The sequence below is a fragment of the Lepeophtheirus salmonis genome, chromosome 6 (genome assembly GCF_016086655.4).
Source record: "Lepeophtheirus salmonis chromosome 6, UVic_Lsal_1.4, whole genome shotgun sequence".
NCBI lineage: Eukaryota > Metazoa > Arthropoda > Copepoda > Siphonostomatoida > Caligidae > Lepeophtheirus > Lepeophtheirus salmonis.
The window spans coordinates 6,333,614-6,405,702 of record NC_052136.2 but is presented as its reverse complement, the minus strand read 5'-3'; the positions used below and the strand labels follow the sequence as shown (position 1 = coordinate 6,405,702).

Here is a 72,089-nt window from a genome sequence, read left to right as displayed (position 1 = left end):
GTGCGAGGAGAAGAGAAGAAATACTTATGGCATCATTGATTAAATAATATACATCTTCTTCTATCAATCTAGAACGTTATAATTCCCGCCTTTATTACTCAATATTAATATAATATTAGATGGTGATAGTCGATAGAGAACTGAATAAAATGCCTAAAATAACGTCGCCTTCTGTCTGGATTTCTGAAAATGGAGGCCCAGGAATTTGGAAAATACTTACCGGATGAGAAACAGATGGTTTGTCGGATTTGTCGATATAAATGTGCCTTTAGTCCCCTGTCTAGAATTACACGCCACTCATTATCATCATCTCATATCAAGAGCATGGATATTCATCTAAAAAATCAAGTTAATGATGAATACATCAAGTTAAACTTTAACTCTGATCTCACAAAGATGCTTATTGCATGTAATATAACCTTATCCATTGCTAATCATCTGCGTTCAAAAAATTTATGGAGAAATACACGGTTAAACCTATCCCTTTCCGAGGAACCATCTTTAAATTAATGGAGGATGTTGGTACTGATGTCATTTATAGAAATACATATAAAAATGTTTTGAGTCATCCACACTAAATGACGATCAAGTTATCAGTAAAAAGTATAAAATATTTACTAATTTCGAAATGGAACTCTGAATTTTGTATTATCTAACAGTAAGTATTCAAATTTTTTTTAAATCTAACCATAAAATACGATTCTATTTTAGCTAAACATATCAAGAATTATGATACACAACTCATTAAATAGCAAAAACAACTGCTTAAATGGTCACAACAACGGGGGTATTAGCTTTGGATGGTTCGCAACTAGTTTGTCTGAGACTAGTTTCCTCACTTAAAGACTTGGGTATGATCATTAGGTTTTCCAATATTACATAACCTATAAATATTACTTTTTTTATCACTTAAGGCTTAGCTATGGTTGATAGACTCCAAGAAATGGTGTTCAGAAAACTCATAAAAGGCAAAACAACTGCTTAAATGGTCACAACAACGGGGGTAGTTACATTGGGTGTAGCGTTATAATTAGCAATTGTGTATATCCTTCATGATAATAGTATGTTGTTATCCAAGCATAAATAACGGGGGGAAAGTCTTTTTTTTTGCTCTTAATAAAGAGTAATATCGCCGGACATTACTACATAATTAGCTTTTGCTCTAAATCTTTAAGATGGATTTATTTGTAACATTTTTTTATTAGTATATTTATTGTCTAATTTTATGATTTTGACATTTACTTTATTATTAATAGTTAGTATGATTTCCTCGGTAGAGATATATCTATCATGTGCACAATTGTATATAGCAACTTCCACATGAAGAAGAGGGTTTTTTTGATAAAACTCCACGTCTCGCTTGTGTTTTGCAACTTAAAGTTATGACATATTTAACTGGATTCCGATGTCAGAACAAGAAAATATTATTTGGATCAATCTATTATTTCAATATTCTGTATTTATAATTTATTGCTATTATTAGTTATATGATTACAATTGTTTAATTTTGTATATTTAACATAAATGTATGATGGTTTATTTTTTATTATGTAGATTATATTTAATTAAAGCCTTCTTTTTTAAACTTTGAGCTTCAAATATATTTCAAATACTCTACTTTGTCGTTTCATTAGCTATTATTCTGAGAATAAGGGGCATAATTAATTACAATTTCATGGAGTGTGACGTTTTCAAATCTACTGTAACGGATAAAAAACGTCGAAGTCAATTATTCGTGGTATATCTTCATTAAACATTTTGCTAATAAATACTTTCGTTATACCCTCAAAAATAATAATAAAGCAGGCAGATGATAATCACATAAGTATTTTAAACAATGATACCACATGTATTTTTTCCCCTTTCTCCTTGCACGCGTTTTTCTCTACAATATTATCAACTTTAGTAATGATAGAGGGAATCTAATTAAAACAATCGTGCAATAAATATCGTTACGATCTTCTTCTTCTTTTCTTTTTTTTTTTTGGTTAGTTCATTTATTATCTGTCATCCGAATAATATAAAAAAATTATATTAATTCCTTAGCACGATTATTTAACTACGGTTCTTTCTTTTATTCCTCATGGCGTTACCTCCCTAACACCAAAATACCTTGTGTCTTTTGGTGTCTGCCCTTGTCTCTTATAAATATGTTATATATAGTAAATATTTTAGTTATTTCTAAGTTTGATGCATCACCTTAATATCTAAAACATTCAATAATTGGCAACGTGTCCTCCTCTATTTTTTGGAAAATCAAATTAAGGTCTCCCTAATTTAATTGTGTTCCGCATTAGAATGGATTTTGAGAATTGGCATATTAAAAAAGTCCTTAAGGAAGCTGGTAAAGATAACATGAATGGGGAGGGGGGCAGTTAGTCATTGTACTGATATTATACTTGTAGCGTTATGCTATTTTAGTTCCCAACAAGGGGGTGGGGATTGCAAATATTTTGATATTTCTTGAATATAAAAATATTTTAGCGTTTGTTTAAAAAAAACCAAACATTTCATGAACTGATAAAATATCAAAATACGGTTACGATAATTTAGTTGATTTTCAACTTTTTGTCCAACATCAACACTAAGGTCTGGTTACAACAACTCGGTTTAAATTAAAGACATCTGAAATCTATATAGTGACGTCATAAGTTTCTAGTTTAAAGTAAGTCGATTCAACCGACCCTATATTTAAAAAGAGGGCATTTCCAAGGTTAATGGAAATACGAGGTTATACCATAAAGCGTGTACGACTGATGTTTGACATCCACCACGCTTTTAATATTGACGTAATAGCAGATGAGTGGTTGTGTGTTTTGTCAAAATATGTTTTTCTCGCCACGCAGTCGGGTCGATATATTAAATTGAAAATTCTAGCAGTAGTGACGTCATAGACTATGAGTGGTTGCGTGTTTGGTCAAAGTCTACCTATTATGACCAGCAGTCGGTTCGATATTTCAAATTGAAAATTGTAGCAAGCCAGATTACATGATGGTCTAACCTTGTATTTATATTAACCATGGACATATCCAGAGAAAAGGCCTATGTAGAAAGTAAGTACGTAGTAGGGAGAAGGGCTCTGGAATTGCCAATACAAGTTATAATATGCGTATCTCAAGGGGTTAAATAAATGTGTACCAAATGCAAATATTCCAAAAACTCCTGTACATACTTTTTTCATGCCCCCCCAAACGGTTGGTCAATCTAATTACTTTATGTTATAGTATCCCCAAAAAATGAAACAATGGCCTATTTAATCATGACACAACATACTAAGTAGTATGTAATATATCACCTGACCTAGTAAAGAGAAGAAAAATGAGTAGTAATAACACGAATTCATCCATCTTTGTATGTATGTATGTATTTTTCTAAATATACCTACCCATCATGGCCATCACCCATCCATCTGTCGCATCTTCTCAAAACAACAACCTTATAGAAGCAGCACCAGATAGTAGATAGTTGGAGCAACAAGAGAAAAGGATAAGAAAAATAATAACAACGGCATTTTGACCTTCTCAGCTGTTCTCTATTTCTCCTCTCCCTCCCCCTAACGACTTTTAGTCCTGTCTAATTTTTTATTTTGATGTAAATCCTACTCATAATTACCACTAACTCCTACCACAATGTATTTATGTGTCTACATTAAAACCTCCTATCTCAGGTAAGGGACGCACTAGCTGCATATGTAAGGCACAAAACCACGGAGCACGTATTTATTAGTCTTGAGACTCGGTCCGAGTGTAGTTTTTTCCTCAGCTTGACGGCCACCGTGGATCGAAATTTAATTTAAATATTAGACCGAAATTTCCTTCGTAGCATGCACAAATGTACGCAATTCTCTATCCCCTCTCCACATTTGGTACTTTTTTATAACGGGTGTTGTTAATTTTAACACCCCCCCCCCCTCTCTTGCTAATATATTAAAAGCGTAGCTATATATTTGTATAAGATACCCCATATTTTTCATATAAATAATAAGATGGCCAATATATGATGAGAGATCAAAAAGAAATTGTATTTCTGTCTGAAAATTTTCCAACCTCAACGTAAAGTAAGTAGCACTCGCAAATAAAAGTTAGTCACATCTATTTAGCATCTGTTGATAGTTACTCTTCAATGTTTCAGCCATTTTGGAGGCACAGTTGCTATGTAATAGTCGTTTGAGTAGGTTGATGTGAGGGTTTTTGCAGCAAAAATTGACAAATGCGATTATCGAGTTGTTGGCGCAGTTTAGGCACAATAAAGTATAGTTTTTGCGCCGATTAATTACTGTAGATGAAACTTGGATACACCATTATACGCCCGAAACAAAAAAATAAATTACAATCAGTGGATTCGAAAGATTTTCGGCAAATGAAGAGGCAATCACCTTCGTGAACAATTATTTTCCTTAGAAAAACGTCGAGTACTATTTGGACGGGTTACAGTTATCCGTGCATCGCTGGAAGAAGTGTGATCGAGTGACATGTACACTATGTTGAAAAATTAAATAACAAAAATGGTTTTTTATTTTTGTTAGGTCGGAAAATTTTCAGACCACCCTTGTATAGTATAACGTATTAGTTCGATAAATTATAAAATTGCTATAATTTATCAGGTGAGACGAGGAAATGGACATTTAATAACCAAATACATATGGTAATTTAGTATTAGCGAGGTAACATCGCGAGCTGCAAGCGTACTTTGTACATAGGCCCAATTTCTATTAAAAAAGTGATTTTATATAACAACTTTTTTTCTACGAAAAGACCGAATTTTAATATGAGATAAGTGCCAATCCGAACTTTGTTTGATTTATTATTTCCAGACTTAAGCTCAACACTAATATTTTTGTTCTAAGTAGAATCTCTGGGAAAGGAGGAATCATCCTCCCCCTTATAGACTACTCTTTCTCAGAAGGTCAATTAAAGGTCAATTTCTTTTTCCCCTTCTATCTTTTAAAAGAAGAAGAAAAAAGAAAGAGAAACGTTGTATTTATGATAATAATTAGCCTCAAGATGAGACTCAGATAACGATCAGACAATTCCATCACTTCCAATCCACTGCGTCCTTAGTTTATTTTCCAGAAATAAAGACATCATTGATGACTATCAAATGAACGCAAAAATAACCACATTATGGTTTATGTATGGTTGTAGATATATCATTTATACGTATTATTATTGTAACAGGGGTTAATAACAAACAAGGGATAGAGAGAGGCCACACAGAGGGACCACTAAAGAAAATGGGATCATTATTCAAAAATATAATTTGTACAAAAATTAATTTCAAAACTCGTGAGAAATGATTGTTATTATTTATTTTCTTTTTCCTTCGCCAGAGTCATCTGACGTTCAAGTTCTGTTGTTCTTTTAAAGTAAATACATTTTTAGGAGGTCCTTAAAATATATATATATATAACTAAGTAAGTAAGCGTCAGATGGGGGACGTAGGAGCCCTAACGGATTAAGAGTCTTCTTATCTCTTCTATTTTTTAATACTCTTCATAAAATGTCATATGTGTATACTCAATAATATAATCCTTCAAATTGTGAGAAGTGAATGCTTAAATAATAATCATAAAAAAAAAAAGAATCTCTAATTTCAAAACTTTTTAAAAAGTTAAAAAAAAAAAAAATATGGGCAAAATCAACCAAAAGCCATATGATTTTCCCCTCTTCTTTTTTCATAGCTATATATATTTTTTCTTATCAATTCTTTTTTTTTTCTTTCAGAAAAAGAATCTATTTTTACATCCAGAGAGTAATGAAATTTAAGAAGACGAAAAACTCCTCTTCTGACTCGGAATACAACAAACAGATCTCTCATATTATTTAATGAGGATGAGATGTTGATAAAATATTAGTTTTCTTAATAATTTTAGTTAATCTATATGGGGATATGAACAAACTACGTCCAACGGGTCGCATATGACCTGTTAAATAATCTGTTTTTAAAGGACCGTTTAAAAACTTATATGTAGTGTTATAAATGCTGTAATACATTAAGATTTGAGCTGGATTCCATGCAAAAATATGCATGAATATACATTTTTTTTTCATTGATATACGAGCAAGTCGATAATGGGCTGCAGGATGTAGGAGTAGATGTAAGTGTGATTCTTCTAGTTATGGCATGAATAACCTTGGCTGACGAGTTTCTGACTAATGAATTTAACTTATTTTTTGAGTTCTTTTAATCATTAATGTAGCCACCCTGAGCAGCAATGATGTCTGCCAGTCCTCTGTCATGGCGTCCCAATGTTGGTTTAGAGTGGTTTTGAGGGCCTCGGTTGGGATGAAGGACACTGCAGGTATTGATGCCAATCTCCTCGACTAGACCTTGTGGGTGCAAGTCAAAGGACCTGACATCAGGGCTATAGGGGGCAAAAATTGTAAAAAAAAAAAAGTAGTTCAATAGAACTCTAAATACTAATTGAACCTTCATTCAAAAGAGTTTTGCAACGAAATAAATGGATTCCTTTATTGCTGGTGTCAAAAGGGGCATCACCGGGTATATATATAAAGCAAATTTCCTCAGCTCCTAATAACTCCAACCAATGTTCGATACTTCCAGTAGTATATTAATAAAATACACAGTATTCTATATTATATCACCCAACCTTTCTTTTTCCTAAAAGAAAAGAAGGGTAATTATAATATAGACCCTAAAATCAGTTGTTAGTTAGCCATTTGCATTTTTTACCAACTGTGGTATTAATTTACAGATAATAAAACGAAATTATCCACAGTTTAACAGAAAACAAATAATGAGGTAAAATAAGTGGAGAATAGATTGCTGACATAAAAAAAATAAACAATTTGGGATTTTCACTCTGCAAAATCTATATTTTTTTTTCTTATAAATCTAATTTATTAATGGTTTTTTACAATTCAAATTATTAGAATTTTGCTTATAAAGATACGTTTCTAAATGCGACCCTTTAAAAATTGCAAAAAAAAAAAAAAAAAACAAAACCTTCTCTATGCAAGGGCTTGCAATAAAATGTTTTCTATTTTTTTAACAACAGATCCCTATCTCAAAAAAAAAAAAAAAATTGATTCCAATTATCAAAAGTTGTGCCATAAAAAAAGTATGTTTTTCAAAAAAAAAAGTCATCAAAAAAAAAAAAAATCAATCTAAATAACATAAAATTAAGACTTTTTATCAATTTAAAAATGTTATTTCCATAAAATCAACTCATAGTTATGACCCTGGGTTCCCAATTATATTTTTCAATGTCATTAACATTTGGGAAACATTGAAATTACACCATCTCCTAAAAAAATAATCATTTATTACTTATTTCTTTCTTATCTGCCTTAATGCAGTGATAATCAAACTCTTTATCACTCCAAAACCTTTAATCGTAACTTTTTGTCTTAATTTTTGCAATGTACCTTATTTTGCCTGACTGATTTATTTTTTACAAATACATTTTTTGTGTTTTTTGATGTTTTTAACTGTTCTAAAAAGAAGTTTCGTGATTTGTTATCAAATTGACAAACTACAATTTATTTTTAAAACAACATCACTCGACTTATTAATAGGATAATCCTCTTTAACGAAATAATTTACTGATTATACATTTATGTACTATACAATATATATAAAAAACTGAGAGATCCGTATCTCTACATCCTTTCCGGCCAAGTTGATATTTTGATGTTTGTTGAGTTTAGGTTGGTTGAATAATGTTATATCTAATATATATATCCATATATGGAGTGACAAGCTAGGGGGGGGGGGGGGAGAAAGATTTAAAACACCAAAATAAATATGGAAGGAGTCTCCTCCTTCATAAACGTTAAAAACTTTTGATAAAAATCGGAAACGATTCACACAACGGAAGTTCCTTCTTTTTCTTCTATTTTTTGTTGTTGTCGCTGTTCTCTCCTGTTGCCCTGATCAAAAATAGGAACAGGTGGTCGGGGTCTTGTTATTGTTAATGTTGAGGGGTTAGTTATTATTATGGATGCGGTATTACCCTAGGGTTGAAAAGTAAGCAACAACGGCTAAAATAACTCAACCGTTTCAACAGGTAATGTAATCTCATTCCAGGTCTGCAAAAAAACTAAACAATAGTAATGTATATTTTGATCAAGTCCTAAAAAAAACACCTACGAAAGAATCATTAGAAGATTTATAATCATAATTATATATTTGTACAGTATATCCTCGGATTACAAGATATTTGAATTAAGAAGTGTCAATCAATAATATTTTAATTTTGAGTGCTTTCATATGACGTTTATTTTAGGGAGTGGTTTCCAAAGTGAGTGCCACATATTTGAAGGGTTGATCTCAAAAAAAAAGTCTGGGACATACTGATTTACGTGACTTTTAGTTGTAAAAATCAAATTTTTTACTAGAATAAGAACTTTATTTTCAGTTTTAGGGAAATTGTGAATTACTGAGACGTATTTGGATGTCGAAATGGAGCCATAAAATAATAGGAAGTAAATATTTTCCACATCGTTATAGATTCTTATTTAAATGGGCACTGTTAGGGGTCATCAGATTTATTTTCTTAAAAAGAGATCATTCGAGCAAATATTGGGCGGCATAGCATAAAATTTAACATTGTAATTTTTTGGAACAGATATGGATTTTTGAAGTTAAGAAAAAAAAAAAAAACTCTTCTGGACCCCCCTACAAATAGTTCCTCTATAACGCCACCTTCAAAAACTATGATGCAATGTATTGACATCAATAAAAAGGTTCTATGGCCTTGTGGCCTTAAGTAGTTCTGTTGCTAGCTTTGATCATTTGGGGGCCCCCCAAAAAATTATCAACACCGTAATATAAATAGGTTTATTATATATAAATATAGAATTAAAATGGGGAGAGGGGGCTCAAGTAACCCAAAAAGTGGCTAGCGACGCCACTGGTATTGAGTATAAGCCAAGTCCCATATAGCTCACATAGTTTTGGAATACAAGCACTTTAATCTCAGGGGTTTTGCTCGTAATCCAAGATATGACTGTTCATTTATGATCCTATCATAAAGGAGGGGTGAAACACAGGTAGATTGTCATTAATTATTAGCTGTCGTAATAGGGTATAATTAATGCACCTTTGACGACGAACTGTATTTTATAGTGAATCTATGTAAGTTACAAATGTACAGTTGTTGCGACTGCATTTCCGCTTAAAAAGAATCTTGATACTTGCAAAAGGATTCCCATGCATGTTAGGTACAATATAAGTACATGAGTTTACGTAGTTGAAAGCAGGGGACTAAATAAATGGACTGGAGCATGCATGATTTAGTTTGGTAAATGTTTTTTTTTTTTGAAGAGGGGGTGTCATAGGTACAAATCAAAATATAGTACATAAGCACTGTTATTTTTATACGTCTTTGTGTTCCATTCTCAGACATTTTCCCATCATTAGGAAAAGAAGGGAATTTTCTCAAAAGTGAGATGAGACTATATAGGTAGTAGGTATTACTAGTGTTGACTTTCAGTTTGGAAATCCATTAACGGTCTGAGAGTATTATCATTTCAAATAATGAATCCAACTTTGGTCTGGACTGGCCTTCTTGTTGTAAAATTAGGTCTACAAACAAATTGGTCTTGATTCGTTCCTCTAAATCTATTTTTTTTTTTTTTTGGTTTTGTTAAAAATGAATTTGAAGAGAAAAATGTTTTTTTAGTAAAGATAAAAAATAATTAATTTCGCTCAGGGTTTAAATTTAAGTATATTTTTTGAATTTAGATCCACGGTTTGAGATAGACCGAAATATACCTACATCAATATTGATGAAGAAATGATAACTTAATACCTAAGCCAAGAAAAAAAATTGGTCTCAGACCGAGTATCAATACTAGGACTATGTTCTAATCTTTTGCAAAAAGGTTTAAGACTGGGCGACACGTTCAAATTAGCTTTTATCAAATAGCAAAATTGAAGATCATTCTATTGGGGATAGTTAGCATTTTGTTAATAAAACAAAGGTTGTCTGTTTGTATGTACGTATACCGGATGTAGAAAAAGTAATGAGACCTTCTAAAAATACAGTTGTGAATAGTTGACATTAATTAAATCTTAAAGTTCCGAATATTTTTGAATAACTTAGATTCTAAGGCTTTGATTGATGTACATTGTACATGTTGTAAATAAAAACTATGTATTTGTCGCGATTGAGGCAAGAAGAGCCGTCATAGGTAATTTAATCCGTGTTAAGAGGACAATCAGGAAGGTTTTAAGCGTAAGCAAAGTCACAGTCTGTCGGATCAAAATTCCTTTGGCTGATAGCGACAAACTTAAGGACAAACCCAGGAGTGGAAGACCCGCCAACGTGAAGCCTGAAGATATCATGGAGGCATTTAAGGTCAACCCAACGATGAAAATGTCAGAGAACGCCAAGAAGAAGAAGGTGCATTGGTCTACTTTGTGCTGAAAGGGTGGAGGAATGTCGCTTGGAAGAATTGAGAGGTAATTCCTGTCCCAATGTCAAAAAGTTTTCAGCAATGTCACCAACTCTTGAATGATCTCAAGTACAACAGCAACTGGGTAATTTTTTCCCCCAATGAAAATACCTTTACCGTTGACCCCATCTACAACAAGCAAAATGATTGGGTGATATGCATTGGAGAAACTGACAACAGGATCTCGAAAGTCACCAAGGCCAAACATCCGCCCTCTGTGATGATGTTGGAGGTTGTGGCATCAACTGGAGAAAAAATGGCTCTAATTGGATTTCCTGTTGGATAGCGGTTACCTGCAGCTTATTACTTGATGGCGTGGAAGGAAAATGTGGTCCCATAGATCACCAAGACCATTAAGAAGTCTAAAAATCCCATTTACGTATTTCACCAGGACAGGACTCCGGCTCATGCTGCTAATATTGTACAAGAGTGCATGGGTAGCAGCATGAACTTCTGGTCCAAGAAACTTTGGCCCCCTCAGAGCCCAGATCTGAATGTCTGAAGATCTCCATTGACCAGCAGTGGAGAATCATGAAAAATCACTTCGTTGTTCAAGGGATTCCAGGGGCGGTTGGAGGCTGTCATTCAGTTTGATGGTGGCCAGATCAATTGTGAGTATTTTAATGACTACTTAGAGGCAAGTCTTAGTACTTCTTCTACACTCAGCATATGTATATTTTCCGTAAAGTTATTTTGAGTGGATCTTAGGACTATACTTGATCTAAGAAATAACAATACAATCGAGTGTGTAACGTGTATGTCATATTAAAACAAAGGAAAAATAGAGCATTTGCATAGACTTGTATGTGCAAAAAGACTATGTAAAAATGAATTAAATCTGCCAGCGTGTTGGTCAACTCATATTTTATACAGATCTATACGATAAAACATGGGTTCAGACCTCATGTTTAACGACGAGCGTATGTAGCTAAAGCTCATATTAAAAAATAAAATAAAAGAGAAGTACATTATATAAAATTAGAAAAATATTGAATGTGACATTAGATGAGGTTTAGCAACGAGTGTGTGTAGGTAAAGCTCACCCGGGGAATAGTTTATTCCAGAGCCAGACTCATCACGTCATATTAACAATATGTTATTATTAATTATTTTTTTATTCTTGAGGAGAGAACATTTAATTATTGAGTAGCTACGTGTGCTCATGAAAAATGGTGAGTAACACTGAGGATTTATCTTTTATATTATTGAAGCTATGGTTTTGTTACTCGACGTCCAAACTCTGAAGAATGCTGTGTACTATCGCTAGTCTATAACTTTTTTAAACTCAACAAGACAGAGATATAGAGAGGATCTCATGTCTTCAAATTATAATTGACCTTTAGCATTACTTTTGAAGCAGTAAGCTCATTCATTCATCTTTTAAATGACTGACTAACTAACTAACACACTACTTACAACATAACAACTACCTACCTCAGATAATATGTAGTGAACAGAAATTTGCTACTTCTTTTGACAGAAAATATGAGTAATTAATTTTTTCCTTCCTACCTACCTTGTGTAAGTTGGAAAAAAGTTCATCATCGTTTTCATGATGAGCTGAGAGGACCACCTGAGAAGGTCTCTCTTTCTTGACTCTACATATAGAGCGTCTTCTTCGTCTTAATTAATTGTTTTCTTTTCTTAAGAGCTCTCTGAATTGTGTGAGAATTCCTTTGGCAGCCCTGATTCCTTTTCTATCTTTTATTTCACTTTTTATTTATCTGATCATTAATTATATTTGCCCCTCTTCCGCTGTTGGTATTCATACATAGGTAGGCCAATAGTTCATTATTATCAAGTTCTTTCTTGACTTATACCTATACAAGCCTAGCTACACTAATAGTATAATTAATTATTTAAGACGAACGACAATTGTAATATTTATTTGTAGTCGATGTATCATCATGGAATAATAAACTATTATCAGTCAATAAGTTGCTTTCAAGGCAATGCCCCCAAAATGTAATGTTTAATCTTCTTTGGGAGTGGTCATAAATTTACTTCATATCACAAATAGCCAAAATGTCCTTTGGATATAATCCTAACGAGTGACTTACCCTCATCGAAAGGCTATTTTGAAGAATAAGTCTTTGGCATTGAGTCTCAAATATTTGATCACAAGTCCTAGCCCTTCAATATTTTTATTGAGTCTTAGCCTTTATTTTTAGCTCGTTTCATCTACAAAATTATAATTCATTTGTTGATTTGAGTCTAAAGGCTTTTCTTGTGAACTGTTAATTGGTCATAATAAATCAAAAGTAATTTTCATAGCCATTTCCTGCTGGAAGGCCTGTAGGCCCCTCCGATTATCTAAATTTCCAAAGAATTTAATTCTTCAAATTATTTTTCCAAAATATTTAATTGTTTAATTTATTTTTAATAGCTATGGATTTTTGATATTTTTTTTAAATATTCAAATTTTCTGTAAATAGCTATGAATTTTTCATTTTTTTTTTTCAAAAAATTTAATTTTCCATATTTTTTCCCCAAAAACCAAGCCCAAAATTTCAAAAATTCTTAGCTATTCACAAAAAAATTTGAATATTTTTTTTTTTTTTTGCTCTGCTGCATAATATGCCGAATGACAAAAAAAAATTCGAGTAAACGACATATATTGCTTATGGACGCCCCTGCGACTGTTAGGATATGCTTATAATCATACATTGATATTCTTAAATAATTATTAATTAATATATTTGAATAGAGTGTTGTTTCTTTTTCAGAACATTGTATTCACACTTATGAAAAAAATCATATATCTTTTAAATAGAGCTTGACAGCTGATTATTGAATAAACTTTGACTTGGGTTATAAGTCAATTGTCATACTTGAGGATTTTCGTGTTGATGTAATGTAATATTAAGCAAATACATAATAACAACATATCATCTTCACAATGAAGATAATTGCCCTCGTCTTTACATAGCTAAGAACAGATGAGTTTGATGTTCGTTAAATTCACCATCATTTTGATAGTTGGTTGCATTTGAAATATATGAATTGTAATTCATTTTTCATTCACTCCATACATATTTAAAAAATATATATTATTAGGATAAGGTTTTTTTTTTATATAACACAACTTTGATGACTTTTTGAATTACTAGAAGACATTTTTATCTAAACTATCCTTAATTTATCTAAACTATCCTTAATTTATCTAATTTGTCCCTAATCTAATACCAAATGCGTCAGCAGGGGCTGTAGTCCCCCCTCCTACCAAATAAGGAATTTTTGTTTTACTAAGAAATGTAATATTTAAAAAAAATGCTAAAAATTGAATTTGTGAAATTTAATCTAATTTCTCAAATTTATTTCTAAAAATTTAATTTTTCGTAAATAGAAACAGATTTTTGAAATTTTTGACTAAAAATTTTTTTATTTGACATTTAATTTTGAATTTACATTCCAAAAATTAATTTTATATGAACAACTATTTTAGAAATTTTTTCCAGAAAATTTAATATTTTTTAAGAAAAACATAACCCTGCTAACGCCCCTGAATATGCTTGCATTATTGCGTGAGTCTCTTAAAAAAACTAACACATTACATTCATGCATTCACCTTCTAACGACTAGAGATATTGGTAAAAATTAATCATCTTGAAATTGTAGCAGGGGCGTCCACAGGGAGAACTGGAGGGGCTGCTCCCCCTAAAAAAAAAAGTTATGAAATTTTTGATTATTAATTATAATTTAATTTAATTTTTCAAATTTTTTGTGAAAAAATTTAATCGTCTCTGAATAGCCATGATTTTTTGTATTATTTCTCCGAAAAATTAAATATTTGATGTTTTTTTTTTAAATTTTTCATTTAAAACTTAATTATCGAAATTTTAATCTAAAAAATGGTTTATTTGAGAATAGCAAGGATTTTTGATTTTTTTCTCAACAAAATTCCATATTTGCAATTTTTTTACTAAAAATGTCATATTTGAAACTTAATTTTTGAATTTTTTGAGAATAACTACAGGTTTGTGAATTTTTTTCCAAAATTCAATATTTGAAAATTTTTCAAAACTTTTTTCTAGAAAAGTTGGATTTTTTGGATTATATTTTCAAATAAATTCCAAAAACCATTCCCCCCCCTAAAAAAAATGTATCTATATATATATAATTCTGCGAACACCCCTGTGTAGCCAATCTATTTTAAAAAAAAAGAAACTTTGGATCATATTTGATTATAATGGAAGTGACAAGACAAAGTTTTATCACAGAGATTGCTCATTATCCAAGCACTTATTGAATCTTTCCTTTGTGTTCTCCTTTTGATTGAGATTTCATCCAGCCTAATACAAAAGAAAGTAGAATCTTGATTATAACTTTAAGTTTAAATAATGCCTTCTACCCTCCCATCCATTTCATCTCATTAATTAATGCCCCCGCTCAATTACAAAAAGTTTATTCATGTGCCGACAACTAAGGAGGACTGAGAAGTAAACAAATGTTCGGGAGAGATAATTGTACCCCCACATAATATGAATGTACATTTGTATCTCCTGAGAAACGGATATTCATCTTTTAATTTCATACAAAATCTTTTTGACAACTTTTCATACAAAATTCTTGCTCGTCATTTCAAAAGGCAGCTAGAAATAAATGATATTTCCATAAATTGAGTCTGGATTACAGTTGCATGCAGTTCAATCCCACTTATAGGTCCTTAAAGAGGGTAAAATGACGTCACAATCTCTTGTGACGTCATTGGACTAAGGAGGAAGTGATAAATGGTAAAATTAATAGATAAAATTAAAAAATTATTAAGAAAATACTTTTATATACTAAATAAGGTTGAGTGAGGAAACTGATTATGGAGAAGACATGTTACACTGTCAATAACTTTAAAATGTAAAGTTATTTTACCACCCTGTTCTTTTACAATTGAATATCTTTTATCAAATCAACATAAAACCCGGGTTGCCCAATACTTACATTATAGAGAATTCCAGCATTCTAATTATTGACACAACAAGTAAACATTTTTGGTAAGTGTTTGTTGAGATATATTTATATTATAAAGCATGAGATTTAAATTTTATTTCATTAAATGTCATAGTCTAGGATGTTGTTCAATTAATTAAAATGGTTGTAATATATTACTAGTTTCAATATTGAGTTCACATCATTTATTCTGATTCCAACACTGTAGAGGAGAGACTTGTTACACAGCATTTTTATTAAACAGTGTGTGGCAACAAATCATGCAGTAAGATCTAAACATGTTGAGAAAGCTTGTTACCCTTATTTTAAACTATTTTAAGTTACATTAGTTAATTCTAAAATCCAAATAGAACATTTTTTTAAACAACATTCGTATTTCAATCGAGAACGACGATGGAGGTTCAAAGAAAAAGGATATCTGACTTGCTTGACGCCCCTGTCAAGGTAGCAGAAATTGTCAGGATCGTCAGCTGCTCAGAGAGGCTCATCTTCAAGGATTCTTCACTTTGCATCAATCCAGATCAGTAAGGTAATCCACAAAGCCTCACCATAGCAACCACAGCGCATATGCATATAGAGGTTTAGTAAGAAGATATGTTGATAGTGGCTCCCTCATGTCACATCACTAATCTTCTGAACAATCACAATGATGATATAAAGTATGACTTAAAAGGATATTTATAGCAAATTTCTATGACATGATCTTAATAAGTGGCAAAAGTTACGAATACTTTATAATTTTTAGTTTCTTTTGGCTCTTTTTGATAGTGTTCTTTAGCCAGTTATTTATCCATTTGTGTTTATTGTGTAGCAAAGTACGAACAATATGTAGAGCAAACTTTTCACGAACGTCGTCTTGGCGAAATGTTGGAGGCCATATACGCTTAAGAATAGTGATTTTTAGAAGCTTAAGTATCCCGTTGCATGATACGTGACGGGAGAAGCAGAAGTTGCTCACAAGTAAAATGTCCTTCACATATTTCGTCATTTCAGGTTCTGCACAGAAAAGGGTTGATGTGTCAGTAGATAATCTTTTCAGCTACAGGAACATTTATCTGGTTCCAATCTGAGTTATAGGCACAATTAGCTTTGAGCAAGGTAACTGCATGTCTCACAAGAAGCGACATGCAACATGTTGAGAGTTCTAGAACAATATCCAGCAAAATATTTTAATGTTTTATTCTCTCAGCCTTAAATCCTCTGTAGTGGCAAAATAATTCCGGAGTTAGTTGAGGAATTACATCTGTATTTGATGTTGTACATAACTTTATTGGCCTTCTTGTCTTAGCTGTAAAAGTTACACATTGTCATGACTGGCATTCTTCGAACTCTTCTCACTTACTAGTATCTAATTAGCCACAGTTTTCTTAAATGCCTGGCCAAATTCCCGACAGAATTAAGTAAATCCTCCCTTTCTCCTAATAATAAAAAAAAATGCTTGATTTTTGGAATTAAAAAAAAAAAAAAAAAAAAAAAAATCTATAGCTATTCACAAAATATTACAAAAGTTAAAAGATTTTGAAAAGAAATTTCGAAAATATACAGCTGTTCTTGAAAAAAAAATTCTTCAAAAAATCCTTAGCTATTTACAGATAATTTAAAGCTTTGGAAAACAAATTCAAATATTATTTTTTTGGAATTATTTTTTCAAAAATCCATAGCCATTAACAGAAAATTTAATTTTTTGGGAAAAAAAAATCAACAATTAAATTTATACAGAAAGCAAAAATTAATCGTGATAATGAAAGAAGGAACAAATTATTAATAGTATTTGAAAGGCCATATCAGGGCCAAATTAAGTATCATAAATCAAATAAAGGTTACAACTAATAGTTATTATTCTTGGGTAGCTCATCTTATTCCAGATATTTAAATAAAGATGCTTTATTTGACCGAAAAATCTCTATAAAATGTATATTATAATACAAAATAAATAGGGCATTTCTCCTATTTTTCTTCATTACACATATTAAGTCAATCCTCATTCAATGTCATTTTTTTCTAAGCTATGTATTCCCATTTCCGAACAACGTTTCTTGATTCTCACAATGGAGGAAGAAAAAAAAACATCAACAACAACAAAAAAAGTCATTTGTTTAAAAGGGTTAAACTTTCAATATTTTTTTTTTACTTATTTTTTAAGGATTTGATTTCCAAGGTTTTTTTTTCTTCAAAAAAAAAAAAAACGAAGGAAAAAAAAAGTAAAGCTGAGGTAAGTGTTTTAAGGAAGCAAGTAGCAGCTGTTCTTCTTCAAGACAAGTCAAGTATGTAGTCTCATTTTCGCGCTGAATTTTGTTGTTTAGAAAAATATGTATATTATATTTATATACATATTTTTTTTTGTTTTTTTTAGACAACATAATATACATATATAGAATTTGTAGAAATTCTTTTCTCACGAACGTCTTAAACTCTGCTTTTTATGGTCAAATACATAATATATTATAATATGGATATTTTTGTTACACTTTCTTCTTCTCAAATAGTGAAGAAGACGGAAGGAAAAACAAATTCTGACAAGATTCGTTCATGCTTTTTAAAATTGGAATGTGTAAAAGCAATGTCAATTGCTCGAAAAAAATATAAAATAATATATTTGACTATTTCAGGAGTTCCTCTCCCCAAAAATAAATACATTTCTCCCAGAGTGGGACAAAGAGACGTTTTATGAGTTTCTTGAGAAAAATATAAGGTAACATACGTATGTATATTCTTCGTTATACATAGTCGCTACTACTGGTTCACAAATGTGGATTCTTCCAACACCTCATAAAAATCATCCAGGGGTACCTGCATTAATCCAAATTAAAAAAAAAAAAGAAGTATAAATTCCATGAATAATTTAATTTATTATTATTTTATAGAGTCAAGGAAAAAACGTGTGAATTTTTTTTTTTTTTTTTGAGATCTACCACAGAGAAAAATGGATGAGGAACATTTGATACCTTCTCTGAGGGTCTCATTTTTATTTTATTTTTTGTAAGTGGATGAAGAATTTCGTTTATACAAAGTGATTTTAGCATTTTGTTTCATTATTGCATTACTTCATCGGATTCCTTATGGACCTTTGGTTCTATTAGGGCCTTCATGCTTCTTTGATTATGGACTCGTGTACAGGTTGAATGGATTTTTGTGTGAGTTTTTGTTTTAAGAAAACTTACGTGTGGCTAAAGTCTCCTTCTGGAACTCCCTCCTGGACTTCTCAGGAACTATTACCTCCTTCGAAAGCCTCCTGATTGACGTTGAAGGGTTAGCTTCAATCGGAGCTAGGGCCCACTCGATCTTGGCAGGTTTTCTTGTTTTTCTTGGCCTCCCTTCTCTTTTTATGTCTGAAACTCGTGTCCTCCTTCCTCAACATTTCCCTAACCTTGTACATTGTACACTGACTTAAATTTCACACTGAACCTCTAGGCGATGTCCTTCACCTTATCCCCTGCATCGATCCACTTCGCGATTTTTGTGCAAAGAGCTTCCTTAATCAATCCTTTGAGAAAACGGCTTGTAATTTTTGTTGACATCAAGCTAGAGATTTAGAATAAATTTACTCAAATTTTGTAAGAGTTTCAAATCATTATCTTGACTCAAAGCCGAGCTGTTAGTCTGTAAAGCCACATACAGGGAATTGTCAAGCACTCCGTATAGGTACACAGTAATACCCTGAGATACGAAAGCTCATATAACGAGTTTTTTGAGATACGAGCTGGATTCTGAACCCCCATACAGGATACAAACTCGTCGAGAATTGGCAATGAGCCACTTAAAGCTTATTTTAAAATTTAAAAATTAATTTCTTATCATGGGAGAAATTACTTTGACTAACGAGTTCCGTCCAGAAACGAATTAAACTCGTATTTCAAGGTATTACTGTATTTGACAGAAGGAATAATGAATTAAGATTGCAACCAAGTTATTTTTGATACAAATCGGTTGTTTAAGGGATACAATTAATAGCTATATGCTTCAATCAGCGTTCATTTTTTTATATTTATAACATAGTATATTTATTAAAATTACTAAAAGAATCACTAACTTATATGTAGCAATAAAAAAAAATATCAAATCATCTTCATGTGTTCAATTCGGAGAATCATTAAAGCCTCCATTGTTTAAAGTCGGAAAAAGGAAAAATCAGTACTGTACATCAATTAATTTATATAAAGTATAGGTGAAGAGCTAGAAAGTTTGAACGAGTCTGTTTACTCTAAATCAATGAGGGCTATTTTAAGACGACTCTAAATGAGTCTACTGAGTCAAAACGGCTTCGAATCCGATTCATCATCCTTTGTGTTCAAGTTATTATTCTAGAATTGCCTTTACTTACAATTCAAATCTTTCCTTTGTACTCCTTGTATGAATCAATGAAACAAATGTAACGACTTTTACCTACTGGGTTTTCGTTATAATATAAAATGATATAGGGCTGGAAGTTCTTGATTCTTTTTTCTTTCATGATGTTATTGAAATGAGAAACTTTTTTCATTAGAAATAAGCACGGGGAAAATAATAGATTACAGGCCTCAAACCAAAACAATGTGTCTTAACTCATTTTTGGACTCTTGAAATACACCCTGGTACGTCAGTATTGTGGATGGCAGCCATTTTGGGCCATGAATAATCAAGTTTTATATGAATAAAAGCTCCATTTTCATTAGGAAAAAGCAAAACTACTACCCTGTGTTTGTATGTAAAAATGGGAGCAATAAAAAAAAAGAACTTAAACCTTTATCCTCTATCAAAATCTTTCTCTCTAACGTCGAGATTTATTTATATATATCAGACCCCTAATATTGTTATTTACACAGAGTAGAATAGGCGTTACCAACCCTATGCCGCGGGCACCTAGTCGCCTGTTGGCTAGTTCTGCAGGACTTGCTCGAAAAAAAAGCTTTTTCGACAAATTTACTTATTTATTTATTTACATTGACAGATAAATATATATAAATTCATTTACAAGAACTTGTCCTAGAATAATGGTTATTGCTTTATTGTATAAACATTGTATGCTTCTGATTACTTATTTGGTTTATATATTATTTTTTTTGGATGTTGGGTATCTTAAAGTAGCCCTCAACTTTAAAAAGGATGGTGACCCCTGGTATAAACAATAAGTTAACTATTACATTTGCATGGATCATATATATATATCTCTAATTAATTAATTATCCCTAATCCATCTCAAACATAATTATTTCTACAAATCTAGCCATTTCAAAGGGATTTTTAGTACACTTTTGATTTAATTAAAATATCATCAATTTGTATTCAATACATTTTTTTTTATCATTATGAAAATTAACTCATAAAGTTTCTTTGAGATTTTTATTAAAAATTAGTTCATTTGATATGATTCATTTATTTATGCGCAAAGGCAAATAATTCAAAGTAGTTCTTCCTAAGGAACCATGTATACTGTATATGTATGAACTCAATTTATAAGTAAAATATTCCAAAAAAATATATAAGTGTGAATATAATTACAAAACCTATAAAATATACCAATCCCAAACATATATAAAACATCACAATTTCAAACATATTTAAAGTAATTAAATATAATGGAATCGACGTAGATCATGGACAACGCGCTCGGGAGAAATTCTACTCTTGAACTCAATCTTTGTAGGTTCGCGTTACGGTCTTTCCTAAAAAAAGAAATATACTTTATATATATGGATTTTACAGAAGATTCCTAGGTCAGACGGAGTAGATGTAATACTATAATGTTTACTTATACTTAAACTGACCGATTTAAAGGAACATTTGTATAAAAAATTGCATAATTTTAGCCTTCGGTTTATCATACAATTTGACACGTTAGTACAAACCCGCTATTCTTTACTAAGGAAATATTCTCAGAAGAAAAAGGATCGGAAAACATATATACATTAGATAAGTATGGCACCAAAAAAAAAAAAAGTTGTAAACGTTGAAATTCCTTCCTTACTTTTTCATAAAAAAAACTTAGGTAACAAATAGGTATTAAATAAGGAGTTGCTTATAATTTATATTTATAACATATGTGGTGCTTACAGCACACGTATGGTCTAATTATAGATATGTAGGTATTTTCCCCTTTTGACAGCTAGGAATTGAATGTGGACACAATCCCTCAAAATGTTCCTACATAATATTTACAGGGTGTGGATTATAACAAGGATTTGTCTTGGGGGTAGATGGTGTTTTATATATATATATATATATAAATGCCGTAGTTTTATTTTAAAAAATTCACAGCAATTGTTATTGACGGATATTTATATTTGTCAAATCCTAAATTTTTGAATAAAGAATTCATAAATTATGTCTAAAGGAAATATTATAAGATGGTTATAAATCAATCTTTAAAATAATTACCTTTAAAGTATATTTATAAACAAGGTATTCCGTATGCTGGATTGAATAGTTTAGCCTATCAAATAGTGTCTGTTTTTTTACTTATAACTTTTTTATATGCATATTATTGAATTGATTTTGAGATACCCTCAAAAATGGGTTTTAGACTCAGTGGCATTAGTTTGTATAAATATATAACTTTAAAGAAGACGGACTTGAACTCAACTAACACAATAAAACATTGATATTTAGAGGATCAGTAAAATTTAATCGATTTCGTCTCCATTGGAGACAGACCTCTTCAGAAATAATAATATAACAATATTTTTAAATTTTCAAACTTTCACAAAAAAATATAAACATTAAAATTTATAGCTTGGAATATTTCAAATAATGTATCAATAATACATAATTATTAGTCCACTAACATATTAATGCTAAAATATCGAAATATATTCATATATCATGACATATATATATAACAGGAACTTATTTTTACTTCCTAAAATATGACTTGGGTCCACATTTTTTGTAGATCATGTCTATAATGTAAAAAAAAAAAATCAGTTCTGATCATAGGGAATACATTTTTAAGTTTAAAATGTATCTTGGGGGCCACAGTAAGGAAATATTGGGTTTAATTTTAATTACACAGTAAACAATAAACTTGATAAGAGTAATTGACAATTTTTTCCCCTTAAATAAGGCATTATTATTTCATCGTATACATCTCTGATTTTACTGCAGTTGATACTATTGGGGATGGAAAAATAACTTTAGGTGGCCGTATGAAATGCATTTGCAGGCTGGACCTGGCCTGCCGGCCACCTGTATCGAAATAATTCCTCCTCTAAAGAACCGGTCTTTAAAAAAAAATGGATAAAAAATTTTCGGACCCTCAAAAAATTATCTAGGAATAACATGGGATCAATCAACAATATGGCTCGCTATCTTGTCTAAAAATATTTAAAACATATGCACATAACACATCAAAGGGAATGAAATAAGTTATTCCATTTCCAATTGGAATTATATAGTGTATGATTTGTATGTGCATTATGCAAGTTGCCATTTGTCAACTTATAATTATTACAGTATCAGTCTATATTTATCTACTATTAATTAATGCTATAATTTTATCTTGATCGACACGAAATAATTATTTTATCTGCTATAGAATATTCATTAATTAGTAATCAAAAATGATTCCATTAATGCATGGATAATTAATCTAAGCTATATTCAATAATTACATTATCTTCATTTCAATTACAATTTATTTAAAAAGTCCAAAATGACCACATTACTATATCGACCATCTAAGTAATTTTCAGTTATCAGAGGTTAAATTTCAAATATTAAATATTTTTTGAAAAAAAATTCAAAAATTCAAAGCTATTCTCTATAAAATATCTTTTTTGAAAAAAATTTCAAATATATAATTTTTTTCGAGAAAAATTTCAAAAATTCATAGCTATTGACAAAAAATATAATCTTTTGTAAAAAAATTAAACAAAATTTTCTATTAAGAACCAAAAATTCCTATATTTTTTTTTATTTTTTTTTTTTGGGTGAGGGGCTTTTAGACAGCAATTATGACTGAAACCATTATGAAATGTGAACAATACAAAGCAAAGTTTATATCACAAAAAGGGATGCCACGGATTAAATTAATTTTTGTGAGAAGTTCAACATCTAATTTGTATTTAAATTTTGATATCCTGTCAGGTTTTGACTGGATGGAAGGTTTTTGTTTAAGAAAGATTCCTTTTTTATTCAGTTGATTTTGTTTATTATTAAAGTAAATTGCTAGATAATAATTTGTTTTCCATTTGTTCATGTCACTCAAAAATATGCATCAAATTCAATTCAGGCTCAAATAGTTAAAATTCGGAAATTAATGGTTGCCAACTGTCTCTTGAAAAACGGAATCGTCCCCAATTTAGAAAAAAAAGTACACAACCCTACCCTACCAATGAGGTGTCTTTATTTTTCAGAGAGTTAGCAATTCCACCTACAGTTAAGATCCATTCTATGACGTCAATAAAAAGACTTTTCTTCCCACGTACTTAAGTAGAGAAGTTTTTCTCCTAAAAAAATTATAATTGTTTATCAAAACATAGAATATCTTCTTTGTCTTATTTTTAAAGTTACATATTGTGCATTGTGTATCGTATCTTAATGTATATTCCATGGGGAGTTATTGGGTTTTGGATGAGTAAAGAAAACATCATTACCCGTTGAGTAGGTAGTATTATTGTATTGAGTAGTGAGTGCTATTTGTTGTACCTATTAGCCTTTCAAAATATCTTGGGGCATTGTTTTTTCATGTGTATCTATGTTGAGTTGTAAATATCTTCGGTCGTTTTTAAACAGTTGTTGTTTTACTTTTTTTTTTCAAAGTCATTGATTCACCCCTCTTCCTTGCCGTGTGAACATTTCATACTGAATTATTTCATCGTTTATTATACGAAGGAGCAATTATCATCATAGTTATACGGGTAGAAGAAACTCACTCGACTTCTACGTACGTATAGACAATTGAGGATCCTTTCTCATAAATATTTTCTCGTAAGGTGTACCTTATTATGCTTTTCATTTTAATTTATAAAGAAATCCTCACCTCTTTGACCCCTCATTTCCGGCCCAAAAGTAAATTTCAGTACTTCTTTCACGTACATACTTTGTGAGGCAAATACTCTCAATGCTGGTTGTAGTTTCTCCAGCCGGTTAGAGGATAATTATATTATATATAACGACCTTGACTGTCATTCAAAGAAGAGAAACTAAATCAACTGATACATACATAATAATGACATGAAATAAATCATGATTGTAATTTTTTAAAGAAACAAAAATAATGCACTTGGAACGATACTCCAAACGCCATGACACCACAATACAAAAACTCCGACTTCCTTGCCATGCACATTGATTACACAAATGAAAAGAGCAACTTTTGTTCATAAATCTTTACCCGTGATTTATGTTAAACATAATAATATTATCAAATAAAAGATGGATTTTTTAATCTTACTCTTGTCGGATAAGTTGATTGAAAGGTTTTGTGATTCCCTACTCTTTGTTCCGATGATATATTTTTAAATGATTGCACCAGTTAGGTCGTATAGGTATAATGCATGATTGTAGTACATAATTAGCATACCTACATACCTTGGAGTTATGTCTACATAATACACACATAAAAACAATGATTTATTTCATGCATTAATTAGTTCAACTAAGGTGTACTCATTTGTGAAGGTACGTCATTATTCAGACTCATGAATTCGAGAAGGGACTGGCCCAGCTGCAATTACGACGGTAACATATTATTATTTACCTACTTATAATGTATGTATGTATTTTTCCAAGAAACAAAGTAGTGTGAGTAAGAAATCAAATATTGTAGCTTGCTACACATAACATCATCATAAATAACTAATAAAGGTAATTTCGTTTGAGGGTGGTATGTTTACATTACATATCTATTCATTTAATTTATTTATGTTTCATCTGTAAACCATCAGTTAGAATCTATATGTTATAAAGATCAGTAACGTAAGAGGTCTAAATCCCTCAATACCTCTGATATTATATTGGAGCTCATTATAGAGAAACATAATCCTTCCATTGTGGCACAAACAAACTATAAAAGACAATTCAATATTCGTAATATAAGTGACCTTTGAACACAAAATCAACCTATAATGACTTTTTTTTTCAAAAACGGATTCGGAATTACTATATCATTATTCTTCCATGAATAATTATTGTCCATTTTTATGAATAAATTATTCTGATTAGTCCGTAAAAGGACCCAATTAGAAATTGGCGGATTTTATTTGAAAAGCCATACCAGGGGAAAGTTTGGTTTCATAAATCAAATAAAGGCTCTAAACTATAGTTCATATTGATGGATATCTCAATTGATCCCAGAAATTTTATTGGAAATCTTGATTAAACTCCATCAAATGGCTTTAAGAATAAAAAAGACTTAATATCTGAATTTAATACTACTAAATGTTGTGATGGAGAGTGATATTGAAATGAATTCAAAGTAGTATTTCATGAAAATGCCAAGAAAATTGTTTAATTTGTACTGTTTTTTTTTTGTTGGTCAACTTGGGACGAGAAAATTAGAATAATTAGACAAAAAATTTCTTATTATTTCTTTGTTAATGGTTAATTTTTATCTACAACATAGAAGGAAGATTGAATAATGATGCAATAATATATTTTAATACATGTTAGGGTCTGATTATATAATCAAACTACGCAATAGAGGGATACATTTTTGATAGACCATAATGTTTATGTCCTTTTTATTTATTGGTCCCATTTTGACATCCATTAGTTGAGTATTTTCCTTAATATTAATGAAAAAATTGTTTCTATTCTTATAAAACTTGGTTTTTGGTGTTCCCAAAATGGCTGACACCAACAATGCTGACGTCATGTGAAATATTGGGTTGTATGTATAATGTACAAATTTCTCCTTTTTGTGATTTATGTTCAAGATTATTTTTTTGTTAATTCGTCACATATGGTTGTAATATTGTTTCGTTGTATTTCAAATAGGTGTAACATTGTTACTCTACTTAAAATCCATCTCAAGATTCTTTCTTTTTTCTTATTTTTATTGGACCCTGTTGTTACAAGTCATAATAAAAACACAAAATACATACATATATTATGAATGTAGGTTCATTCTGTATTATAAGGGTGTCAAAAACGCAATGGAATTCCAATCATTTAATCACATGAACAGTTAAATTCAACTTCATTGTCCTTGGAAAAACTACATATTATATTATTATTATTATATACCTACTATTACTTTATGACTGTACACCCATAAGCAAGATAAATGATACAAAGCGTTCTAGGATCTTGGAAGAGCTTTGATGATGGGGAGTTTATCGGGCTCCATTTGTAACTTTCTCAGAAAAATGAGGCGTTTAAATGAGTTTCGTTCCGAAATACATTATATGTTTTCATAATTTGTTAAAAGAAAATAAAAAGGTACAAAATTCCATCGTTCGGAAAAATACTTTGACTCTCAACCAACAGCATGGGCAAAGGTCTGCTACACCATCTATTAATTAAGGCAGACTCCCGAACACCTCACATATAAATCAATGGGTTAGATGTGAGTATTTTGATGAATTATTTTGACAACACATATCAACAAAACTTTACTTTACTTTTTATAAAATCTTTTATATTCAATTCTAATTAAAGGTACTTAACGTGCTGCTTATTTATGTCTAATTTAAAATTTTGAATATTTTTGCCATTTTTAAAGGTTTGAGCCTACTTTTAAGTAAGAAGCAAATCAGTACTCTCCATAAAAGAAACCCTAGTTATTTATGCTTCCAATGAACTCCTTTGGCTTAATAATAGTTAAACAACTGAGGCTTCATTCCTTTTCAAATCAAAAACTTAATATATGGTGGTTTTTTAACCAATAAAATTATATTTTCTGTTTGATTTGAAATTATTTATTAAATATTGCAAAGAATAAACTCATTTCCATCGTGAATTATTGATTGTTTTTCCTATTCTAAAGTTGGTTCAAAACTATAAAAAAATTAAAATACTCAAAAAAATTCAAATAAAAAATTGTCACAAATCAGATTTGATGAGGAAAAACTAATTACAGTTTCTTAATCAACGCATCAAGTACTACTAGAATGAAATATGGAATTGAAAAAAACATTTCGTGGACCTGTTTAATTTAAGCATGCAACTTGAGGTGTAATAATACTTAATATGAATTTAGATATTAGATAAAGTTGTTTCTCCTTTTGATGAGAGGACATTATTGCTCTATTTTTTGGCCTTGATAGTGTGTATGTGTTTTATTTTTTTAGGATTGAAACATTACATTTTTTTAGCACCAATGCACAATAATACACAAAAATATTATCCCCGACAAAGAAACAGAGTCTAATAAAAATTATACAATGTAACACCAAATTGCTCATCTTAAAACCGTTTCTCAAAGATATGTCAAGGTTAGAGTTCTTATATTTGATGCGCAAATTGTGTACATTTGTTTTCTTAACATGAATGTCTTTGTCCATTTCGCCACGGTTCTTTCAAAGTTTGTTTTATGCTTCTTCATTAAGCTAACAAATTTTCTTTAAAGGGAGAGCAAACCACTCAGTTAGGTTATTTTATAATCTGTACCAGAATTATAATGCTAAAACACAGAGGTGGGAGAAAATCTCCATATTGCAAGTCCAGGCAAGTCCAAAGTCTTTGGTATCGAGCCTGTAGTCGAATATAAAATCTTTGCACAAAAAGTAGAAATCCTTAAATGTATTTATGTCGAGTTCAATTTGAGTCCTCAGATTTCTTTTGTGCTCATTTCAAGCCATAATGATTATTTATTTATTGAGTTGAGTCTTCCTATTTTTAGTCCAGTATAAATCTGTTATAAATAATTAAAAATAATCGTCTCCGTCAACCATCAATTATGGTGAAATTGCATACCATTTATTTGTAATATTTTGCTACTTCTTCTGAATAGAATTGAATTTTTTTTCAAATAAAATATACTTTAAAAACTATAATGATTATGAGAAAATATTAAAAAAAAGTCTTAATTTATAGTAAAGTCTCACTCCTCTTCATTTGTTTCTACAAGACAGGGGTCATTCCGGCGGTTGTAGAGTTGATCAACTGTGAACGCCTTCTTGTCCGAGAAAATTTTCACAATTGACCCATTTGTCTTGATCCATGTGAGGATTTTCTTGAGCCTCTCGAGCCTCCTGGCTTTTATAACCTATGTTAGAAGGTGGTGTGGGATCATTGTGAAAGAAACTAAACCCAAGTTGTGCTTTATAGCCTAATAATGGTCTTACGAGCCACAAAGAAGTCATTGGCGAGACTTAGTGGGATCCTACTTTATATTCTTCTCCAAAATTAAGAAGATCCCTCTTTAAATTATGCCCTCCACTTAGAGACATCTTGGAGAAGTCTTCTCCATTTTTTTTTTTCATCTTGGCCAACTTAAAAACAGGCTCTTAGAACACTTAACAATGTTAGTAATCCTCATCACATTAACTCCAGCATCTAGGAGATCTGAGATGCACTGCCTTTTTTTTGTTACTTGGCCATGATGGTGAAATGACTGAATGATTAGCATAGTTTGTTTATGTAAAAAGGACGGTGGAAACAGAATGTTATAAAATAATCACTAAACCTTTTCATAGTAATGAGAAAATAAACATTAATTAAGAGTCCATGTTTTGCTGCCCTACCCTGTACAGCTTTTTGAAACTCAGTCCAATCCTCACATCATTTTGAGAGTGGCAGCATGTATCTCAGTAGGCCCATGTAATTCTTTAGTGCTACTCAAGTAGCCCCCTTAAGACATATTAAAGAAGGATGAAATCTATCGTCTTTTAGCCCACGTCATAGATGGGTTACTATGGGTTACCTACCCCGTTTCTATCATCCTTAAAAAAGAACAATGCAAGATAGTGTTACTATTATTGTAAATAGCTAATCCCAGTTAAAATAGTTAGGCCTCTTAACCAACAATACGGAGACCCCACATCTTATGAGCTCTTTTAAAAGTGTGACATTGAGACCTGATAATATTATTCACATCCTTATTTACTAAATTATCAAAATTTTACTGATATCAGCCCCCACACCATCGTCACAGGTTGGATGAGCCCCCCCTTCCATGGTGTATTGACTCTGATGTTTTTCAAAAACAAATGGATATGAAGTGAAAGAGAAAAAATTGACTAGTCAATAAAAGATCATTTCATATATTTTTTAAAAAGAAAACATCAGTTTATAAAATATAGTCACAATTTATTAAAAAAAGGCAATAATAAGGTTTGGCCATTTTATGTCATTTAAAAAACAAAAACATTCGAAAGACTTTTTTTTTTTTTTTGGGGGATTTATAGAAGGACCATATCTTATTGTATTCTTTTTATAGTCGGAAAAAGTGGGAAGGGAATATAGGAGGTTAAATGCTCTTCCCATAATTTGATTGATAATTTCCTTTAAAAGTCTTTGTAAAGGGCACAACAATTTCCGATCAAAGGAGTAAATATGTATAATATTACTTCATAAAAAGAGGGGATTGCAATATCCAATTTCATAGTTGTAAGGGTGGGGGGTATTATAAATTATACATAACATCGTTTGTTCTTCTTTTTCTTTTTGATTATAAAAACATTTAAATTATGGAAAGTATTTTTTTTTTTTTTTCATTTCTTAAAAGAAAATTGGGTTTTTTTAACCAATCATATATCGGACCTTGTTTAACATTCTTTTATCATTAATCTATAAATAGGGATATCCATTTCGTAGAGCACGAGGAGAAGACTTATGGTACTACTGAATGAAGGTACTTGTTAACATGAGCAGCCCGCTATATGATATCGGGGAAAGAAAATATTTTTTTCTCCTATAAGAAGGAGATCCTTCAACACATTCAATGCAGTAGTACAGGGAAAATGTTTTAAAATTAGGCATTTTTTTAATTACACTAAAATTCCCTATCTCTCAAGCCACTCCTCAGTACAGCCAGAGTCCTTCCTTCGGGCACCTATTTAATTGGGTACCCGTGTTGGATATACCCTACGATTTTTTCTGCCAACCTGTTAAAGAATTATATCTATAAAGTTATAAATTATATTTTTTATAAGAAACAAATTGATGAATATGAATTAATTATATATTTTTGCCAATATTTAATTCAGTAATTTCATCGTTCCTTTTTCTTTTTCGATATAGCTAGATTATATTATTAATATTAACTAGTGTTGGATCGGTCTAAAAAACTAAAAAGACTACACATCTATCAGTCCAGTCCTAATAAAATTTGTCAGTCCTAGGACAAGTCCTCATCGGTGTTTTAAGGAAACTACAACCAGCTGTAATTACGTATTATTATACGTTCTAGCTATCATTAATCATTTTTTGAGTTCCTATATTCATCAATTCTATCTAGGAGGGAAGAAAATAAAAAGATATCTAGGACTGAAAGACCGTTGTTTTGGTCCTTAGGACCGTTTTTGAATGGTAAAAAAGATCGGACGGATAAATAAATAATAATAATAACACTACTAATAACTAATTAATTAATCTAAAATAATTACTTATAATAGTAAGGATTAGATCAATTGAATCTCTGTTTTAAAGAACTGAAGAACCCCAATGAATAATTAGTTTGATTAAAGATATAATATGTATTTCAAAAATAGCCTTTCTATTTGGAAAACAGTTGTTACTAATTATTAATTATGCTTATAAAATGTCATCCTCTTTCATGTCTTATCTACTATTCAATAAAATGAAATGAATTGCTATATTGTGTACACTGGTAGACTGGTACACTCTGGTAGACTCATTAGTAGGGATGTAAATATTGGCTAAATTGAGATGAGTGTTTATTTTTTTTAAAGTATACGATGGTAAGAGCAAAATATGATTCCACCCTACTTAGACAATTACAACGTAACGCGATCTTATTTCTGTCAGCAGATATGTCGTCTCTCAAAGTTACCATATTTTTATGGCATTCTATCAGACTGGGTTCTTACAATCATCTCAATTTAGCCAATATTCACATCCCTACTCATTAGTCATAGCAGGACTCTCAAGTATGCCTAGAACGAAAAAGCTTAAGAAACTTAGTGAAATGTTCAAGAAAAAAATGTTCCATTATAAAAAGTGGCAAAAAAATATATTCGCAAGTCGTTAGAGTCCAAATTTGATGCTTTAAATTGCTTTCAACAAATCATTCGTGTTTTTTTTTTTTTTTGTCTATGACTCAACTAACTCCTTTCAATCTCTACATTGCTGATTGGAAGAAAAATATAAACTTTAATCCTCTATGACACAGGGAAAATGTTTCAAAGCCCATCTTGATCCAGAATCTGTTATTCAACAAGTACTCTTTGTGTTAATTAACTTATGATATCTTGTAACTTGATGTAAAAAGTATAATTTTTGTTTTAGTATATAGTGTGTTATAACGTTACTTACATTACGTAAATCAAAATAGTGGGAGCTCTGAACAGGAATACAATGATCACCTTGTATTCCCTTTCATAAAATTCTAAAAATTTATTTAGGTATCTAAAAAGTGCAAAAATAAAATTTTTGAGAGTGTGCAAAGCTCTCATGTATCATATTATTGATATGAGACTTATGCATTTCTCACTAATCCCACGCTTTTATGCAACACTTTGTATTTTCATACACTACACGTCTATATCCCAATGCTAAAGCTATGGTTGACTGTGATATTTACGAGAATTTAAGCTAGAGTCTCATTTAATTGCTAGTCTTTAAGGATATTTCCGAGACCTTTGATATGCGTTGAGAGTCATAGTTATATATTTCAAGTAAAATTTCAAGCAATAATCCTAAACGTATCCGAATGTGTTTTTTTAATGAGTGACTCCGTCCATTAATATCAATTCAAATTATATTCCGAGTACTCTAAAATTATTTCTTATCATCATTTACTCGTGCAAGCAGCATCTAACATCCCAAACGACTTATGTTGCACTCGAGTTCCTTTCCCTATCTCAAATGGATGGATTAAACTAAACCAAAAACTGGAAACAGTTTGATACTTGATGCAACTAGTTTTGTGTCAGTCCGTATTTATTCAGATCATTCAGTCTTCGGACCGGCCTAAGACTGTCGTTCCTTCGTAGTATCCGTAATATATCTGATTAAACAAAGAAAAAATAATGTTGTGTGACCTGATCAAGGGCCGAACTTTATAAGTTGTAGGACTAAACTGGACTGGACTGGAGTCTTCAATCCTAAATAATAACTGACACAACGCTAGATGGTACATGATTCATGACAGTAGTCAAACTGGCCTATTTAGAACTATGTAATGTTTCACCTCTGTCATAAAAAAAAAATTCTAAAAAGCTTAATATACTTAATATAAACACTCATATTATGTATGCTGTTTAATGCTTTAATTGAAGCCAATAAATTTTTTTTTGTATGCATGCTTTAATTGAAGTGAATAAATATTTTTGTTTATGTGCTTTAATTATTCTTCATTTGTAAGGACTTAAATATAGAAGAACTCAGTTGAATGACGTCACGTGGTAAGATTTAAAATCTCACGTAAACGAATTTCAAAAAATAGTAGTCAGCTCATTAGATGTTGTATACATGAAGAAGAATCATAACAATTATTAATTAAAACTTGTCCATTGGTGATACTTCTTTTAAACAGGAACTTTTTCGCAGTCTTTAAAAATATTTACAAATTATTTTTTAAACTACTACTGCCCTTAATTATTTTTAGTTTTCAAAATGGAGAAGGGTTTCCAAAGTTGTTTTTTTGTATAATATATACATATGAGTTGATATTAGAATAAAATCATGCAATTGTAGCCGAATGTTTAGTTGTTGTATTGAATAAGACCTATGCCTAAAGAAGACACATGAGCCCAAAGCTCATATACATCTTTGGCAGAAAACTAATGTAGGGCACGCTACTTTGCTCTCCGCTGAAGGGAACGTGCACAGACAAGGGCATTTTTGAAAAGCTTGACAGCAAACTAAGAGAAGCGGGAATATTGCATCGGTGTGTATCCTGACGGGACTGGAGCGATGCTGAGGAAAATGAAAGGTCTGAAAGCAAGAGTATTAAAGTGGCTTTGTACAACAATATAAACCACCTCCAGTATCGTTGTGGGTCACCGGTCTCTGGCAACATTATTTTGGGGGTCGCATGCAGAAAAATTTGGGGACCCTGTTCTAAACAACCTTCATTGGTTGAATTGAACTAGCAGCTCTTGAATTAAATTATATTTTCATAGTTAGTAAGAATTGTCTCGCAGCTACCAACTGACTTTTTGATTTTCGGTAAGGTCTTAAAACTTCTATTTCTCAACAAAAAAGCAAGCTATAAGGGTTTTCTCAAAATTGAGAATCGATTATTAATTTTTTTATTCTTTGACAAATTATTTCAATTTCTATTCACAATTTTTTTGTTTAATGATTTGGAGGTGCTGCAAATTGCCCTAAAAGTAGCTACTTTTTACATCGTATCAATTAATGATTTTGTGTTAACTCATCACTAGTGTTGGATTGGTCGTAGGACTGATTCCTTAATCATCCCTACTAATGAGTCTACAAGAGTTATAGATACACTATATAGGACGCCGTTACCTCTATCAATTCCTTTCATTTTATTGAATAGTAGATAAGACATAAATGAGGAAAACATTAACATTAATTAGTAACAACTGTTTTCCAATTAGAAAGGCTATTTTTGAAATACAAATTATATCTTTAATCAAACTAATTATTCATTGGGGTTCTTCAGTTCTTTAAAACAAAGACTGAATTGATCTAATCCTTACTATAATAAGAAATTATTTTAGATTAATTAATTAGTTATTATTAGTGTTGGATCGGTCCTAGAACTGATTTCCTAATCAGTGTCCCCTTTCAGCATTTTTTTTTATCAGTCCGATCTTTTTTAGCATTCAAAAACGGTCCTAAAGACCAACACAAGGGTCTTTCAGTCCTACATATCTTTTAATTTCCTTCCCTCATAGATAGGTTTGATGAATATAGGAACTCAAAAAAGAATGAATAGAACGTATAATAATACATTGACAGACTCCATCAGGGCGGTGATGTTAGGGTGGCAGATGATTCAGGGCCTTGACTCATTTGAGGCCAGAATTTAAAGTCAAGCAGGTGCTAGTCAGGGATGTAGGTGGTCAAATCGGCATGGCCGAGAAGTGCAGTTTCTATTTTCACAGAGGAACTTATGTTTGGCGTTTGTTTTATGGGTAGGAGTGCCATCCTCCTGGAGGACAACTATACGACCGGGGATTGTGTAGACCGTGACATATTTGGCTGGTCAGTAATGTGTGTGGGAGTTATTCTCGCCCGGAGAAGTGCAGAGATCTGAGCGTCTATTTCTGACCTCATTTTTACTGCAAGAGTGACGTGCAATGCAGGAAAATAAGCGTATATTCAGTACTTTCTGACAAATTTTCAAGATTAGAAATTGGTTCACAAAACCTCCAGTTAACAAGAGTGTCCTAATTTCCATGTATGAATATGAAACTATCTGCCGCTATGTAAAAAAAAACGAAAAATTAAAGTAGTCACGAGAACCAAAAAATGAGCTATCACTGGTTTAGGCATATTAAAAATTGCCAAATATAAATAAAAATCCATGTTTTAAAAGGAATTTGCACGGATCCCCTATCTAACGTCCTTTTTTTTTCTGGAAAGTTTTTTGCATTAAGTAAAAAAAAATACGTTCTTATGAATTAAACTTTTTTTTTTTTGTAATAAAAAAAAAGATCCACTAATTTAAAAAAAAGTGTTTTATATAAAATATTCCATAATTTAAATCTCTTTCTTCCAGAGCACTATAAATGTTGCAGTAAAAAACGAATAAAAATCACTTATGAAAAGGAGAAAAATTTAGCAAAACAGTGTTGAGAATGTTAGGAGAAATTTATTGTGCTAGTACGAATTTTTTTTTTAAAGAATGTTAGGTAGAAAGAATGCCAAATTGAGTGTGAAGATAATGACAAAAACGGTTTATGGGCCAAAATGAAATGTCAAGTCAATCCTTAATAGATTCACGAGCATCTGCATGGGGAGGGGATAGTGGCTGTAACCCCCTCCCCCCTCCCCAATTAAAGAATTTTTGATTCTTACTAAAAAATTTAATATTTGAAATTTAATTTTAATTCTTCAATTTTTTTCCCAAAAAATTGAATTATTTGAGAATAACTATGAATTGTTGAAATTTTATCTGTAAAAAATTTAATATTTGAATTTTTTTTTTTCAAAACTTTTTATATTTGTAGTTTATTTTTAGAAATTTGTTTCCAAAAAGTCTCAGTTTTTTCTGAGCAACATTGGTTTTTTGAAATTTTTTCCAAAAAAATTAATTTTTTGTGAATAGGTATAGATTTTTGATATTTTTCTCCGAAAAATTTAATATTTGAAATTTTTATTCAAAAAATATTATACTTGTGATTTAAGTTTTTCAAATAAATCGTAATTTTTTGTGCATGAAAATATTCATGAGAACTTTGATTGTGAGGAAGAATCTGTAAGACAATTCAAGAAATCTAACGCTAGCAAGCGTAGTTAAGGGACACCCTTATAATTTGAACAATATTTGTGAGAAGAGCAGCATAGACGTTTAACTAAATTAGCTGCTAGCACCCATGAGATGAAGGAAATAAAAACAAACCCCACTCCGTATCTAGCAATGATACCGGGTGCGGCTAAAAAATCTTTACATTTCGTTTTTGCTACATAAATCAAGGTTTTTGTGAATGCGGTAAAATTGTTCTGCTCAAATACTAAAAATAAACAAAAACTGTGAACGTAACCAACAAATTTCGGTTCCCACACTTTTGGACGCTGTCAAGAAACCAACAGAGGAGAATTTGTTACCATTTATCCAAACTAACTACCCAGACATTAACGTGGTGTTCCAGCAGGATGGTGTGCCTTCACACACGTCCAAAAAGGCCCTGAAGTGGTAGGAGGACAACTTTCTATTCTGACCAAAGAAAATGTGGCCCGAATACCCACCAGATGCAAACCCATTGGACTTCACATTGGGTGCATATTGAGTCCACCGCCCGTCACCCAATTATCAACAACTTCAAGCACACCGTCAACCAGCACTGGGATGCCATTTCTGAGGACTACGTCCGCAATGGGTACAAGGCCTTCCGTGGCCGCCTGGAAGCTATCATTGCTACGAAGGGGGGCTACATCGATGATTATGATAGCCAGGGCATGATATAAGTTATTTTTATTTTATTGAAATACCCTATTACAAGAGATTGCTAAAATACATCTTGATAAAGTCCTAGATTGAAAGTGTAAAGATTTCTTCACTGCACTCGGTATAGGCAGTGGTGGCTTATCAATAGCACTATGGAATTATAGAATTCCCTATTAATTTCTCATATACATATTTTTGTGAAATATATATTGTTGTACATGAATATAATAAAGTAGGTATGGTTATCAATAGTCCTTATTGTCTGGGAGCCTGCCACAGAAGATTTCACTCAATAAGGTATAGAAAGTTTGACCCCGTAACATTACTTATGTCACCTAGAACATTGATTTTTTTTTTTGACTAGTTTATTTTTATTTTCTTGAATCCGTTGCTTAGTTTAATCGCACCTTTTGCTAGAAAATAAGTCATCTCAAAATAGGATCAAATAGAAGATATAAATTTATTTATCATATAAAATGTAAGATTTTTAATCAATTTGTTCATGCGAAGTACATAAATTTTAACCTGACATTATAGTTCCTTCAATCTTTATTACCCCACAATATGAAAGTAGTTTGTCTTAATTTTTAACCTCTCTTTTTTCCTTTTCAATAATTATCATTTATTGTCTGAAGAGCTTGGGAAGGTACTCATATACTCGAATTTCATATTTTTAATTCAATTATTTAAAAATATATTCTTTTGCACACAACTGTATTCTGTAATTCCTGAAAATTTTATTTAATTCTCTTGATGTTTAATAAAGTTATGTTGTTTTATTGGAATATCATATGTTATTAGATCATAAGATTAGATCATTTGTGTTTATATTTATATATTATAAACATGGAAACGAACTTAAAGGTTACTGTTTAATGAATATAACAAAATTATCAAAATAAAAAAGTCCTAATAACTAATACTAAACACAAAAGTTATTTGTGGAAAAGTGTATTTAAATTTATAGGAAATGATAATTACAAAATAATAAATCTACTGTACATATATTATACATTAAAACTCCTTTAATTTTGAGGATTTCCCCCGCTCCATAGGTCTCAAAAAGACCCTTAAAGTATTCAATTATCCAATTTTTTCTTGGAGAAGCCAACAGCCCCTCTAAACCCCCAGCTGTTAGACTCAGGTTCCTTGCCAACCACCCACACATTTTTATGTAACAACAACCCCATTAATGATAGTCACCAGCCGCCACTGGATATAGGCAGGAATTACTCCAATTTCGACCCTCAATTCTACTCTAAGTCCAACAAAGACTTACACTTTTAATTCTGCTGCAAATCCTCAGGGTCACTTTTCGTCTTTCAAACCCTAGGGATTACTTTATACTTATAAGTTATATTTTCTCTCCTTAAGAATAATGATCATATCATTGTAAAATAAAAATAAACATACACTCCGGTAGTAGCTACAAAAAGCCAGGCACCATTATAATATTATTATTTTCAATACTACTATAATATATTTGTATAAATCGTAATATGTAGGGAACTTTAAATATATTAAAAAAGCAATTTGTTTACTTCAAACCCTGTTTTTGACAGCTATTTAAAATAATAGAATCTATCATTTTTATTTCTACCTTCCAACGCAGATATTTTTATTTGAAAATATGTATTGTTACTAAATCTAATTCGTCTTTTAAAATCTACTTAAAATGGGAAATATCGACCCCCTTTTTTTAACATCATGTCACAACGTTTCTTCAGTGGCACAAAAGTTTACTCTGTTCATTGTTGGCAACCGTCAATTTTTGCTGTCCCCCCCCCCAGGGCCACTTACCATTATTCTGAAAAACTTTGATTGGTTAAATTCGAATCAGCAGCTCTTGTTAAGCTGTGAACCAATCTAAACAATAATTTAATACAATTGACTAACTACGAACTTTTTGGGGTTTCCCCCATTAAAGGTTGCGAAATACAATAAAAAATGGAATGAGCACTCAGTAGAGTACAAACCTCCTAATATTGTCATTTTTCCTAATTGAGATCTTTTGATTTAACACCCTGCAACTTCTTCCTTTTGGGCCACGTCAAAGATGAGGTTTACGCCAACAGCCCAGCTTCGATTCAATTCCACAAAGATTGAATTCGTGAAGCTATTGAGGGCATACAACAGCCACTTTGAGATTTGGTGATGTTTAATTTCATAAAAACGATACGGTCCTGTTAGTGTAGCTGTGTCAGCCATTTGGCTGATATTATTTTCCATTTTTAATGGCCTATCTTTCTCTTTACATTGAAATAAGCATCCGATTATCTCAAGAAATGCAATTTTTCCTTGAATATTAAAATAACACATCTGATTGGAAAACTCTTTATCTCTTGCATTCATTCTTTAATATGTACTATATATATATATATGTGTGTTTTATATTGTGTGCCACAAAGAGATGATTTCAGCTCGGTATCTCAATTTGTTCAAAAGTGAGGGTCGATTATACATTTTGACCTTTTGTGGGATTTTGAGATCTAATTTTGACCTAGAACTCTTTGCTTTATGAAGCATCTTTATTAAACCTACACAAAATACCAATTTGAGCTCTGTACCTTAATATGGTCCAAATTTATTGTAAATTATGTATTTTTAGCTTTTATGTCACCTTGACGTTTCAAAATTTAATGGTTTCTTAACAAGGTCGTGTCCGTTCAGGTTCAGTAGTTCTATCGGTTCGGGTCTCGGTTCTTTCATTTCAACAGATTTGTTCTTGGTTCCGTTCTTCGGCCTCGCTTCTTTTTTATACGGCTCAGTTTGGTAACAGGTACTTAAAACAAGGGACGTTACAAGAAAATTCGGACCCAGGAAATGATGGTAGAAACAAAAAGGGCCAAAGCTACCTTATATTGAGAATGCTTAGTGTCCCAAGTTCCATTCAGTTCCAACTAAGGTTACTTAAGACAACGGTTTTAGAAGTGGGATCGTGACGGTGGGGATAGGGAGGGGGTCTGCAGGAAGATGGAGAATTGAGGATTGCTTTCGGTCTAAGCATACATAGTACACATGTTTCGTATAAAAGGGGCCTATGTTAAAAAAAACTGTATTAGTATAAGAGAGGCTTGCCATAGGAAAGTTTGGGAAATCTTGGCTTAAGAAATATTATATTAATCGTATTATAGAGTCCCCGGCATGCTTAGTAGCCAACCTGGATCCATAATCTACCACGTTCCTTCCCTTTTTTATTTACACTCTCTGGTGTCTAAAGCCACTTTTCCAGCTTCATAAAAAAAACCTTAACGTTTTGAAACACAGATACAACTGTATCACTCTGGCGACGTAAAAAAATCATTGGAAAATGCTGCATTTGCAAACAAAAAAACACACAGAAAATTGACTTATTGATTAAAGCTAATTTATTTTTTATAATATATATTGTATTTTCTTTATATATTCTATATCGGAATAAAAGCACAATAACCGAGAGCGATAAGCAATATATTGTTCCCTGGTTCCAATTTTAGCGGTTCAAGATCGGAACGGCTAGACTGATAAGGGCACCTTTCTTCTTACTGATACCATATCTAATCTGCCTACCAAGTAAAATAAATGGATCTTGTTGACCAACAGACAAACAAGTAGAGCCAAAAACAAAGGCTCCGTTCAACTTCGTTGAGGGAGGTAATGACTACATGTTGGATGATAATATTATTTGAATATTTTGGAACCCACATCGTTGTTAACTTAATTGTGTTATAAATGATATATCTCTTCATTCATGCTTTCTTTCTAATTAATTTAAGATAAGTGGTTGTGTACCCCTTTGCTCTCTTAAACTATAATTCAATTACATTTCATATAAGGTTAGAGTGTAGAAAATCGATTTGAAAAAGTCCCTCTTTCTTCCTTCAAAATTAAATATATAATATCCTGATGTAGGTATGTCTATTCATTCTCTTTATCCTTGAGTTATAAGATTATTAGGTATTAAATTAAATGACCTATTGGCTTGCAATTATGCCAATAAAATAATATTATTATGGCCTTTATATTGGTACATATTTGCTTCCTTATTAGTTATTATCTATGTAGACTAGGGTTATCATAATCATACCTGTCAACCTAGACAGGGAACACAATCTATATAAAAATAAATGTTAATATTCATATAACTAACAACAAATTTTGCAAGAGGTTATTTGCATAATAAAAAATGTTACAAGTGAATTATACATTATTATCTGCAAAGGTATTTTCCAATGTTAATAGAAATACGAGGTTAAACAATTGGGCTGGCTAGAATGTTCAATTTGATGTATTATACCGACTGCTGGGTAAGACAAAACGGGGAACCAATCATATTCCATCACGTCACTATGGCTAGAGTTTTCAATTTGATATATCGTACTGACTGCTGGGCAAGAGAGACAGATTTTGATAAGGCACGTACCAAATCATATTACATGATGTCACTATTAAAAAGAGGGGTGGAAGTCAAACATCAGTCGTACATGCGTTTAGGTATACTAACCTTGTATTTCTATTAACCTTAGCCCTTCAATCCTTGCAATCTTTTAATAATAAGAAATTAACTTTCCAAAGTGAACATTGTTTTATCGGAGTAGAAGGACAGAGATTTCGACTTTTTCGAGACATTCGGACAATTATTACCTTGGAGGATCATAAAGGTACATAAAAGGTCTTATTATGTGGAGGAGGTTGTGAGTTTATCTCTTATAAATTATTCAGGGGTTGGGGGAAGCTTGGAGCCGATCTGCAAATTTATGGATTTGGCCGGAGGAGATCCCATCATCTAGAAAAACTTCTATGTCATCAAATCCATTCACTCTTGAAACAGAAAACGACTAAAAACATACATAAATAGAAATAATCTCTAAAAACTCCAATGATTGTATAATTCTATGAGGAAACTTATTCGAGCAATTGCAATCGATTGAGTCTGGATCCCTCTCCTCTTAACCCAATAACGTATACAAAGTTATTTCTTTATTATTAAAAGGTTTCAAGGATTGAATTTTAACTATCCCCTGTCTCTGTCTCCAATTTCGAGATAGAATGAAAAAGTATGACGTGTGGGCAAACTTATACAATGTACCATTATTGAATATTTTTTTTTTTTTTTGAGTAGTTAATTTATATAGAGCATCGAGATAATTGTCATTATATGTAGTAAAACATCTTGTTTCAAACATAGTGAGTTTAGTAAACGATCATGATCTTATTTAACACAAATAAAAATCGAAAACTCCGTGAGAAAACAGTTTTAAGATTATTTTGACCAAACAAACCCTAATCCTATAGAGAAATGACTTGAGTGGTAGAAATCATTCTCATAAGATTCGATGAATTATTCGATATAAATATCGATATAGTAACTGTATTGTTATACAGTATCTTACAATTCCAGTGATAGCTCAAAAATTATATTTCTACAAATATATGGCAGATCCCCACTTGACGACTTTTTTTTTTTTTTTTTTTTTTTAATTTTGCAAAGAAAAGTTTATGTCAAATTTTTGTTTTCTTATAAAAATGTTATTTCTCACTTTACTGAGATTTTTTTTGTCAAATTTCTAAGATTTTATTTTGTCAAATTTCTAAGATTTTATTTGTCAAAAGTTTATAAAAAAATATATACCCTGTCGGATAGCACACATTTAAAATTTAAAAGTATTATACAATTATAGATAAGTACAATATATTTATGTTATGGACGTTATGTGGAAAATCGGGTATTTTGCAAATTGCTTGGGCATTATGTAAAATGCCCGCTCTACTGGGCATTTTGAAAAATATCCAACAAATGAAATCCATTAGTTTTTAAGTCACCTGCGGGGCACTATAAAATGATAAAACTACCCGCCACAAACTTAAGATAATGTATAACGTATTTCAAATATAAGTATGAAATGTTCATGGGTCTTGGATTCATTTTGGATATTTATAATGGGCCCTTAACGGGGTTAGACATGGCAGTGGTTGTTTTTATCATGTCATACGGTACCATCCTTCCCTTTTTCGATCCGTGAGCCAGGAGTTTATTCTGAATATTTAGAATGATTTCTCAGAAAGTTCACATTCGGAGGTGGTTGTATGTATTATTTTCTATGGTCATTTAAGATATATAATACACATTTAATGGGTCTGTATAAGGAGGCAGATATATGTATCATGTTTTTCGGCCCCTCCGATTACCTTTAGAATCCTTGGATCTTTGGTTAATTAAGTTTATTTAGAAGGGCCCCTACATGGCGGCGGTTGTCATTATTGTGCATTGTGAGCCTTCCATTTCCTTTTACAGCATGCAGGGTTGGGTTTTATATAAGACTTTAATAATGTATACAACATATTTACATTGGGCGGTTGTTTCCTATATCATACCATGCTGCCCCACCGATGCCATTTATAAACTGTGGGACTGTGGTTCATTTATGATTTTTAGAACGGATCTTCCATAGATCTGCATACGGTAGTTTATATCTGTATTATTTTTTTGGCGCCGGTTTTCTACAACCCTCATATTTAGGATAATTAGGACAGCCCGTCAGCAGGTATACATTAGACGGTTTTTCTTAATGACCTCCCTGCATTTTTCTAGTTGTCCACTTGAGCGGACATATTACATAATACCCGTCATTTTTCAAAATGCCCCATTTTCCACATTACCCATAACATATATACTTATACACTCTTGAAAAAACTAATTTTTTATCGAAATCGTTCACAACACTTTGGATGCCTGTTTAAAATTCCTTGATGTATATAATTATCTGTTTTGAGAATTTTTTAAACCTTAAAGGTATCCATGATGTTTTCAGGCTTCGCTTTGTTGGGAAATTCACTCTTGGGGTTGTCCTTAAGATCAGCCAAACGATCTCTAACCTGACAGACTGTGGTCTTGCTGACATTTAAGGCATTCATGATGTCGGAGGTGATCCTCCCAGCACGGATTAAATTGCCTATGATGCCTCTTCTTACCTCCATCGCGACATATTTTTTATTTATAACTTGTACAATGTACATCAATAAATGGCTTAAAATCCAAGCTATTCAAAAATTATCGGAACTTTAAGATTTTATCAACAACACCTATTCAAAACTGTATTTTTAGAAGGTATCATTACTTTTATCTATACCCGGTACTTCGTATTGCGATCATCTGTCTGAAGCCTCCCTTAGTAGAACGGCATAATTTTCTAATTAGTTGAAAGTAAATTATAAAGTTACCCCTCCAATATAAAATTGTAACTCATTTGTGTTTAAATATTAATATATTTAGAATAACTTTTATTCATTTTTGAAACTTTTTTCGTCCATTGTTGGGAAAGGACCAATCGATGTCAAATTTCTTATTTTGCACAGTTCCGTTTAAAACTGTTCTTTAAATTATATTTATATATAAATTGTTGATATTTTGTATAAAGATATTCTTTCTTTTTTAATTTAAGAATATTTATTTTAGAAGGAAGGAAGTTTTTTAAAATCAATAATATACTATTTAATATTTGCAATTAAACAGAATTAATATATTATTTCTTCTATTTTATTTCTATTAATATATAGTATATTCTAAAAATTCATGTTAAGTTCGTTTTAAGTCCATAATTAAATATAAATGGTCTAAAATAGAGTTAAGATTATTCTTGAGTTCATTATAAATTAGCTTTTGTTTCCAAATGGACTCGCATGTCTTTAGTCTTCAGATCAAGATGAAGTCAAGTCCAAATTGAGTCTCAAGTATTGAGCCCGATTCTCCATCTCTGATTCAATTAATAATTTGAACCTTCACAGATTATAATTATGGAGGATACAAAGTTGAATTTTCTACTTTATCCGTCTCTTCGGATAATTAATATATCTCGATATATCATCAAGCATGACTTATGAATTACATGCATCTTGAATATGTCGTTGATATTACTTTGAGAAGATTTGGGATATTTCTGTTTCATTTTCAATGTTAATATATATACTTAAAATTAGACATCATAGTCCAATAATATATATGTCAGCTGATATAATTAAATTAAATTTCGTCATTTGATGGATTAAAGTCTGAAGTTTTCTGGATCCTGTTTGTAATTTATGAAAAATGTCTGGAAATTGACAAAAATTAACCTTATTTAAAACATGAATTTTATTATGTCAGTTTGAATAAAATTAACTTTTTTTTTATGTAGAGTTATAGATGAAAAAGAATTTATGTCTCTTTCTTAACTAACTAAATATATTATAAAGAATCAAATTTTATGTAAGTCCTATAATATTTATGTCGTCTCTGATATAATTTTATAAAAGTTTGCTAGTTGATAGAGAAAAGTCTAAAGTTGACCGGATCATAACTTTAGTTTATTGAAGATATCTAGAAGTTGACGAAAAAAAAAAAAATTAAATACGAATTTTAAACAGTCAATTTTAAATATGTTAATTATGTTTAAACCAACAAATAATTTAAACAGAGTTATAGCTCGATTTATGAAGAACAGATAGAATGAGTGTAAATATATTTAAGAAAAAACAAGAAAACCCTCGAAAATTAAGAATGATAATTTTATTGTGACATACTAAGTTTTTGAAACGTATCAATATCAGTGATAATTAGTGTTGTGTCAGTTCTTATTTAGGACTGAAGACTGCAGTCCCGTCCAGTTCAGTACAAAAAATTATAAAGCTCGGTCCTTGATGACGTCACGCCACTATATATATAATTTTTTTAAATCAGTTTTATTACAGTCTGAAAGACCAGTCTCCACTTTTTTCTCAATACATAAAAAATGAGGCTCAAGGGCGGAGCTTACTAAAAGCCAAAATGTAAGCTAGACAGGCACTCTCAGGGGTACTGAAATGTAAAAGACTCCAATATACTGGTAAAATGACGCTCTCAATTTTTTTTAAATTGTGTCCAATTTATTCAAATTGCCTCAAAATAGCCTCCAGGCAGGTCTTTAGGGTAGGCTCGAAAAGTTTGTAGAAGCATTACTTTTATTCAAGGCAACCTCCCATTTATTTTCAACCTGTCTTAAAAAACAGCTGAACAGATATATTTTTTCAGAGTAACCTTCTTTACTAGCAAGGATGACCCGTGCCATAGGCAATATAGGCAAATACTAAGGGTGCCGTTCATTCAGGGAGTACCATAATGAGTGCGAAGAAAAAAAGGTGAGCTTGAACCTAACCCAACTTTCGTGTCGCGCTCAATTTTTCCAAAATAGTAGTTGGGCTAAGTTGGGCCCATAACACTCTGAATTGGTTTGGAGGCCTCTGATTGGGGTTCAATGGTTTTGCTGATTCTTTCAAAAACCTTGCAAATTCCTCCTATGAGCTCATCTCTTATCCACAATGGTTTTAGTTTGTCTATAATGTTAACCTCTCTAGACAAGTGGGGTCTGTTTTTTATTGTTAGAGGCATTAATAGAGGCTTGCCGTGTGAGAGGACAAAATTATTTCCGAATCCCTTGTCAATATTTTTGCCAACAACCAACCGGAATGCACTGCCCTGACCAGTTGAAAACTGCATTTCTTAGTATGAAAATAATGGTTGCATATAAACGTTATACATATAACCGTAAAGTTACAATATTTATAATCTATTTTGTAACACTTGTCTACAGTTTTCATTTTGTTCATAGTTCAACTTTTTATTTTGCATTGGCTATTGATGATTCATTTTTTAATTATTTATTATATTATTAGAGAGTTTTATTCTTTCTCAAAATATAATAAATTTCTAAGGCAAATATTATGTTTAGCTTTGCGTGATAGTATAATATTGAATATAGATATTATTGTCTAATTATTCATAGGGCACCAAATGGATTCGGATTGATCCTGGTCGATTGTACAGCTTATCCCAATACCACACAAATGAAATTTTTAAATACAAGAAGCAAGAGTAATTAGAAGCGTCGACGATAAAGCAGTAAAATCGACATGAATTATGTGCTCAAAGATTTGCAACTGCGAGTTATAGTTAAAGACTAATGATTTGATATTGATATTGACTTTCTAGGCCCATTCATCATTTTATGCAATAGGGTAATCTAAAGGACTCAATTGAAAGAGTGGACAATCAATAGAAGAAAACATGTTTTTTCTTCTCTTTGCTGATTGGCTTAAAATTGTCAGCTGCCATCAGGGCAATTTTAAAGGTTTTGAATTCAATTTATGTACTACTTGGTGAGCTTTATTTAATTATTTTTGTTTTAATTAAGCAATAATTATTAATGACAATTATTTGTTCATAATGGTAATGTGTAGTGCAGTGTATTTCAATAATAATAGATCAACTTTGATAAAAAATTTCTTGGTTTATCTCCCAAAAAAATGTTTAATTATCCAAAAGACATCAATTACAGGAAGTTGTGGATCAATGTCATCAAACGTGCGAATTGGACTCCCACCAAAGACTCAAGAGTTTGCCAAGTAATATAATCAACATTTTTTACTATGTGAGGTATATGAAAATTAAATTAATGGGTTGTTTTATAATGATGTCACTGGGCTCCATATTACAATTATTCATACTTTTTTGTTTATGTTCATTTAATTGGTTAGATGGAGTTGCACTGATTAAGTATAAGTAAACATTATACTATTACATCTGACCTAGGAATCGTTTTTGGGAAATCCATGTCATAAAGTATATTTCTTTCTTTAGGAATCACTGGGGGCGCGAACGTACACGCATCAAATTATAATTAGTCATACTTAAATCATTTGCTTTAGGTTCACTTGAAGAGTCTATGTTTCTGCAAAAGTCTTCAAAATGAAGGTGGCGTTTGGTACATAATGCAATTCCTACTTTATTTGAACACGTTAAGATAAAAAAACAAACAAAAGCTTCCGTTTAAATGAAACAGAGACGCAGAAGAACTTCAAAGGGAGCAAAGAATTCTAATGTTAGAACATTCGTATGCTAAAACACATGGGGCATCCAATAAGGAGGATTATTTTTATCACGAAGCTCAAACTCCATTCTCATCAAACATTTTTATACCAGAAGCCCCATAGATTGAAGTTTTTACATACGTACCATGCTCTAATTGTATCAATTTAGTAGCGGCAAATAAACCTTTATCTGCAAAAATACAGCATCTTCAAGTAGTAGTATCTGTAAATGATACAATAGTATTATTATTGTTTTAGGCTCAGTTTTGTCGCAAAATCTATATTGAAGGGTTTTTGAATGCCGATCAATTAAGATTCTTGTCCAAGAAAAGAAAATAACTCTAAAATCAATTGGTCAAGTCCAACAGTTAAAAAAAAAAAACACTAAAATTAATGTAAACAAAAAAATAGAATGAATGAATTTACGATTCTTTTATGCCTTATTTTGCAGCTATGTCCTTTCTTATGAATTTGTAATAGTTTATTACACTTTTCAGATTTGCTTGTGGTTCGTCAGGCTATAAATCTCTTCTTGATCAAGGATTTCCTTTTCCCTCGCTGAGGATAGCTAGGAAAAGTATGCATGAAATTGTACAACATATTTCTTGATAGTTGGCAACATTTAATTATAGTATACTTTATATTTATTAGAAAAAATTAAATTCTTTAATAAAGAGAATTAAAAAAAATATTAAGAACTATTTTATAAAAATAAATTTTATAAATTATGAATCATGAGAGAATAACAACTAGATATTTATCAGTCAGCTGTAGATGGTTTGACATGATTTCTTTCCTTTATATTTTGGTTGTGCTGTAGATTTTTGGTTTTGTCCGCTCTTTCCCTTGAGAACTTTAGGGTAATCCAGCTTAGTTAAGATTGTTATTTTCTACGTATTTATTCAACTCTAATTATATTTGGTAAATATTTCATTAAAATCGGGATCCCTTAGAGAGAGAAAAAATACGGGACACGTTCTTACAAAACTACAAATTGTGTGGCTAGAAATGGAAATAAACATAAAGTCTAGACAGTACAAGGTTAATAAAAATACAAAGGATAAACCATCATCTAAAAGGGCTTGTCAGAATTTTCAATTGGATGTAGCGTACCGACTGCAAGGGAAAGACAGGCAGATTTGACGTCAGAGAGTATAACAGCGATACTCTAACAGTAACAATCAAGCTATATAGTCCCTTTTAGTAACAATTATACTATTTGATGTCACAATTGAAAGGGTGGTGGAAGTCAAACATGAGTGTGGGAAAAGCTGTTATGGTATAACCTTGTATTTCTATTAACCTTGGCCAATACGCATAGGCGCCCGCAATTAATCATAATATTTATATAATCCTATCGAACCCCCTGGTACCTCTATTGTTATACATTAATATGGTTGTGGGAATCGTGTTTTGCGCAAGCGTGAACTTTAACTATCTAGTTCCTCTGGGTTTTTTTTCGGACATCAACAAACCTTTATTCATAAATCATATTTGATGGCCGATGGGTAATTTTGAACATACTTATAAGATATCTCAATTATGATTTTTTTTAACATTACAACTTATCTGAAAATTTACTACATATAGAAGCTTTCCTTCACCAAAATATAGCTTTACTTGGTACTATTTAATCAAAATAATATTATGAAGAAAATGTCTTAATGTTAGTTATAATTTATTGTACGATACAAATAGTATGAAATATTAATTGTCATAATATAAAACTTTGGTTACGAATATCAATATACAAGGTGAATATAACAAATTGTAAGTAGCATGTGTGTAAATTTAATAAATTTTTCTGTTCTCACAACGTGAAACGGAGGATGCTGGAGCTTAGAGTTGCACCAGGCATAGTTAAAATAACAAGATTTTTTTAAAGACAACTTAGTTTTTGCAAACATTAAAAAAAATGATAAATCCTCCTCATAGCGAAATGATTTTTTTAAAAATAAAAAATGGATTTATGAGTCTCAAAATTTGTACATTTATCCCCTTGTTATTTTTCTAATGTGTCGGTTAAAATAAAATAAAAGTATGTAATGAAAAAACAATTAAAAATGTCGTTACACTACATTCAAAATGTGAGGTACGGCATTTTTGAGCTTTTTCTTATGAATATAGCTAAAAGTATTATTATTGAAAGTAATTTAAAATATAAAAATAATGTATTAACTCGATCATAATGAGCGTCCTTAGCAAAAAGTTCAAATAAATTAGATATTATATATTTAAAGTGGTATAAGTAGCCATGTAGAAAAAATTACACTTCTGTCTTAATGAACTAAATTCCTTCTGAACATAGGTGCTAAAAGTACAAATCTGCTAATCCCCTATTTTTTGTAGCCATTTCAGTGAATAAATATGAGCATCTTCAGATCATAATGAATTCCTTTCCCTTCCCATTGAACTATCAATAACTTCAGCCAATTTTTATAACTTCGCTTATTCTTTTTGTTCATCTTGGGATGTCTACAAATGATCTTTTAGGCCAAATGCAAGCTGGAGAGTCCAACTTGGACAATAACAATGATCCCACCATGCCCATTGGTTATTAAATGTCAAATTGTGTAATTAGACATTTCATAGAAAGTTCAAATTAATTGAAATTTGTACTCACAAAATTAGTTATATAAAACTATATTTTAGCCACCATCAAATGTTATATTTATACCTATATTCAAGGAAAAAATATGTAGTAATCTTCGGAAAAAATTGTCAAAAAACAACCCCTTATATAGAATAAGAAAATGAACGCCGTTCATACTTTTTTCCGTTCGTCGTTATAAAAATGAACGGAAAGTGTGAACGCCGTTCGTTGTCCAAGCTTGGGACTGACACAACACTAATGATATATTATTTTATCTTATTACTTATTCCGAGACAAGGTGACGTCAGTCATTAGCTTTCCTTAGTAATAGGCAGTCAACAAAAGGTTATTAGTTTTAACAATGAGTTTTTCTTTCCCCAAAAGAAAGTACGTCAATTACACAGATTCAGACTAATTAAGAAATTTAAAGCGAGACATAAATGATTAGAAATCATGACAAGTATCATAACGCATATATTTTATAAGATATTAATAAAATAAGATAAGAACAATGAACAACTGAATAGAAATTAATATATTAATTACCTTTGTATGTAAAACTATGATTGCAAATGAAATATTGGCACAGTCGATGATTGTAAGTGACGGAATTGAGTAGCGATTTACAGAAAAAATATAAAGAGCATTTACTTAAAGCATAGCAAGCAATAACAAAAATATAAAATATTTGTACAAAATAAGACTGTTTATATAATGGAATGAATAAAAAAGGCTTTGAAAATCCAAGTAATCTTAAAGGTACACACAATAATCATGCAATGGTTACACATACAGGTTCTGGCAAAATAGGTTCCTGTAGTACTTTACAATCAGATTGACTTAGAAGTAGAAGAGAACCATTTTCTTCCTCTATTTTTGGCACGTTGTCTTTGATTGTCTTGGCCTTATTTCTTCCATCAAAATCTCTCAGGAGCTTGACTATTAACTCAATAAAAGGCTTTAAAATCCCGTTTTCCTCCACAGAGTTATCCAATGCATTAATGAATTCTTCAAGAGGATAATCCTTTAATTCCTTCGCTAATTGACAAAGGCGCTCTAGACTTTGATTCGTTTCTTTGTATATTTTGACAGCTTTTCGTTCAGACTCCAGAACGATGTAACGAGCTTCTTTTCTAGCTTCCTCAATAGACTCCTCTGCAAGTAAATGAGAATCATACTCCATTTTCTTCTTTTCTTCATCTGCTGGTCTATAGACAACTTCTTCGAGTTCCTTTTTGCATTTCTCAATATAATTATCCAATTCGTCATCAACTCGTTGTTTTAGATGGGATATCTCTAAGGATCCTTGCTCTTGAATATTGGATTTTTCATTTTCCACCTCTCTTAACTTTTGATTGTAGTGCTCGTTAGCTTTGTATATCTCCTTGATGATTAAGGCTTTCAACTTCCCTAATTCTGGGTAGGATGTTTCCATAAAACTCACTTGCTTTTCTTGGAGTGAGCGTTCAAATGCATGCATCTTAAAGTTCGTCTCAGTAAGTACATTTTCCAATTTTTTTTCAGCAGTACTGATCCTTGACTTTTTGACAATGGAAGAAACTTGGAGAGAGTCAATGGCATTGAGGTATCCCACATGATCTTGCAGTTCCTTAACAAAATAGCCTTGAATGGAAATACCAAGCGGATCCAACTCTCTTTCAAGAATTACTTTGATCTTAGCCACAAATTGCGACATACCCTCCACTGTTCTCATCTGCAGAATAGGGAATTCTCCAAGAACGCTACCTTGAATAGATGAAGTCATATCAAGAATCATCTCATGAAGACCCTCCCGTCCTTTGGACCAAAAACGCTCCGCCACATCGATCAACATAGAGTCTGTTTCAGAGAAGATGGAGTATCGGAGACTCCCAACCAGGGACGTGGAAATAGCTTCATTCGTGAGTCCGAAACTCGTAACGACCTCTGTACTAATAACAGACGTGGGTATCGTAAATATTGAAGGGAACATCGTCCATCGGGGTTCATCACGACCGTAGCGAAGAACTGTACATCCTGTTGGAGAGGCCCAAACAATTGCTTCGCCTGGTTCGGGTCTTAGGAGTTGAATACAAGCCATGGTGGTCAATCGAAGGACGCTGTTCTGCTTAAATCATTAGAATGGACTATAAGGAACTCGTGATGATGCAAAAGCTGGAATTAGTACGTTGAATATAATATCCTCTATTCTAGTCCTAATATAAACTCACTCGGAGTCGAATGCAATCCCCAATAATTTGCACGAAAAACTTTTTCTTCTTTTTTGACAATGGGAAAAGGATACACTCGCTGACGTCATTAAATAAATTATGTGACGTCATTATAGCTTTCTAAAATTCATTTGATTAATAGTAAATTTAAATACCTAGTACATTTTAAATCTATGTGAAGACTATAATTAATTAACCATGAGGCAAATATCAAACATGTATAAGGTATCATTTTATTTACTCTAATACGAATAAAATTTTGATTGTTATTTATTTGTGGTTGAAAGTTTTCCCTCCAAGTTACAAATTATATTAATAATGAGATCCAGCCTCTAAAGGAGTTTTAATATGAGGCCGAGACCTTTTGAGTCAATCCTCATAATGTTAAATTGCTATTCAAATAGAAATTGCTAAGTTGTTTTTTAAATTAATTATTATGTGTTAATCAAAATATTATGTATTTGCCTGAAATGACAAATAAAGGAAACATTTGACGATTTAAGACCAAACTAGTACGGCCTTTCATTCTCTCGATGACTTTATTTCTTTTATGGAATGAATGTTCTTTTCCTGAGGTGTTGTCATTATTATTTAACTCCTAAGTAGTAAACTTTCTTTTCCACTACATTCAATTATATTCAAAACCAGATTGAACATCTGTGTGTACTCTAATAAAACTATTCTTTACTCATTATTTAAAATACAAAATGTTGTCTTACGCAACGTTTATATTTGTCGTCACGCAACCTTTGATATTTCTTTAATATTATTAAGGGCCCCAATTCCTTCGTTTTTCCTTAGATAAATGAATTATGACCACTGTGCTTCCTTGAAGTGGTCTACTTGCTCCTATTCTCTGTCCATATATTCTATTTATCTTTTTTCCGGTACCGAGTCTTCCCATGGAATTTGATTAGTGGTGTAGGCAAAGTTCCCCTCACAGACTACATATAAATAATTTTTCCAGGAAAAGTTGACCTTAAATACGCTATTATAGCAGTAGCTTGCGATACATGATGTGTTCGAATAATGTTTGAATATACATACATTCCAAATAAAGACAATAAAATCTAAATAGTAAAGCATTAGCTATTAGTAGTAAACCACTTAAAAAATTAATTATAATTGACAATTGTCGATATATATTGCTTAAATACTTTATTTATTAATTATCAATGGAGACTAATGAGGTTTACATCTTGTACATAGTATACGGACTCTTTAAGAGACGATTTTCTCCATTGACGATAAATGTCTGATTTGAGTATCTCCCATAAATAAGTCTGATGAAACTGATCCAGTAATAATTCCATTGTTTTCTCAGTTTATCTTCAATAAAACATAAGCCTAATAAAACTAAAGAATAATTATTTTTGATACAGTACAATTCATTTTTACCAAGAAACACTAAGTGACATACTTCAACTGGACCTCCTCAAAAATGAAGTTAAGAATTGTCATTATCAAATGGTACAAGACAACCAATACTATATTTTCCCTTGTGCTCCACAATTCCATTTCCCTCTTCTGGACTTCAAATAGGCATCCTCTAAAAAGTAAAATATACTAGATAACATTATGCTATCTAATAACACAAATAATAAATGTTATTAGCATCATAACTCCTAATTATCTCTCCAAATAATAACCAAACAGTGCCTCTAGTAGACAAAAAAGTTTATGTCCACCAAAACATTTTTTAGACATTGATCATGTGGGTTCTCATTTTGCTACTTGGTGTAGAGCTTCAGTGAGAACCATATATAAAAAGAGACACGAACCGTGACCGCAATATATTGCATATCGGTCTCGGTTCTGGTGCTTTTTGTTCCGATATAGAATATATAAAGAAAATACAATATATATTATAAAAAATAAATTAGCTTTAATCAATAAGTCAATTTTCTGTGTGTTTTTTTGTTTGTTTGTTTGCAAATGCAGCATTTTCCAATGATTTTTTTACGTCGCCAGAGTGATACAGTTGTATCTGTGTTTCAAAACGTTAAGGTTTTTTTATGAAGCTGGAAAAGTGGCTTTAGACACCAGAGAGTGTAAATAAAAAAGGGAAGGAACGTGGTAGATTATGGATCCAGGTTGGCTACTAAGCATGTCGGGGCACTATAATATGATAACTATAATATTTCTTAAGCCAGGATTTCCCAAACTTTACTATACCAAGGCCCCATACGCTAATGCATTTTTAGCTGAGGTCCCCTTTATATAAAACATGTGTACTATGTATGCTTAGACTGAAAGCAATCCTCGATTCTCCATCTTTCTGCCCCTCCATAGCCTCCCCTCATGGCACTCACTTTGAAAACCATTGTATTAAACAACCTTATTTTCTGGGACTCTTGGGGAAATTTTGGGCAGTACGCACTCTGCCTATAAGGTAGCTGCTGCCCTGTTTGTATGTAATATCATATCCTTGGTCCGACTTTTCTAGCGACAACCCTTGTTTTAAGTGCCTGCTACCAAAATGGGCCAGTATAAAAAAGAACCGAGACCGATAAAGCTAAACCGTTAAAATGAAAGAACCAACACTGGAACTGATAGAACCTTGATTTTATGTTACAACTTGACCAAAGACGACACTGATTGACCCAAGTGTCCTTTTTTTGGAAATCAAAATATAATCACCTTAACCAGTCGGAGCCTGTTTCAACTTTAACATTTATAAATATTAGTTCGTTTAGACTACAGATTGACAAAATTTGCCGCCCTTTAACATAAATTTTCAGTTATATATAGTTCCCAAGATATCGCCACTCAACTAGACTATAAATATTTGTTGTAGGAGAGCAAAGCGGAATGATTCACCATTCAGGCAATCCTTCGTCATAAACACAGCGTTTCTTTAAACTTATATGTAGGTGTGACCTTTTTGTAAGGAAGAAAGCTAGGTTTAGCGAGGAGAAATGTTAAAACGGTTGTTGCATGTTTGTATTTGGTTATTACCAAAAAATTGAATAACTAAATTTTAGTTTTGAAATTTTTTTCCAAAACAAATACAAAAACCATGGCTCTCCTCAAAATAAAATCCTCATTAATTCTTAAAAACAACAATTGACTGTACTCCGAACTTAGGTTCCTTCTATCCTCTCACGTTCACCTTTTCCCAAAGGATATAATTAAAATTTTAGGCATTGTGTAATATTTTGAAATAGATTTAATATGCGTGCATAAATGATTGTATCATCACTCCAAGTATTTTATCTCTATGGTCGTGGCATTTGCATCTCATAGCAAAATGTAATGGTGACGTCATACTAACGCAACCTTACAAATGAGGAGGAATATCCCTACGTTTCCAGTGCTACTTCTCCGTGCTGATGAAAAAGTAGGGAATCCTCGCATCAAGCACTCTAAATGTTTCATCTCATTCTTTGATTGCAACTTGTACAAATAGCTGTGTACAAGTTACAACTTGTACACATATTATATACACTAGTTATTAATTATGTAGCGAGAAGAAGATGTACATTATACTAACCTATTACTATATAAAAAGCAAAATATAATATTACATAGTCATGTACCTATGTACTTTTGAGTCTTGTTGTCGCAAAAGAATAAGGATGGGCTTGGATATAAACACATATTAGTGTGTTAAATATTGTAAATTATAATACATATAAAGAGAGCAAACATGAGTAGAGGTAATAGAGCAATAGATAAAACCCCTTTCTCAGTCTCTCATTCATTCATTCATTCATTTTCAGAAGGGGAGACCGGATCAGTTTGTTAGGAAAACTATGTCAGAAAATGGTTCATTTTAATAGGACCAATTTATATTAACAACGCAAAGTTTATTTGTCTTTCTGGATGTATAAATGTATCTTTTCCGTAAAGTCATTTTTAAATCCATATTAGGACAGCGTAGATACTTGATCTAAGAAATAGCAATACAATTGAGCGTGCGCGTCATAATAAAAAAGAAAAGAAAAAGGACTAAGTATACATAGAGTTGTATAAAAACGTAAAAATGAAGGAAATTTAGTGGGTGTTTAGATCAACTCATATTTTATTCTTGAGGAGAGAACATCTGTGTAAGTATTGAGTAACTACGTGTAAGTGTGTTTATGAAAAATGGAGTTCACACTTAGGATTTATTAGGGGGTTACCTTTGATATTATTAAAGCAATGTGTGTCTGCTCTTCGATACCTAAAAATTCGTTCAATGCGGGGTACTACTGGTGGTTTATTATAAGGGGATATACACTAAGTACGATCGCAGGTAGGATTACACAAGGGAAGGGGTTTTGAAATTAGGAACACAAGCTATAAATTATGTGCACCAAATGCGAAAATGCTGTCCCAAACTTATCTCCATAAGTTGTAATAAAATAAAAATCCTCATTAACTACAAGAGTATTTGTTCATTTTGAAGACTAAAGTATTCTTATAATGAGCATGGGTTGACCAATTAACATATTTTGATTCCCATGAAAGATGACAGTTTGCTCAGGAGGATATATTTATAATTTGATATCTAGGTATATAATTAAGAACAAAGTGTTTGTTGAGAGAAAGGTTTTTTTATAATTGTTGTCTTTTTAAAATTTAATTTATATCTTTTTCCTTGAAAAATAATCTAAAAAATATATTATATATTACAATTTTTCAAAACTTTATAGTTCAAAGTATATCAACGGTACATAAGATCGATGAATTAATAAACTAATACTACACCTGGACTGCAATCTTAGTTATTTAATTTTTAACCTACATTACACAATTTCAGAATCTTAAGTAATTAAAAGAAATAATTGTATTTATTCCTTAAGTTATTTATTACAAGATTGTTTTAATTTTCTTTTTTCATTTCATTACCTAATTGTAGGGACTAGCACAGGATTGTTCTAAAAAAATTCTAAAATCCAAAGCTATTAAGAAAAAAAAAATCAAAGGTAAATCGAAGAAGTTATGCAGTTGAGCAAAAAGTTTAATTTTTTGAGAAAATCTACATATTTTTGAGTTTTTTTTCCAAAAGATTTAATTTAAAAAAAAAAAATTCTTTAAAATATTTTTCAATATTTTTCCCCTAAAAATAAACACATGAATTTTTTTCCCGAAACATAAATATATATAAAAAAACCCAAAAAATTTAAATATCAAATTCTCTAAAAAAGTTATTGTTTGTCGTAAACAAAATTATGTATATTGTCAAATGTTTCTAAAAAATATCTTTGAATTTGTCTCTTCAAGAAGAAATAAAAAGGTTATTCCCTCAAATTATGGCGCAAAATGGTTTTTTGTGACTTTTCGATCATTTTATTACAAAACAAAAAGATCTTCTCAAAATTGTGAAAGATTTGTTAAAAGATTTGTCGTTCCCTGACAAAAAAAAATCAAAAATTAAAAATCATAGTAACGACCCTTTTACACGTCACACAAATTGAGAAAAAAGTGATATTATCCTCTTGTCCACCTTAGTTTTATTATCTCGTAATAGTATATCCACCTCGGTCTCCCCTATAGCACAGAAACACAATGTTAAACAATTCTTTTTTACGCGTTCTAAGAAGTGACGTATGCTAAGTACAAGATCTCCCGGGGAAATACACTCATTATATATTCATAACAATTCACATTATTCTACTAGGTATTGGATTCCATTCTTTTTGTGCTGATTCACAATCAGATATATAAATTGTAATATACTAGATTATTAGAAGTAGTATATGGGATTGCCAGGAGTTATTAGGCGTCTACAAACAGACATATTTTGCTTTATTAGTATGGAAGATAAATCCCAAAGAAATTCTCAATTTTACATTATGTTTTTCATAATCACGGTGACGCGTAGTTACTAATACCTACACACTCTCTCCACAAGAAGGAGTTAATAATGACAACCGCTTTAAAAACTGAAAAATAGGGTTCAATTTGCCAACAACAAAAAAAAAAAACTTGCACTCTAAAAAATGCACTGGATTTTCAAGTCCAAATAAATGTACCCGCTATTCCTTTTTTTTAAATATGACACGCTAAGCTTTAGCTATACACGCGCTTTCTAGCCCTCATGTGAAGCCATATTCATTATTTTTTATACTATGTAGTTCTCTTTATATATGTATGACGCGCTGAGCTTGTTGAGTCTTCCTCAGACGATCAAACAGGCAAACTTTTGTATTGCATACAAAATAATGACCTTGCTCTTTAACTTTCTTTAAGAAGATCCGCTCTAAATGTGTCCTTCAATCTTTCTTCGTTAATAATTCAGTAAGAACTTAGTATCACTATATTAAGTCTACTCAAAGAGTACTTAAGACAATGAGATTGCACCTGAATAACCATAAATCAAAAATATTTATTTTAAAATAAATTAGGAAGCGTAATTATTTAATAAAAATTAACCATATAAATATATTACTTTCTAGGGGCATCCAGAGGGGGTGGGGGAGGTTAGACGACTCTATTGGAAATTTTATAGATTACCAGGGCATTTTGTAGATAGCCTGTAACACATACATTTTTAAAATATTCATAAAAACAATATTTTTGTAATATATATTGATCAAAGAGCAGTGGGCACTGATTAATACTAACTCACGGAATTTTGAAAGACTGGGTCATAGAAAAAGAAATAAAAAGAGACGGCTAGAGATTTCAATTGGTTGTAGTAGGTTAAAATCTTTGGTCCGGAGCACTGAACATAGTTATGGCAGAGGGTAAAAACAAAGATACCGAAATAATTTAGATATTAGTACCACAATATACAAATTTATGTACATTTTTTATCTTTTACGGCGTTATCTTTGTTGTATCATGGCAAATACATATTTTACATAAGGACTATGTGAGGTTTTCTTTAGTTATATTCAACCCAAAGAAGTGAAGTGAAGAAAATATTATTCAGTTTATTCGGTAATCAATTAAATATAATTATAACTCACTAATTAGAATTGGAGTCTCGGACACGGGTTGTAGTTAATTCTTATTAAATTGGGACTTCGAACTCCTGGAGGACTCGATTTGAATTCCCAAAAATAAATTTCCGTTTTGACTAGGACTCAATATATAAGACTTGAAACTGGATTAGAATTCGTCGTCAGATCGACAAGGTTCAGATTTTAATAAGACTTGAGGCTTAAAACTCACGTACACAAAAACTCGGGATTGGACTTTACTTTTGAGACTTCAATTGAGCTCAACTCTTAATAGTTGAGTTTCTACTAGTGGTCGTAAAAATTGCTTGTGAACACAGCTCCGTTTACGATTTACTCGTAACTTTGATTTTCTATTTGATATATATCGAAAGAATTCTACAAAAGAATGACCATCATCATATACAATTGTTAATATGGAAGGGAGATTTTTTTGCCATTGAATTCGACTTATATATACATTTGAGGATAAGTCATTTGATTGACTGAAAAAAAAATAATGTCCTTCTTTCATCATTGTTAATAATTTCCATACAAAGTTTGACACAATATAAATAAATTATATTAGAAGGGGAGACAAATCAACCTCTATTATTCAGATTTTGTCAATTTTCTTTTAATTGGTTGATCTCAATCCACTTGTGCAAATCATTTGATTACAAAAATGGGAGTAGTTTATAATATTTTGGCATTTTGTGATTTATATAATGGACCTTGCTATATATATCTTAATATTTAAAAGACAACTCATTTACATCTCGACATCTTTAACAGTTTCATTGATGTCAATATTGGACAATGCTTGATTCTCTATTTTTGCAAATTCATTGGGATCTTTTTAAACTCTTTTTCTACATTATCAGAGATTACAAGATGGCCAAATGACTGTATAACAATAAAAAAATCATCAAAAAATAAAAAAAGGTTTTATCAATTACAGTGGATACCTAAACTCCAGAAATAAAACAATAGACTTGTTCCAAAGGAAGATATTAGTCGTTGGAGAAAATAACTAACACATGCTATAATAATATTAGACTAATAGATGTATTATTTGTAAATCTAGATAGAAATAATAAATGTTATTAAGTAATAACCATATTTATACTAATTTAATTAATGAGTTTGGAAGTAACCGATACTACTATGTTAATTTGAATCTTTTATCAAATTTAAGAAACTCATATTATACCTGATATTACCTTTCAAGAAAAACCCCTCAATTTATCATTATTTCATTGTGACAATGAACTTTGGCGAATTTAAGTACAATTTGCGACAATTCCGAAGGGTCAATAAAAATAATTTTTTGATTGAAATTGACGATAATTGGCCTAAAGATACCAACCAAACTCCATTTTGATAAAAATAATTTTAGTTTGCTTTTGTGTTGATGGGTCACATCCATAAATATTAATATACATATATTGTATACAAATAAAGAATAGGCTTGTTTACAAACAATAATATAGTAGGTACTTTTGCATTGATTGTAACATGAAGAAATAAATACTAAATATGCATTTATATATATGACAAGGGGTGGGGGTTGTGCTCCTAGCAATAACATTTCAAGAGGGGGAAGGTTGAGTAGAGTGATAGTATATATTTTTCTATGCTGTCTCAAATTTACTTTGAATTTGACCAAACTTTCGAATAGTAGATTTACAACGACTCCAAAAATATTATAGGGCGGTAATTGAAATTTTCTGCTAAAGAAATCAAGACGATTAAAACAAAAATTATTTAAGCCTTTGTTACTTTGCTGGGGATGCTTAACAAAACCAGAATTAACTGGATATTTCGGCTTGATTTGCCCTTGGTAGTTGTCACTTACGATACTGCCGGGCCGGGAAAGAGTTACGAGACATCGTGTTTCCATTCTACATTGATCCCGGAGTCTCTTCTTTTTGTTCACAATAAATTCAAAGCAATATACTTATTATCATGTCGCAAGTACAACAAAGGCGAAAGATTACAACCTTGCTTGCGGCCAGAATGTCCCCCAAAAGCAGTTATTGAACCAACCATTTACCTTATCAAGGAGCGTCTGGTTAAGGGTGAGGATCCCGGAGGAGCCCTCGGGAATTGTCGCCCAAGAAAATTGATTGTTGAAGGTGTATTTAAAGCCTTTACAGAGCAGCCTGATCTCTACATGACAGATATGCCCATGGACGTAATGTATTAAGGTCCACCTTGTCAAGGCACACCTAAGAGGCTGGTAGTGTCTCTCTACGAGTCCAAAAAATACCCATTCTGACAAAAAAAAAAAAAAAAAATGAACCGTCAGTTCAGATATAGTTTATTTATTTTTGTGAAATCTGATGGCCTCCTTAATCACCAGATCTGAATAACCTGGATTGTAGTATCTGGTGACAAGTAGATTATCATAGTTGTAGAATCCGATAACCAAATCTTAAGACATTAATGGACTTTGTATATGAAAAGTAAATCAAAAGTACCTGCAGCAAATTCCACCACCCATTGGAAGCCATTATTGCTGCCTACGCTGATCTTATTCAAGATTAATTATTTAAAAAAAATCTTTTTGATATGAATTGTATACAAAATTATACATCATTTGTATACAATTTGTTCATTCTAATCTCAAAACTTGTGTACAACTCCGTATGTTCAGTACCCCTGATAACTGATTGAATTTATAATCTAAAATATTAGCTGAAGAAAATAATATTAAACTTTATAGAATATTTCTCAACTCAATTAAGACATGTTTTTTTAAAGAATAAGACTTCTTTTTATATATTATTCATCGTTGGAGTAGATAAATAATAAGATGGCATGAAAACCATTATTTGAAACCTTGATATTTAATTACAAAATTTGTACATTTACAAAAAAAAATTGGGGACAAAAAGATTGAGATCAATCAAGAATTGACATAAGGGGAGGAGCAAAAAATGTGATGTACATAAGATATTACCGGGAGATTTGAGTGTCTCGGGGTGTTTATCATTTCAAAGTCTAAGTAATGGTCTTCTTTTAAAAAAAGAAGAAAAAAAAATCAAAATAATTCTCATTAAAAATCAATTAATGATAGAATAAAAATAAATATTTAACTGCAATATTTAACCATAGCCTCTTTTGTGAAAATGGAGCCAGGCTGCCACTTAATTTATTTATTGTGCAATGTAAAACTAAATTTTGTTTGAAAGTTCATGACGTATACACTCTCTAATCCTCTCATCATTGACAAAAGGATGGAGAGTTCGAACAGGAGTATTCGGATCAACAGAATATTGTGTTATTTAGGAATAGGTTTAAGTACATAATGTTATAATATTACTTATTCTTTATAGTACGTATGAAGGACATGGTTATATAAATCATCTTTAAAATGTATTAAGAGAAAGCCCTTCATACACACCCTCGTGACGTCAATTGGACGTCATGCAAAAATAACTAAATGTTAGTAGTAGTCAGGAAGGAAGAAATAACAATAAAAAAATAATTGTTATTGGCGGGCCGATGGTTCAAAAAATGAGTTTGAATAATGATTAGGGATAGAAAGATGTAGTTATATATAAGGGTTAGATTTTTTGTTTTTAAATTAATAAAATACCCTGTTTTATTCTTTTTCTCCAAATTAAATTATAATACTTTTTTATATAAAAAAGAAAAAAGGAATCAATTAATTATTATGGGTCAAATTATGGAACCCTGTTCGGAATATAATTTGTCAAATGTATTACTTTCTAAATATCCCCTTCCTCCTAAAATCGACACTGATAGAGCGATCCTTTCTTTTCTCTTTTTAGATATCAATGTATAATCACCCTAAGTAAAAAAAAATGTAAACAGAAATCTGTCACCAGGACCTTCATATCCCTATTTAATTATATGTTCACCTCCTGGGCCCCAACTAAAACATACACAAGGTTGGGATTTGGACTGAAGACCACCAGTGTGGATGTCTTGTTAACCATATTACTTTGTTAAAAATTTTAAGCTGGGGAGTTGTATTCTAGGTATCACAATATAAATAATGAATAATCTAGGGAAAGGGCATGTTCCCTCAAATGGGTCCCAATATGTAATTTGTAGACTTTAATGTTCCATTATAAATATCTAAAGGGAACCAAACTGGGGTGGTAAATGACCCGTTACATCCTAATTTTGCGGAATATGATCTTACTCCATGGTCCTTTTGTGTTTTGATTCGTTAGATGCGGTAGAATAAGGAGGAAAATAGGTATGTCAATTAAACATTGGGGGGGGTGTTATTTATGGTGTTTCCTACTTATGACTTTATTAAATATGTTTATGAGTGACCTAACCCAAGAAATGTGTTCTTGTTATTTTATTTATTTGGATATTCAAAGGGAATAAAAGGCATTTGAGTAAAGTATGCTTCATTAACTTCATTCATTCATATAAAGTCCTCTGGTAGGCCTAAAAAAAAGACAGCGCTCCTTTTTATCGAGCATCATCTTCAAATGGGACCCGTAGAGAATTGACGTCATCAAATAAAAAGCAAGGGGAAAAATAGAGAGAGAAAGGAGTGAATTATCTTCCCTAGAAGCAGATATGACGTAATATATTATTATATATGTTGTGCATCAACATAAAACAACCTTGAATAAAAATCAAGAAAAGGAGTAAAGCCCAATTTTTTTTTTTTTTGCTTCATTATATATGTAACGGATATATTTGAGTACATGAAAAGTATTCTACTCAAATTTGTGGGAAGAATTGAGATCCTCAAATTTTGTAGCTAAGGTTTAGAAACATAATTTGATGTACTCCCATTTTAAAAACAAATAAAATCTATCCCATTTCTCTCTCTTTTTTTTTATTATTTATGTAAGGATCAATTTTGACTACTTTAAGTGCATTTGTGACACACCCAAAGGGTCTATCAGAATAAATTTGTTGATATAAATTGAGGAACTCTCTTAAAAGAATATAAAAGGAATCATTCTATCTTGTTTTGATGTATGATGTTATTAACTATTAAATGGTGAAAAAATAGAGGGTGAGAGATCATATGTAGGGGCTACTCTTGGGATGTGGAGAGTCGGACGTACTCTTTTTTGGGATCGTTTTTGTACACGAGTGAATTACAAATTAAGGATAAAGTAAATAATTTGAACATAATAATAAGAGACGAAACAGGAGGAGAGGGATAAATATAAGTTCAAAGTCCTTACAAACAATCATAATGAAGAAAGCCGTAGGAATTGCTGCAGATAAGAACAAATTTTGCGCATTGAATATGAAAAAATCATGAATGAGGGGGGTGAACACACAAAAAAAAAAAAAAGATTAAGGCCACTGCCCATTAGTTCCTCCTCTGTAATTATTATCCTTTTATTTTCCATCAAACTACATCATAGTATGAAGGTATTTTTTATCTGCTGAAGTCAAGTTAAAACGATATTAAATCCTTTTGACCAAAAATTATATGTATAAAAAAAATCAAATACTATAAAACATTCTAGAATTATTTGTTACATTTATCAAGTTATGTAAAAGAGGAAAAAACTGGTGAAAGCGTGAGCGCGCGATTTCCCCACTTTTTTTTTCTATTAAAGTTTTTTTTTTTTTGCTGCCGACCAAAAAAAGCTTCTTACAACTATAATGTGTGTTTCTACTACTACTACATGTACATTCTACTTACTACTGACAATATACTACGGAACAAGAAGGAAAAGAAGAAGAAAAAAAAAACAATATTATAATAAATACAAAAGCTAAACTTTGTATAATGTTAAATTCATAGTGAGTTAGTTATCAGAAGTAGCTACACACAGATAGACACGGATCAGACTAAGAGATTATAATAACATGTTAGATATTTGGGTGCTACTCCAGTGTTTGTTATTGTTATGTTTGTCCTATTGTTCCGAGTATTCGAGAGCATCCCTCCTATCCCTTTCCGCACATGGAGAACGTGCCGTGGATCATAGTCATCAAGGGAATGCGCTAACGTTTCCATGCCCACATCGGCATTATCGCAAATCCGGGACTTGCATCCCCTGCACAAATTGTCACTCACAAGGTAACAATCAAACAAAAGTGAAAAAAGGGATACACGTGGCTCACCAGGCTCATTTTAGGTTTAGACATACTGTCCCCTTGCTCTCAGAGTCAAGACGAAATCTGTCGAATTCCTCCTGTCTACGGCTTGACACAAATTTACAAGTCGTCCAAGCGTGCCACTCCGGGTCCCACACACCGTGTTCGGCAAAAAGTATTGAGCAGCGGATATGTTCGAGATGGGAGTATTGAAAAGTTGAGAAATGCTTTCTTTTTTCGAGGGACAGAAGAGGAATCATCAGATCTAGAGAATGGGAGAATCAAATATGAGGAGGATGACTCCGCGAAAAAGGATAGTTTGCACAGTGATTTAGAAGTAATTGAAAAGGAGCTTTTAAGGTACGGAGACTCTTGCCATTCACGCCATACAAATACTCAAACGTATATATTTTACACAATTTTGCAGAGAAAAAGCAGTAGAGAATGAGTTCAAATTAATGATGGAGTCCACGACGACAACAAAAGTACCTCGTCGTAAATACTCCAAGGAACTTCGCCGTCGACGTAAAAAGAAAAACAAGAGCTCAACGAGGAAAGGAAGTACAACAACGTCGACCACAACGACTATGACGACAACACCAACAACAACTCCTCCTCCGACAACCACTACAACAGCCTCAACAACAACAACGTCAAAAACAACGACAACTACAAATTACCATCAAGTATTCCGAGAGCAAGTCTTTGGTCAAATAGTGGAGGAATCTCATTCGGATTCACAAATAAGTCATATTCATCCATTAGAAGATCTTGTTACTCAAGAAGAAGTACAAAAGCAGTGAGTTTCTGATACTTAGATCCCTTGACATGTAAGAATAATATCACACATATTTTGTAGTTCATCGCTAGGTCGGAAACACTCCTCCGAGGGTATTCCTTCCTCCGTTCTTAGGCCGTCCAAAAAAGTATTGGGTGTATCTACCAAGACTTGGACTATTATTGGTTCCTTAATTGGTGCAATAACTTTTATTGTGATATGTATAACTTTAGGACTTCGAAAAGCGTACTCCGTGCAAACCTTTAAAATCCTAGATAATCGAGGTGAGAAAGATCTTTTTATCTATCTACATAGACCTCCTAATTTAATATGATAGCAGGTTCCTCTGTGAACAATAATAATAGTGGAGCTAATGCAAACAGTCATTCAATTTACGGTCCGCCTTCTATGGATACATACGTCCAGAGCCTTGTTTCCTCTAGAACATCCTCCTTCCATCGAAGTACAGAGTCGCGCCTCACTTCCACGTCTACTATACCTATTAGTCCAAACAATTCGTCTCCATCATCTCCAAACAATAGACCATCAGGTTCGTGTTATTAATTTGCATATTTTGAATGTATGTAGGTAGAGTTAAAGATACTCTAAGGATAATTGGGAGGATCATCTTAAATTCTCATTGTTTTAAAATGGTCCTATGTTTTTTTTTATTTTTTTTTCCCTTGATGACAATTACTTTTATTCAGTATTATTTCAACTATGTAGTGATGGGAAAATTCCAAAAAAACATCTCGATTCCCATACAATTCTAGTAAAAATTTCCGATCCGATTCCCATTCTTTAATATTTTAAATAATAGTTTAAAAATATAATTTTTCTATCAGGGGTATCCATTAAAATATATATATATATATTTTTTGCAGAGAGGGGGGGGGGCAGAGGGCTTGTTTGACGGATTTTTTTCAAAAAGAATCAAAAAATTAAAATTTCGTCGGAAAAAAAATTTCAAAAATTATATTTTTGGAAAAAAAAAAATCAAAAATTCAAATATACATTTTAATATTTCAAAATTTTAGCTTTTCCCTAAAAAATAAATTTTTGGAGAAAATTTTCAAAAATACATGGTTATTCATAGAAAAAGTATTATTCTCCTTTCCTTCTACAAAAGTCCATCCCTTGATGGCCATTTTTTCATTCATAATTTTTTGATGGGATGATTAAAAAAAAAAAAAAAAATCCGATGCAATTCTATTAAAAATTTCCGATCGTTATCCTATTCTTGAATATTTCAAATAATAATTAAAAAATACAATTTTAGATCATATATATATATATTTTTTTTTTTTTTGAAAAAAATCAAAATTTTGTTGGAGAAAAGTATAAAGTACTATGGGTTGCCGTTACGAGGCTTCATGTACAGCTTCAGTTAAACTCTGTAACTGCAACCCAACCCACAACATTTTATTTAATATGAATACTATTATTTTTTCATAAAAACATTCTATTTTATCGTTTTATGAGTTACAAAATTGCCCAAAAGCCTATCCACTCCAATTAGCTTCTAAATTATTTTTTTAGCGTAAACTAACGCTCATAAATAGAACGACCCCTATTGACATTTTTCATACCTGATTGAAAGAGATGGATCCCAAATTAGGTTTAAGGTCTAAGTAATTACAGCCCTTTCAAGTTGTGATGATATTTTGAATGTGACTTTTCTATGGATTTTTTTAATTTCAAGCCATAATTCCAACTATGTCTGATTGTTTTTTTTTTTTTTTTTTTATGAGTGAGTACTCTAAAATTATTATTTCTTATCATCATATACTCGTGCAAGCAGCATCTAATATGTAAAACGACTTAAGTTACACTCAAGTAGATTTCTGTCAGCCCATATTTATTCGGTCTAGTCAGACTTCGGACCGGTCCTTAAGATTTTCAATCTTTCAGAATGTCATAGCTAAAACTGATTAAACAAAGGACAAATAGAGTTGAGTGAAGTCATCAAGACCAGAGCTTTTATAAGTTTTAAGACTGATATGGACCGAAATGAGGCTGAACTGCAAGGGGTTTCCAGTCTTCTGTCCTAAATAAGGATGGATAAGTTTGCTTAACATTGTTTGAAAATCAAAATTAATAAATAACTTGGTAAACAACCGTTAAACATTAATACATTAAGAGTTATATATATCCTCGTCTTATGTTTGTATTTGGAAGTATGAAAGGAAAGGGAATTTAAAAATAGCAATGAAAAGGGTCGAACTCAAATCTATTTATAGAAATAAGTACTATTTATATATCACATTAAAACAAACATAAATCGTAGATTTAAGTGCAATAAAGAGAGAGAGAGAGAAATGCCTGTAATATTTATGAGATATTGCCTATATATATATATGCTTATATTTATGTAAAATACTTACCCAAATTATTTTCATCTTCAAAGAAACTATTTATTTGTATGTTATGTGTCCCGTCACTATTAAAGCAAGCTGGAGATTTTTTTCTCAAAATTGATTACGAACATCATTTGCATTCTCTAAGGTTGTATCGGTCATTAATATGGACCTTAAAATCGGTCCTGTTCCACGGAAAGTCCCTGTCATTAGTTCTTGAAAAAAGTCCAAAATTTGAAAGTGCACCTAACAAGTATATAGGTATATACAGTGCCGTAATCATCAGGAGGGCATATACCTAAATTATAGTATTATTATTTAAAGGTCCTATTAATGGTGAAACATATATATTCACTCAAATCAGGCCTCCCAATCACAAAATTGTGATAAAGGCACTACTCTATGATGTGGCTATTCAGCAAAAGTTCTTCTCTGAAATGATCTTTACGTCTGATTCGTTTAGTTCGTACCACAAGGGACCTCAAAATTTCCTGTAAAATTTCCGAAATTCCCTGTGAATTCAATGCCTGCAAAATTTTAAATCCGCCATATCATTCCAACTTTAAAGAGATATATTTAATGACTTCATGCGGTCCAAACTAGTTAGTAGTTTTTATGTAGGGCTGAGAAGGAGACTTGGGCACTGATTATGATTGATTAATAGGAGACGAAAATGCATGATTTATGGTGCGTATGGATAAAAAATGACGTCATGATAAATCTTTAATAGTGTTTAGGAGTGTAATCTCGATCCGTGGATGTTGTTCATACCTTGGAAAGTGGAAGTAAATCCTGTCATGCCTTTTCCCCTCCTTTTGTCTACATCATTACTTCACCTCATCAATTTCATCCACTTTTCTCTTCTTTTCATCTTCTCAAGGTTCAGATCTACGTAAGAAACTGAGCAACTTTGCTGGGCCCCCTCACTCCCTTCTCCAGGATCAATTATTCTCCAGAGCGTTACCTCACTAACACTAAAATACCCTATATATTTTGTTGTCAGCTGTCGATTCCCTCTTCTCCCTTGATGCATCATGGCTATTGCATAATTTATTATTTTTGATAAATTCACAAAGTGATAAGTTATTCTATTATTATGCTCCGCTTCCAAAAGAAACGGAATACAATTTCTTGTTGATCCTTCGTCGTTCATATAATATATATATCGGTCATTTTATTATTTCTATGAAGAAATTTGGCCTTTTACTCATAGAAATAATATAATAACTAATCATAAGTACTCTTTTATCAAATATTACTAAGCAATGTTATACACAATACAGTATCGAATAAAATACAAAGTAGAGTTTAATAATATTTAATTTATTTTAAAATGTTGAAGAAATAATTTGCGAGTGATGGTTTACGAGTAGATAAGAAATAAATAGCGGTTGGCATGATTGACATATTTGGCTAACTACCAGATGATTTCAGGACTTTTTTAAAAGGAAAGGTTGCCTGATACAATAAGGATAACGGCGTGTCTCACCTCCTTTAAATTTAGCTCTTGATTGAAACCGTATGATGTCGCTAAATATCATTGTTGAAAGGGAAAATGAAATGTCCGGGAATGAATTCTATAAGGAATAAATTTATTAGGAATGAAATTACATAGCACATTGCAAATGACACTTAAAATAGCAAACATTCACTATCATTATGAAAGAATTATAAATTTTTTTCGAAAAACCATAATATGGTGACCAAATAGAGTCCCATAAATCAAATAAAGTTTCTAAACTTTAATATCTTGGAGTGTATGCAAGGGTAGGCCGGGGGACCGGGGAGGTAGAAATTGCTCCCCCCCCCCCATTTTAGACAAACCAAGTAATATAATTTAAAAGAAGCTACAAATGAAAACTATTTATTAAAAGTCATCTAAAAAATTTCAAAATCTATTGTTATTCTCAAAAAGTTAAATTTTTTGGAAAAAAATTTCAAAGTTGTTCACGCAGAATGAAATTTTTACCCAAAAAATGTCTAAAATTAAATTACAAATATAAATTTTTTGGAAAAAAAATCAAAAATCCATAGCTATTCACAAAGAATTAAATGTTTTGGAAAAAAATTGAAAAATTTAATTAAATTTCAAATGTTAAATTTTCTACTAAGTATCAAAAAATCCTTTTTTTGGGGAGGGGGCTACAGATCCTCCGCCTGCGGACGGCCCTGATAATGTAGATATATTGTCAAAAGAATATATAGGGTATCCCTTGTTTATGATCAAGAGTATTTATATGTTGACGATGCACTATGATTTGACTTATTTTCTCCGTTTTTCTTTTTCCAGGAACTCCTCCTGTAGGATCTTCTCCCAGAGCATCACTCACATATGTAGATTCTAACGGAAGAACAAATATTCGCAAGGGAGTTATGTCTCTCTCTCATCAGGGATCAACCTTGGCTCGAGAGCTCCCTGTTTAATACTTATCGTCTATTACTTACATATATAGAAGAAAGATCTTCTATATATCTTGTTTTTATTTTTTTCTACTACTCAATACTCATCCTGACTACTTGATAATTCATTAATTATTAGTATTTATTACTTCTTTTTCATTATCTTTATAACTCAATAATTATACCTACTGTAACAGGGCCGGTGCAAGGATTTTTCCCGGAGGGAGTGGGTAAATAATTTTTTTAGAAAATTACGAATTACCAGGGCCCTGTCTTTTTCACCTTTTTTTTGCCACTATTTATCCGAGCCTTCTTTTGGTCTCTTTAATCAATTGTTCTCATTTTTCATTTAATACTATTTCCTTTCATTCTAAAGGATCAAATTTTATTTTTCTATCTATTTCCTACTCAATTGAAATTATATATTTCTTGAGGAGCAACATTTAAATTTCTTTGCAGTCATGACAATCTAAATTTTGCTAATCATTTTTTTTATTTTTTGGCTCACATAATCCATTAGAGTGTCACCCTCCCCCCACCCGTGGCAACGGTCCTAACATACTACATTCCATTCCAAATTGTGTCAAAATGTTACATATACATAATATATATATATATTGATTTACAGTAAGGTTAATAGAAATACAAGGTTATACCATAACGCGTGTACGACTGATGTTTGAGTGTTTTGTCAAAATCTGTTTTCTTGCTCAGCAGTTGCTACGATACATTAAATTGAAAATTCTAGCAATAGTGACGTCATAGACTCTGAGTGGTTGCGTGTTTTGTCAAAATCTGCTTGTCTAACCCAGCAGTCGGTACATAGATCATATTGAAAATTCTAGCAAGGCCAATTACATGATGGTATAACCTTGTATTTCTATTAACCTTGGGTTTACAGCATACCTGCGTACACAGGAGGGTGGTCTAAAAACTTTCCGACCTCAACATGAAGATGACAGCCCTCGTAAATAATAGTCACAATAACTCACAGGCACATCTGCGGTGTCAAAAATGGCTTACACTATGTTGAATAACTATACGTAGATGCTAGATAGGTGTGACTAGCTTTTATTTACAAGTGCTTCCATCTTCGACCTGAGGTTATAAACTTTTTGGGCTGTCCTCGTAAATTTATTCAAATCATTGCATTCATTCTTATTCATATTGAAGCAAATGTAATTTTGTCAGATTTTTCTCTTATACAATTTCTTAATGTTATTATTTTTCTTATTTTCTGGAAATTGTTCCAATGGTTGTAAATATTACTAGTTACATTGATAGAAGGGTTAAATATCCCATACAGGGTGTTCGCAATATTATATTTGGGGGGGGGGTGCTTGGCTCTTTGAATTGTTTTGAAAAAAATTCGAAAAATTAAATTACTTGGCAAAAAAAAATCAAATATTAAACTTTTTAGAACAAAAATTTAGAAATTTTTACCAAAAACCAGATCTTTTTCAGAAAAAT

At 31.4% G+C, this 72,089-nt stretch overlaps 2 protein-coding genes and 3 long non-coding RNA genes across 6 annotated transcripts in view; 2 read left to right on the top strand and 3 right to left on the bottom strand.

Annotated features, from left to right (window-relative positions):
* The window catches only part of LOC139905756 (uncharacterized), a 1,489-nt gene extending 246 nt beyond the window's left edge, over window positions 1-1,243 (top strand). The window contains exons 1-3 of the long non-coding RNA XR_011780795.1: window positions 1-658; window positions 712-851; window positions 915-1,243. The exon at window positions 1-658 is cut by the window's left edge and continues 246 nt beyond it. This is a non-coding gene — a long non-coding RNA (uncharacterized lncRNA). The remainder of the gene's footprint in view (window positions 659-711; window positions 852-914) is intronic.
* Window positions 1,244-20,263: 19,020 nt separating this feature from the next.
* Window positions 20,264-21,952, bottom strand: LOC139905612 (uncharacterized). Its single transcript, XR_011780515.1, has 2 exons — window positions 21,720-21,952; window positions 20,264-21,007 (listed from the first exon to the last, which is right to left on the bottom strand). It is a non-coding gene; the product is annotated as an uncharacterized lncRNA (long non-coding RNA).
* Window positions 21,953-50,386: 28,434 nt separating this feature from the next.
* LOC121119804 (flotillin-1) lies at window positions 50,387-52,245 on the bottom strand. Its single transcript, XM_040714601.2, has 2 exons — window positions 52,156-52,245; window positions 50,387-52,099 (listed from the first exon to the last, which is right to left on the bottom strand). The coding sequence occupies exon 2, from the start codon at window positions 52,023-52,025 to the stop codon at window positions 50,718-50,720; it is 1,308 nt and encodes a 435-aa protein (XP_040570535.1). The 5' UTR covers window positions 52,026-52,099; window positions 52,156-52,245; the 3' UTR covers window positions 50,387-50,717.
* A 1,059-nt stretch (window positions 52,246-53,304) lies between these two features.
* Window positions 53,305-54,914, bottom strand: LOC139905606 (uncharacterized). The gene is made up of 3 exons (XR_011780505.1): window positions 54,796-54,914; window positions 53,576-53,704; window positions 53,305-53,511 (listed from the first exon to the last, which is right to left on the bottom strand). It is a non-coding gene; the product is annotated as an uncharacterized lncRNA (long non-coding RNA).
* A 9,725-nt stretch (window positions 54,915-64,639) lies between these two features.
* On the top strand, window positions 64,640-71,177 carry LOC121120775 (uncharacterized). Of its 2 annotated transcripts, none has more exons than XM_040715646.2 (6): window positions 64,640-65,067; window positions 65,126-65,444; window positions 65,512-65,883; window positions 65,944-66,146; window positions 66,200-66,412; window positions 70,510-71,157. In XM_040715646.2, the coding sequence occupies exons 1-6, from the start codon at window positions 64,854-64,856 to the stop codon at window positions 70,641-70,643; spliced, it is 1,455 nt and encodes a 484-aa protein (XP_040571580.1). In that variant the 5' UTR covers window positions 64,640-64,853; the 3' UTR covers window positions 70,644-71,157. The 2 variants fall into 2 exon arrangements, with proteins under 2 accessions (XP_040571580.1, XP_040571582.1); XM_040715648.2 differs by having other exon boundaries at window positions 64,720-65,067; window positions 66,203-66,412; window positions 70,510-71,177.
* The last annotated feature ends 912 nt before the right edge of the window (window positions 71,178-72,089 follow it).

Coding starts and splice junctions, on each gene's coding strand:
- LOC121119804 (XM_040714601.2), bottom strand. CDS start 52,025: ATGGCTTGTATTCAACTCCTAAGACCCGAACCAGGCGAAGCAATTGTT.
- LOC121120775 (XM_040715646.2), top strand. CDS start 64,854: ATGTTAGATATTTGGGTGCTACTCCAGTGTTTGTTATTGTTATGTTTG. Junction 65,445..65,511: donor ATTGAAAAGGAGCTTTTAAG/GTACGGAGACTC, acceptor ACAATTTTGCAG/AGAAAAAGCAGTAGAGAATG. Junction 66,413..70,509: donor TCCAAACAATAGACCATCAG/GTTCGTGTTATT, acceptor TTCTTTTTCCAG/GAACTCCTCCTGTAGGATCT.